Raw genomic sequence first — 72,089 nt, forward strand, 5'->3', positions numbered from 1 at the left:
TGCAAATAACAATTTCAATTTCAATCCATTATCCACGTTGTAGCCTAGTGGTACTTCCTTCTAATGTAGAAGGTTGAGGGTTCAAGTCCCCGTTGAGATAAGTGGGTGTGTGTGAGTGTGTTTCTTGACATGGTAAAAAAAAAAAAAAAAAAAAAAAAACAACAACAACAACAACGGAAACAGATTTTTACGTGAAAACCCCCGCAAACTGAATCCACTATGAAAAAGAAGGATTACAACCTAAGTTAACAGTTTCCAAAGTCCTAGAATCCCCTGGTTACCTCCATGAAACAGATCAACCCACCAATTCTCTGTGAGTCTCCAAGCACATGATCCGCTTATGAACCGAGTTTGCTCCTGTCGAATCTGCTTCTCCAACCAGTGATTTAGTTTCAGTCGCTAGTCGTCCAAATCAGTCTTTGATTAATTGGAATGATTATGGTGTTAGACTCTTCAGTTGAAGTCCACAGCGATATATGTCAACAAACAATGAAAAACACTCACCAATACTGATTTATGAGGGCAACTAAAAATATGATCCACACCAGAACCCAATATAATGCTCTCTCTATATGTATTCTCTGCATGCATATGTTCTGCCTTGAAGTAGTGTATATATGCAAAATAGAAATATATAGAGAGAGTAGGGTTTGCTATGTTCTAATTCAAAAAGGAAACTGAATTTCCACAGTTATCAATCGATCGAAGTGTTTATTGTTTCCAATGGTTCTTGATTGATGGCTTGATTGATCAAAGTGTACTGCATATTTTAAGCTATATAATAGGTACCTTGAGGCTAATAAAATTAGATCTCTAAACTATACTTATCAAGCATTTTGCAAAGCTCAACATCAAGACCATTTAAATCTAAACTTTCGGTCTTAGGGAGAACCGCATGGCAATGGTGCCTTGCTTTTTTGAACCTAATTATATAAGCTTTCGCCGATTCTTTAAGCAGTTGAGACAACCTAGATAAACAGCCATGGATTCTGTAGGCTCAGTTCCATAGAAATGAGAATGAAACATTTGTTTGGTGGCAAACTGATGTATCAGGAGAAAAGAGTCACCATAAAGAAATTTTGGGGGAAAGCCTTATTTTAAGAAAGTCATTCAACCTAACTTTTCCACATTAGACTATGAAATGACCAGTGTGTTTAAGTGGTCGAAGTAAAATCTTCTCCTGAGAAAGTTAGAAATTTTGGGACTCGATAGCTCTTGGGGAACTCAAATCAGTCTATATAGTCTGGATATGATTTCTTATAAATTGGTTTACCCACTCTCGACTTGGTCTCTATTGACCAACATGGGCTAATGCTGACGCTGCACCTGTGGTTGAGATAAGGGTACATTTTAACAGATTAAATTATTAAAATAATCTTGTTCCGCTGGGTGTGGAATTACCTGTAGGTGAGGCTGAAAGATGGGATTTGGGGTCTCCAGTGAACTTGCTCGTACCCATTCCAATATGTTGTTTATTTAATAGTGGTTGATTGATTGAAGTTCTTATCATTCAGCACCTGAGCAGGCTGAGGAACCACCTGAGGCTGATGCTGAGCCTGCATTTGTTGTTGCGGCTGCATCTATGCTGGCTCTCGAGTCTCAGTGTAAACTGGTGGCGACCAATTTGGTGATGCCACAGGTTGCTGCATAATAGGTGTTGGTTCAGCCTAAACAACTAACTGGTCTATTCTGATGTTGTTCGAACCTCGATGACAAAGTTGAGGGAGTTGTTCAAGTGTATGGCGGAGTTATGGTGAGGCTCTAAGGCACCGTGAACCTCCTATGTGTTCTATCTTTCGTTGGACTCTTTAAGTCCATTTTTAGTGTCAGGTGAAATTGGCTTGTGATTGCTAGTCTCACCTTCATGCCGGGGGTCTTGTTATGGTAGATTTTGGGATCTTGATCTGGTGATTGACATGAGATTGAAGTATTTGACACTATTGAAAGATTTTAATCAGTGGAGGAAAATCTTTCGGTAACTAATGTTGTTTCCTATTATTGAAGATTTTCCTCCACTGATTCCTCCATTAAATATTCAATAGACACAGTGGTCTCACGTGTTCCAAAATTGTTCCATTCGTTTTTACATGGGCGTGCTAGAGTCACATTCTGACTCAGAAGAATCAAACTATCCTTATATTAACGTGATTGGTCTAAATAGACACAATCAGTCCGGTTAGGAAAAAATGCTGGGAAATAAGGATGCCCCTTCCCCTAATATTTTCTAGGCCTCTAGAACGATGACTTTGTAAACAAACAAGTTTGAAAATGAAATGAGTAACAACAGCAGATTGAAATGAGAATAACACGAAACTCATATCATAATCAACCATATCACCCATGGGCATTAGCCCAAACGGTATGACTTTTCTTCCCCAAAGGGAAGGTTGAGTGTTTGAACTTAGAGGTATTTGTGGAGGTTTGTTTGAGCTTTCTAAAGACGAGAAAAAAAAAAAAAATATATATATATATATATATATATATAGGACAATACTTAGGTCCTCAGTGGTAAGAATTTGCAATATATTCTCACCGCTTATGTGGTCCAATGAAAAGAAAACATGTCCTCTTTTATTAAAGAGATCAGGAAAATAAAATAAATTGGATCTTACCCGAATGAGATTGGGTAAAATGGGTTCAGCACTTTATTTTTTATTTTTTCCCGAACTTGTTCTTCGAAATTATAAACCTTACTTTATTATAGTTGCAGAAGGATTAAAACCAAGAGAGACCTTGAATCTTTTCAAGAAGCTCGTGTGAAACAAATTCTGAACAAACTTGATGAGTCCTTGCTTCTAACTCTATATGTAGTTTGCTCTAGGGCATGATTTGATTAAGTTATCACTTTTGTTTGATAGTATTCAATTGGTTAAACTAATGGTTCGATCAGTCAACTAGTTATGGATGACGTAAAATAAATTTTCTAAATTTCAATCCCAAAGAGAGAGAGAGAGCGAGAGAGAGAGAGAGAGTGACCTACTCCAATGTCAACATTCAATAAACTGAAAAAAAGAAGACTAATCTCTTTGGATTTCTCCAATCACCTCTACAGTTCTATACAAGTATTGATTAAGTCTAAGACGGAGGCTTGATGCTCCAAGAGTTTGCGTGTGTGTATGTGTGTGTGTGTGTGTGTGTGTGTGTGTATATATATATATACCGGTCTTCTTCCTGTCCTTGGTACTTGCGTGCTTGTGTTCCTGTTGCAAGAACCCATGACAGGTGTCACAATATGGCCTGTGTTAGGAGATGATATTGGGTGAGCCGGGCATACACAAATTGGTCCCACTTATGAAGAAATGCTCTCAACAAATTGATACGGTTGATTTTCATGGGGTGACTTTCCCAATGCTTGAGAAATTATTATATGGTCCCGGACCAATCACTGGTTGACGCTTTATCCAGCCTTTTGATTATGTATCAATAGACGGGAACCATGTAATAATTTTACCCAATATTTACTCCTCGGCGAGTTTTTGGTCTAAAAAGTTCTAATCGCAAGTATTGTGAGACTCAATATTTTTTTATCCATTTCCAAAACTTGTCCTTCCAAATTATAAACCTTACTTTATTATAGTCGCAGAAAATTAAAACATGTTTGAAAGCAAAGAAACCTTGAATCTTTTTAAGAAACTCATATCTAGGATATGATTCGATTAGGCCTATTTGGTAACTGTTTTGTTTTAGGTGTTTTTGTTGCAGGGCTTCCTTTCAGGCCCAAAACATGTTTAGTAGCTGTTGTTTGTTTTAAACAGTACTAAAACATTTTCAAAATTTGGGCCAAAAAGTGAAACACCAAAATGGTGTTTTTTCTTGTTTCAATACTGTTAGCCCAATAGAAGCATTGTAGCAGAGGAAGTAAGTTATGTCGAACATTGTAGCGGAGGAAACAAGTTTAAAAGCCATTTGCAACATTCGACCCGATATTTTCTCTCTCCTCTAAAACCCCTAGATGTCTGGCGATTTGGGGGGCGACCAAAACGAACCTCGTGATATTGACTGTAAGTTCTTTGAAGCCCTAAAATACTTGTAATAGTGTGATTACAAGTGTTCTTTGATTCTAAAGGCGATTTGATTTCTCTCTTGCAGTTGTGTGAGGTGATTTGTTTTCTTTCTTATAGTTGTGTGAGGCGATTTCTCTCTCTGTATTCAGCGTCTGAAGGAAGAAGTAGCAGCAGCCGCCCTATGGTACCTTTCTTAAATTATTCTCTATTTTGCACTTTCTTTCATAGCGATGTTGATTTTTTATTTTTATTTTATTTTATTTTATTTTTTCAATTTCTCCATTTCTGGGTTTTAGTTGAATCGAGATTATATTTTTTCATTTTTGGGTTTTGGTTGAATTTTTTGTTGATTTTAAACCCAGATCCATATCCGTAGTTGGAATTAATTGTTGTTAGTTACACTGGGATTTCGATTTTGAGTGCTTGCATGAGTATTGTTCTGTAGTATTACTATTATTCAATTGTTCTATTGAGTAGAGTCCTAATTGAAATTTTCTGTTTGGAATCCTTGTCAAATTGTCCTTCTATTTGATTAGATCAGATTCAGTGTAACACATGGATTTGTTTTGGGTGGTTTTGTAACATATGGATATGGATATGAATTGACATTTTTTCTTCACAATATGTATTCTGATGAAAAAAATAAAAAATAAAAAAATCAGAGTAGATCTTGACTGCCTGGGATACATTTAGATTTTATGCATGAAGAAAAACTTGGGGTATACTGAAAGGTTTAAGAGAATTTTAACAGAGAATGTGTTAATTTTTTTATAACTTTTCCTCTTTTATATTTAAAATTCAAATTGAACACATGACATTCTAACAAGTATTGTTCTTTTTCAAATGAAACCAATATAAAGGATTTTTTTTTTTTTTTTTGTAATTTAATTAATTGGTCAAAACCTTAACTATAAGGCGCTGGAAGATTGTGCATTGTGGAAAAACACCAATCGATGCTATAATTGGCAACTCATGGTATGTACTATTATATTATACACCTTATAATTATTAATTAATTTGTTAGGAAGCTGTATAGCTAGTGTTGGGGAATTCATAAGAAAGAAGGAACATTGCAAAGCATTTGACTAAATGGAGGGTGGGTACCATTATATGCTGGAAATTTTTCTTGGTGTTTCTGCAAGGATCTCTGGTGTACCTTAAATAGCTGGCCTGCAATCACATTTCTCAACCATTAATTGTTTGTCATCGTTACCCTCGTTTCTAAAAATTGCTTTAACCCAGACAGGCCTTCATGTTTGATCCACATGTTTTCAAGCATCATGAGTCGTTCTTATAAAGCAATAATATTTAAAAATAAATAAATAAATAAGAAAAAAGAAAAAAGACTGAAATAGCAACAGTAAATATGTGGGCATGAGACCAAGACTTGATATTTTTTTCTCATCTTACTCCATCTCTTTATGACCATCATTCATGGAGATTATTTTTCTTTGCATCTTGATCATTTCCTTTCGCTCTCGTGCTTTGTTTTCATAAAGCGGCTCCAAAGCAAAAGCTATAGTGGATAAGCAAAAGTAATATATAATGCTTCACACACACACACAAACACATATTTTCCTTTTATTTTTTATTTTATGATGTAAATTCTGCTGAAGATTGCTTGCATGAATCTGTTGTTTAAATCTTTGTTTTTTCACAATGACGAGGCAACTGAATCTTACAGTAGTTTATTATGACTAGCTTTTCACTTGGGTGAACATAGTGGTTGCAGTTCAATCCATGTTTAATTTAGAACATTAATGTTTAAGTGGGTTGTCTAAGTGAATGTTTGAACATTAATAGGTTAGTTTATATATTCTAGTCAATTATATTATTTTTGTTGTATTAATTATAATGTTATTAATATGTTAGATAGATATGAATGTGGAACAATGCAGTGATTATCTCATAATTGAAGGAGAAGGGGTGGCTGAAGTTACGAATGATGGAAAATTATTATGGGATGACTCACTCGATGAAAAATTTGTGAATATTATGGAGGAAAAAGTTAGGGCTGTAATTGTACTGGCACAACATATAATAAAAGTGTTTGGAATAATTTGGTAAAAGAAATGAAGGTTCAAACAGGGAGAAAAATTAGTTTAACCCAACTTCGGAATAAGTTTAACCAATTGCGGAAAATTTATTTCGAGTTTAAGAAATTATTATCGGAGACTGACGTGGGATATGATCATGAGACGGGCATGGTTATAGTTGAGGAAGAGAGATGGGACAGGTTGAGCAATGTTAGTAATTTAATTATTAGTCTTAAATAAATAATAAAATTTCGTATATTATTTGTTATGAGGTTAATATTGTAACAAAATTTGTAGGTTGTTACGGGTGCAAATAAGTTTCGTAGGCATGGATGTAAGCATTTTGACAAGATGTCGACTATATTTGGGGACACATATGCAACAAGTATGCATGCCCACCCGTCCACTACAGTACCCCCCGCAATCATTTTGTCCACTCCCAATGATGACGATGACGAGGAAGAAGGTTGTCAGGTCAATCTCCCACCTTTACGTAAAGGTAAGAAAGCCAAAAGAAATGGTTTATCTCCCGGTATGGCTGCACTCTTGTCAAACATGAATAAGAATTCTGCGAGGAGAATTGCGAAAATTGAAGCTGCAATAGAGAAAGCAGCTAAAACATCTTCTACTTCTACTCGTGTATCTTCATGTGAGAAAGGAGATGATGAAGTTCTCTCTCCCTCTAAAAAGGATAGAGATGATGAAATGTTTGATGCTTGCATGCTCCTTTTACAAAAAATACCTAAAATTGAGATGGCCCAATTCGCTAAAGTATCGAAGTTGTTTCATGATTCTAAGAAGTGGCAGAAATTTTTTCTTTCGCTACCTGAGGAAATGAGGATTGGTTAGGCACTGAATGTTTGAGTCTTTCTTTATGGATGGTTGTGTTTTGTGTCATCGTTTAACTTATTACTATCTCACATTTGGATGACTGTAATAACTTAAATACTTTTATTATCTCACATTTGGATGACTGTAATAACTTAAATACTTTTATTTTTTGGATGCCTGTTACTACTCAAATGCTTTGTTTATTATTTAAATGTTTTGTTTATTAACTTAAATGCTTTGTTTGTATTAAATCTTTAAATAGAGTAATGGACATCTGGAACAATATAAGAAGAATAATTCAATTATATGACGATGAGGAGGACAATGAGAGTGTTTTAATATTTGCTGCTCTTTTAGAAGAGCAGAACTTCTATTCAAAAAGCCGTTGTAGGGATTCAATTTTACAAGGGGAAGCGTATCTTATGGAGATTCTAAACGGCCATAGAGAAAGATGTTACGAAAATTTAAGGATGTACCTTAAAGTTTTAAGAACATTGTGTAGTACCCTGAAAGGTATAGGGCTGAAGGATTCTAAATTTTAACTGTATATGAACAAGTGGTAATCTTTTTGCTTACTTTAGCTCATAATCAAAGGAATCATGTTGTAGAAGAGAGATTTCAACACTCCACTGAAACCATTTCCAGACACTTCCATGCTGTGTTGAATGCAGTATGTCAGTTGGGCACCTATATCATTGTCCCTCTTGATTTTTCTATGATTCGAAATAAGATTAAAGGGTCTTCTAAGTTTTAACCTTACTTCAAGATTTGCGTGAGAGCTATAGATGGAGCCCACATTCCTGCAACTCTGCGAATAGCTACACAACTTCCATTTCGTGGTAGAAATGGTCATACCACACAAAATGTAATGGTTGTATGTGACTTTGACATGAGATTCACATATGTGTTAGCTGGGTGGGAAGGCTCCGCTAATGATTCGAGAATCCTAAAGGAGTATATTGAGAATGAGGCAATGAACTTTCCAGCTCCACCACTAGGTATTATTATCGTACAAATTCACTTAATGTATGGCTAGTTTATTATAGTGTATATATCTTTATGTATTCTAAACATGGCAGGTAAGTATTATTTGATGAACTCAGGGTATGCCAATAAGCTTGGTTATTTGGCCCCATTTCGAGGTCTTACTTACCACTTTCACGAATACCGTAGGAGTAGACCACCCCGTGGTCGGAAGGAAGTATTCAATCATAGGCATTCATCTTTGAGAAATATAATTGAGCGATGCTTTGGGTTGTTGAAGATGAGATTTGCTATTTTGAAGGCAATGCCTCCTTATAAGTTTTCAACACAAGTATTGATTGTAATGGTTTGTTGCACATTACATAACTTCATTAGAAATCAGCATCAGCCTGATGATTTATTTGATGGTGACGATCTTCCTCAAAGTGATGGTGAAGACGATGAGATTGTTGAGCATGTGCCTCCGGCTCAGCGTCTAGAAATGGATCAGTTATGTAATACTATTGCTGATCGAATCTGGAATTCTCTTGGGCACTATTGATCTTCCTGAAAGTGATGGTATGTTTTTTCTTTTATATGTAATATATTTGTTACTATTGTGGGCTTGTTATATATATATATATATATATATATATATATATATATATCATTTTTGCTGTTACTATTTTGCTTTTATTATTACTGGTTGATATTATTATTATTATTATTATATTTCAACTTAAATGCTACCATTGCAGATATGAAGTGTGTTGATACTCTCTTGAATGTGATGTGTGCTGTTATGAAGATGATGTGTCCTACTATTAAAGTTTGTTCCATAGAAGTGAAATTTGTGTTTTTTGAAATATGTCTCCTATAAGATCTTCTGCGTTTTTCTGATACATTCCTAACAGTTAAGGAAAACATAAGGAAACATTTTTTTATTTGTTAAGCATCTTTTTCTTCGTTTTTTAATCCTATTGTTGAAATTTGTAAACAATGAAGTGAATTGTGTTTGAACTTTGAATTATATCTCATGTGCGATAAACTTTGACCTTTTGATGCTTTAAAAGGTAAGGGAGACACAAGGAAACCTCTTTTTCCTTGGTCCCATGTCACCTACTACTGTTTAATTTAATCTATTGTTTAATTTGTTCTCAGTTTCTTTGTCATTTTTCCTAATACAAAAGAATGAGTATGATTTGAGAAGCTTCCTTACAAGCTTCCATTCTAGTAGGGTGCTTTGACTTCAAATAGATGGATTAGAAATGAAAAAGGTGATCTTAATAAGAACACGGTAAAAAGATGGAACTCTACATGTCATCAAGACTCAAGTTGATGCCAAAACATTGGTCTCGGGATGGGAAAAAATAAGAATTTTGTAGTACAATTAATGGGAACCAAGATTTTGCACAGATAAAGGATTTCTTCATTCATTTATATCTCTTCCTTCTTCTTTTTTTTTGTAGCAAAAGAGATGTGTTTCTAATTTGGTGGGGGTTTACATTTCCTTACAGAAAAGAAGGCAAGAGTCGGTATTCTGGAGTTGAATTCCCACCAATGCAGACTTATAAGAGTCGGAAATTCTTATCAGAGCTATGTAGTATTTTTTTTTTCTTCTTTCGCTAATGCGCAAAATGAGCAAATGAAAGAAACACAAACCTATGGACAATCATCACCAAAGGAACAAGCTATACCTCAAATAACTTGAAGTGTAGTTTCAGATCAAGATAATATGCAAAATGGTTGAAATTATTAGTTCAATTACTAGAACTAACATTCTACATTTTCGCTAAAGCAGTTGCTTATGTAATTACTCTTTGGTTATATATATTTCTATTAAAAATATGATGACTATTTATATAGAAATAAATTTATAAATATATTTAAAACTTATAAAAATAAATTAAAAATAATGATAACCAAACATGTTTTTTTTTTTGTTTCTGTTTTATTTTTTTTCACAACAGTTGGAGTTACCAAACATGTTTTGTTTTCAAAATTTTTGAAACGCATGGCTTACCAAACATGTTTACATGTTTCTGTTTCCGACATTTTTACAGCAAAATATCGTTCCCAAACGTACTTCCGATTTTTGCCAAAACACTCCTATAGCAAAAACATTGTTTCTGTTTTAACCAAAAACAAAACGCCTAAAGCAAAACGCATGCCAAACGGCCCTTAAGTCATCACTTTTTGTTTGATCAATTAGTTTGCCATTGTGTCTTATTCAATTAGTTAAACTAATGGTTCGATCAGTCAACTAGTTATCTTTGACATAAAATAATTTTTCTAAATTCAATCACTCCCAGAGAGAACGAGTGAGTTGTTCCAATTTCAACATTCAATAAACTGAAAATAATTTTCTTTTTTAAAAAAATTAAAAATAGAAAATTGTACTAAATTTATGGTTTTGCTTGATTTGTAATTATGAAAACAGTTCTTCGAAAACAGACATTTTTATAACTGAGTTTTCAGAAAACTGAACCAAGTAATGTTTTTGGTTCTGTTTTCTGAAAACAAAGTCACAAAATAATTTGTAATAATTCTCTGAAAATAATTTTTTTATTTTATGAGTCCTTCATAACTGTTTTCAGAGTTTGTTTGGTTTGTAACTTTAAAAACAATTCTTAAAAATTCAGAAAACAAAAAACTGTTTTGAGATAATTATAAAAAGACATCGGTCCCGAAATAAATGTCTAACTTTTTATTTTTATCCATTCCAAAATTAAAAAATCAATGTACTATATATATATTGTGATAACATTACCAATTTAATCTTATAAAAAGTAAACCATTATGTCACCATGGATCCAATAAAAGTAAATTTGGTAATTCATTCACTGTTAATATAATAAAAATAATACGTAGTTAGGGCCGCTTAGCATACGATGTGTTTTAGGCATTATGTTTTCAGTTAATACCCAAATAGCTGTTTTGTTGTATGAGTGTTTTGGATAAAAATTAGAATTATGTCTGATAACGAAAATTTGTTTTGAGAAATTCGAAAATTTTGTTATAGTTCATTTGCTACAATACTAAAACACGCAATATCACCAAATTGGTAATATAGGTTTGAATAAAAAAATCTAATATGTTATGAACTATTTCAAATCAATAGCAGTCGTTTTATACATCATATGAGTTCAAATTTAAATACCAAAACCAATACTAAAAAAATAATATAATAACGCATGCCAAACTTATTCCTTAAAAGTTAGATCGAGACACTTTCTTTTGTAAAGGAGAACTACTGACCTTAAACTTTTTGTATTTCTCCAAAAGTCATATACAAGTTGTTCGCGCGGTTTTTTGGTCTTACGCTAGTCGATGGACTCTACTGGGCGTGCCAGAGTATTTTTATAAAACACCCAAAATTATGAAATGACCACCAGCCTATCCCTTTTTCCGTGACTGACTTTCAGACGAATGTGTGGGAGAGAGACTAGTAAGAACTCCCATCAAGGTTCTTTTTGTGCCTTGTTTACAAGGACTTTTTATAAAGGTGTTAAAAGAAATAAAAACGCAATTTAAAATAAATGACTGGCTGAATTGAAATGGATTGAAAAGTAAACTGGCCGAATTAAAATAGACTGAAAAGTAATGGTGCAATGGAATGAACAGGCCGAATTAAAGTGACATGAATCTGATCAAAGATTTGTCATTTAAATTCGTTTGTATAAAACAATGAATAAATTGTAAATAGCATAATTAGACATTGCAAAAAGAATGATAAGTTACTGGAACTCATACCATTTGGATAAAAGAATTGAAGATAAGATGACGTTGAGTCATTTGATGAATTTTTTATTCATGCTGTTTTGTGGGTGGTGTTGGACAGTTTGTAAAGAATACAAATTTTCCTATTTATAGAATTTTCTCTCAACTTATTTTCCTAACTTTTTGCTAGAAAATCTCTGCTGCCCTTGATTCCTTCCTTTTTGAAATTAAATTAGGCCAACAAATTGTAGCCTAATTTGCTCCTTGCATGACACATGTCATCCCTTATCTTTGACTACCCTTAACTGAAGCCTTTAGTTGTTATTTTGAAGTAATGTATCAGGCCCATTACACTTCTCTTGCTGACACAATATTACCTTATTTGAATAAGTCAACTTCACACTCCTTAAATATAGCAACTTCTTTGTCAACTTGGTAGCCATATCTCCATAATTATAGCAGCCCCAAGTGCAATCCATTTTATTTCTTCACATTGTCTCCATAGTGACCTTTTTTTGGCGCAATGTCAAAGCCACTTGTCACTATTTAATTCATCCACGTCATCGCTAAGATGACTGCCAGTTTTTAGTGCCAACAAATGCCCCCCAAATTTCAAATATTTTATCGGCCATTCAGGTCGATAAGATTTTTGGAATTGTAAAATGTATTGAAAAGAAACTGGCAGCCTACGAGTTTTTAAACTTTATTTCTTCCGAACCACCTCAAGTTGGTCTTTATTTTGCATTAGCTAGGACTGGCTGATCCTAATTCTTCCATTATTCCCACAAAGCTGGTTGATACCCCTCAAGGTATCCGCCATTCATAAATCCATGATAAACCTCACCATTGAAGTTTCCCAACTCAACTAGTAAGGCATGATCGTGATCGGCCGGGATCAGGTTATTATGTAATGTCATTTGGGCCGATCTAACTAGCTTCTCTATTGGAAGAACAACATTCTGCCAGTATGGAGCTTTTCTGATGGTTGATCCTCTTGAATTTTTATACTCCTATAAAGCTTTTGAAAGCATGCTATCCCATGTTTTTAAATAGTCATCTTCTTTAATGATTTCAGCTATATCAGCTGGAAATACCGAGAATATTATTTCTTTTGTGGCCAATTTTTTCTCAACCGAGTAAGCTTTCAGAATGTCAGCGGCCATGATGGCCTGGCTCTTTCTTGATTCTTTATTTAGCACTTCAACAACTGGCCGATGAAGCTTTATCCTCGGCCAAAATACCTTTCTGACTAACTTTTTAGAGTTAACATCAGCCAAACTTCTTTTCATAGTGGCCGATGCTGGTCACCCCATTTTATTTGTTCTTTTGAACAAAACATGATTATCTTTGTGTAGCACTGCATCGGCCACGTAAAATTTTTCATCAAATGGCTGGTTTATTTTCTTCCATAGATTTCTCTTCAACTTAACCTTTTTTAATTTCCATCCCCGCTTTCTTTTCTTGAAATTCTGTTAAGGTCGAAGAACTAAAAGAATTCTCTCAGCCAATGATGGTTCTAGCTGAGGATTAGATACCACTCTTGGCCAAGCATTTTGGAAGCATTCTGGTAATCTGACCGATTTGATCCTGAAATTCTTTTACCTTGATAAGAAATGAATCTCTCTTGAACACTTCTGTTAGAAAATAGAGTTTGGACTTTTATTTTATGAAAAAACTTAATTTTACCTCGGTTAATACCTTTCCATTCAGGGTAGCAACCGTGTTGTATGAGAGCCTTGACATTTGGAATGGCTGATGGTGTACTCTCGTCAACCTTAGGTTGATTCCATTCATCAACCTTCCCTTTGGGAGCCTAGCTGATCACATTACTACCTGCTATGAAAATATCATTGTCGACTCCCATAATTTCATCATCCGCTCCCTTTTTGGCTGATACGGTAGATGTTCGAGTGCCAGATGTGGCTGATTTTGGATTTTTGTACATTAGTTGGCCTAGTCTCCTAAGGCCATTACTATATTCTTACTTAATAATACCAGCCACCTGAACCTTATCGACCGTCATTAGCTAATTGGGCTGATCAATGACTGGTCGATCTTAATTTACCACTAGCGGTTGATTGGCTATTGACTGCCCCCCGAGTACCAAAGGTTTTGACTGATATACTACTAGCGGCAGATTTTTTGCTGCTGGCTGATTATAAATAGGCCAGCCTTCTAGCTGATTAGTTATCGGCTGCCCCTCGAGTATCGAAGGTTGGGTATGGAAACAACGGGCTGATATTCTGGCCATTCTTGTTGTGATTGATTTACCATTAGCAGTTGATTTTTCGCTAGTGGCTAATTATAATTTGACCAATCTTGTGGTTGATTAGCCAAATATTTCCCTTTAAGTCCTGGCTGTGGTAATTCCTGAGCATAAAGTGGATTTAAAGCTCTCTACCCTACTGATTGCCCCTTGGGTTAAAAGATTTTGGCTGATGCACCACTTGCAGCTGATTTATTGCAGGTGGTTGATTGTAATTCGGCAGCTTTTTGGCTGATTAGCCATTGTCTGCCCCCAAGTCCCAAAGGTTTAGGCTGATATACCACTGGTGGCTGATTTTCTGCTGGTGGCTGATTGTAAATCGACCAACCATGCTATGACTGATTTACCACTAACGGCTGATAATAATTCGGCCAGCTTTGTGGCTGATTAGCCATCAGCTACCCCCCGAGTGTCGAAGGTTGTGGTATGGAAGCAACAGGATGATATTCTGGCCATTCTTGTTGCGATTGATTTACCACTGGCAGCTGATTATAATTCGGCCAGCCTTCTGACTGATCATCTATCAGCTTCCCCCCGAGTTCAGATTGATATACTATTGGTGGCTAATAATAATTCGGCCAACCTTCTGGCTGATTAGCCATCATATTTGGTTGAAGCAGAACCATCGCGGCCACGGCTGTGATGGCTGAGCAACCACTGTAGGCTGAACAAATTGTGACAAAATCGGCTAAGTGGCCGATTCCTGATTGTTAAAGCTTCCAGCCTGAGCCGACCTATTCATAATGGCGGCTAAAAGCTAAGATATTGTTTTGTGCAGGTTGTTTTGACTTGCACTCATTCTTCCCATTGCCTCTAACAAAGAGCCTACCTGTGTTTGAACCATTGATACTTTTGCTGGTATAACTAGTTCATCCATAGGCCCAAGGTTGAGCTATCAACATGAGCTGGCTGATGTCCTTTTTCCATCGTCCATGGCTACGGCTTTAGAGTTCTTCGGCCGCATTGCATATTCTTTTAACACCAAATAGGGGTCCCACCGGGCATGCCAAAACGTGTTCGCGCTATTTTTTGGGCTTACGCCGGTCGATGGACTCTACCGAGCGTGCCAGAGTATTTGTATAAAATACTTAAAATTATGAAATGAACACCAGCCTATCCCTTTTTCCGTGATTGACTTTCAGGCGAATATGTGGGAGAGAGACTAGTAAGAACTCCCAGCAAGGTTCTTTTTGTGCCTTGTTTGCAAGGACTTTTTAGAAATGTGTTAAAAGAAATAAAAATGCAATTTAAAGCAAATAACTGGCTGAATTAAAATGGACTGAAAAGTAAACAGGCCGAATTAAAGTGACATGAATCTGATCAAAGATTTGTCATTTAAATCCATTGGCATAAAACAATGAATAAATTGTAAATAGTATAATTAGACATTGCAAAAAGAATGATAAGTTACTAGAACTCATATTTTTTGAATGAAATTTACCATTTGGACAAAAGAATTGAAGATAAGATAACGTTGAGTCATTTGATGAAATTTTGATTCATGCTGTTTTGTGGGTGGTGCTGGACGGTTTGGAAAGAATACAAACTTTCCTATTTATAGAATTTTCTCTCAACTTATTTTCCTAACTTTTTGCTAGAAAATCTCTGCTGGCCTTGATTTCTTCCTTTTTGAAATTAAATTAGGCCAACAAATTGTAGTCTAATTTGCTCTTTGCATGACACATGTCATCCTTTATCTTTGACTACCCTTAACTGAAGCCTTTAGTTGCTATTTTGAAGTAATGTATCAGGCCCATTACACTTCTCTTGCTTCTCTTGCTGACACAATATTACCTTATTTGAATAAGTCAACTCACACTCCTTAAATATAGCAACTTCTTTGTCAACTTGACAGCCATATCCCCATAATTATAGCAGTCCCAAGTGTAATCCATTTTATTTCTTCACATTGTCTCTATAGTGACTTTCTTTTGGCGCCATATCAAAGTCACTTGTCGCTATTTATTCATTCACGTCATCGCTGAGATGGCTACCAGTTTTTGGTGCCAACACAAGTATTGATCAAGTCTAAGAAGGAGTCTTGATGCCTCCCAGAGCGTGTCCAAGGGTATGTCAATTCAACAACTATCTCATGCAGGTTGTCTGATTTATCTTACCTACACTAATGTGCGGTTGCGTCTATATCGTTCTAATAGCAACTGTTTTACAAGAGTTATCTTACCTAAATTAATTTATTTTTATTATTTATTGAAATTAATTATGGCAAAAAATTTATACTAATTTGATAACATATTCTTCACTAAATATACATAAATTTATCTTTGATTTTTTAAATTAATTATTTAAATATAAATCTTAAGTAGAAAATTTTAAAACCATGTAATTCATTAACATTTCACTTTTTAACTAATTTAATGACATATTCTTCATTAAACTTGCATAAATTTATCTTTGATTTTTTAAATTAATTATTAAATATAAATCTTAAGTAGAAAATGTTAAAGCCATTTAATTAATTTCTTGATTTTTCATTATTTTTTTTTCTTGATTGGTACTTACATACACTTATCTCTTCTGAGATTTGAACCGCTGACCTCCCTTTGGGAGGTAAGAGATTGATACCGCTAGACCACTTTATCCTAATAGTAATTGTTAAAGATTTTTTTTTACACTTTATCCTAAATTTATTGTATAAAACTATACCCTTGGATTATGGATAAATAATTTCAAAAATTGCATTATTGACCGAAATAAAATACTTTAGGGTAAAGTACAATAACACCCCTTGAGATTTGGCATAAGGATAGATAGATACAAGTTGGTTCATTTTTGGACAATCACACCCCTTTAAGTTTGATAAAATGGACAAAGAGACCCCGACAATGGTAAATTGACTTTATTACCCTTTGATATAAAATTGACATTTTAATTTACTTAAATACCCTTGGATTAAACCCAAACCCATCAGGAACCCAAACCCGAACAATCCTAACAGTGTAAAGAACCCACTTTCCCTTTCTCTCTGTGTATGCGTACACACACTATGTTGACCGTCAAAACCACCACCGCTGCCATTATCACACCTCCGCCTCCACCTCTGCCGTCGTCGCCACAACATCACACCTCAACTGTCGGGGTTCACTTTTCACGCGCATCATCATCACACCTTCACGCACTCTTTCTTCAGCGACGTTTTTTCGGAGCTCACCGTCTGCCGCTGGGGTTCACCACCTCTTTCATGAAACCCTCGTAAGTTGCAGACGAGATTATGGTGCTCACCATCTGCTGTCGATGCTAACCACCTTAATTTCTCGACCTAAGAAACCGACCGGAGCCACCTTTGCTAACCCTTGCTTCGGCTTCACCTCCTACCAACAATGGCCACATCTACAAGCTCTCTCTCACACACACAGCTCACAACAACCCTTATTGGCGGCGGAACCACCGATTTCATACTCTGTCCGCATCATCCAGATCTGATGATGACTGAACCAATTGTAGAGTCAAGCCAAACGCCCCTCTTTCTTCAGCAATCACTCCAGACTTAAAGCTTCGCTCTACGCTCAAATATCAACTCTCTGCCGCCGTCAAGAATCAAAGACGCCGGCGTGGGGAGTACGTCTCTGTCAATCCTTGATCTGTCCGTTTCACGCCAGAAATTTGCGGCGGCGGCTGGGAGGAGTTACTTAAGGGGTTCTTGGATGATGGAGGTGTTGGTGAAAGGAGTAACCAACATGTGAACGAAGGAGATGGTGAACCACTCGTCGGCCGGTGGTTGAAGGTGTGGAGGTGGTGTCATGGCCGAAGTTTTGGGTCTGGGTTTGATAGGTTTACAATATACATATAGATATATGTATAGGTGTAATAAGTGTATAAGGGTAAAAGAGTCATTTAAAAGTTTTGATATTTTATAATTTAAATTAATAAAATAGTAAAGGGCAATCTTGACTTTTTACCAAATTTAAGGGGTTGTTTGGATCAAATTTCTGACCAGGAGGTGTGGTTGTTCAAAAATAGGCCAACTTGTATCTACCAGTCCTTATGCCAAACTTCGGGAGTGTTTGTGTACTTTACCTAATACTTTAATAGACTCATTTTCAAACAAACAATAAACTTTACCCGACTTAATCTTAGATTTGATTATAATAGATATCTATATTTATTAGTAATAATAATAATCATCATCTTTGATTTGCTTGTTTGATCTAGGTCTATGTTATGTCAACTGCAGAGTGACAAAAACTACAAACAGATGTGTAATTTAGCAAAATTGTCAAAATTTGGTTTTAGATTAGTATCATCATCTTTGATTATATTTTCAAAATTGACCTACAAACTCATAAAAGTAGTGTAGGGTCCACTGGTGGGATAAGAAGAGAGAAGATATTGTTTAAATGCTAGTTTCTTAATTTAAAAATTATTTTTAATAATTAAAAGATTGAAATTATTATTTCAATTTCGACTCATTTATTTAAAAAGACTTAATAATAATTTAGTTGTTATTATTTCTTTTCTCTTATATATCTATCATATTTAAACAAAAATATTATCATTTCTTTTATTTTCTCGTATATATATCCAAACAAAAATATAAATTACTCTATTTTTATTATTATTTTTTTTTCATAACTAATACTGTCTCTCCTTTTTTTTTTTTTTTTTTTGTCTCCTATGTATCCAAACGGGGTCTCCAAATATTTTTATAAAGTTAATAAAAAAAAGTGGCACATAATCGCATCGTCCAATTTAATTTTGAAAAAAAGAAAAAAAACAAAAAAGAAGGAAATTTCCTTTGCTCACGGCTCTTCAACATATTGTGGAAACTTTTAAATAATTAATTAGAATAGACATAAGCTAACTGTGACTTATATTTAAAGGAAATTTCCTTTGCTCACGACTCTTCAACATATGGTAGAAACTTTTAAATCATTAATTAGAATAGACATAACCTAACTGTGACTTATATTTAAAATGACAATCTTTGTTAACATGTAAATAGAAGTATTTGCTCTACATTATAAGCAATTTCATATGGTGTTTATAAAATTATTCAATATTGCTAACTGCAAGAAAATTAAGTAATTTTGTTATATTTTGGAAGTGTTTTTGTCAAAAACTTGATAAAATAAATAAATAAAAAACCTTGAACTGGCTAATCAAACCCTAGGAATAGTGAATATATGCGTCTTTAATTTACACAAATTTGCATGAGTTCTAACTTGCCTTCAAGTTTCTACATCAACCCTAATAGGGGTAAAATGGAGAAGATTCAAGTGAATCTAAGCCAAAATCTATATTCTAACATTAGGATCCATATATGGATCCGAATTCCAATCAAATCCAATGGACATCATCTATATTCCATTCATATAACACTAACAAGATTATAATTGAGTAAATATATTTGATTTGGGTTGATTATAGAGTAAAATCCAATTAAAATTCTACTTATCTATATCGAAACCTGACTAAGATTAATAATGAATTTTTAAACGATAAATTACAATGACATTTTCTGAGGTTTAAGCAAATTATTCATCGCTTATTACTTTGATCTCTCATGATCTCTCATAAACCTGTTCGTCGCCTCCGAAAACTCAAAACTGACTTTGAGTGTGAAAAACCAGTAATGCTTTCATTTATAATAATATTTTATATTGCGTTTTATACTAGGAAAGGGTTAAATTGTCATTTTATAAAATTTGTTCAACAGGTACGCGAAAAAAAAAAATTAGAAGTGTCATTGAGAGCACACACCAAATCTTAGGAAATGTCAAAGTGGTAAACGTTGGACGGTCTACCTATGTTTAGTTTGTCTATATGTACTGATTTGAGTGTGGCGTGATAGGTTTAAGAGGGGACCAAGGAGGTTTGATTTGAGTTAGAGGCGTGACGGGGGTTTAAACAGGAAGAGAGCATGGGTTTCTTTGTAAAATCAATTTGTAGTGAGAGAGATGTTAGGTTTTTACAGTTAGGGTTTTAGTTGTTAGGGTTTCAGGAAGGAGTTGCAAAAAATAATGGCGCGAATGAGGTTGGGTGGTCGATTTTGTAATGGAGAGATAGGACATAACTTTGTCGGGACAAACCTTATCCCTTGGTGTGTTGTCAATTTTTAATTCGTTCTTAAGATTTTACTTTTCTCATTATTAAGTGTATCAAGTTTAAAATTGTGTAATTTACAATGAATAATTTAGTCTTGAGCTGGTGGTGGGATAAAATGTCAAATATATATATATATATTGTAATTCCAGAAATTTCTTGCTCAATAATTTAGGAAGGTTTATTGCATTTTACCCTGGATCTTTTAAGGAAGATAGGAATGCAACCCCCATTGAAATATGGATTCGAAATTAAATTTGAAAAAAAAATAAGAAAAAGAAAAAAAAACTTTAATTAGTTCAAATAAAATGAGATAAATATTAGATAAATAAAATGAGAGAGTTGATATTTGTGGAAAATGAGATAAATATTAGATTGAGAAGTTGGGAGACATGTGCTGGGACATGGTCCCCACATTTGTTTTGGATGCATTTATGTACAATTTGGCTTTATGAAAGTGGAGATTCGCAATCGTTAGAAAACTCAACGTTTTCATTTTATACGTGCTAATTTAAGTGTATTACTTCAAGTCCTCAACCTCAAAATGTATTAATTCCTTTTTTCTTTTTTTAATGGAGAATTCCACTAAGAAAATAAATAAATAAAATTGATCAATTCAATTATATAAGCAATGATTTTTTAAGACAATTTTAAAAAGATAATTTAATGATATACTCACATTTTAAAGGTTAAGAAAGCAAATTCCTTTAAGATCACCTTCATAATTTTTTCAATAATTACAAGAATGTTTTAAGAAATATGATACCATGATTGTTCCAAATATATATATATATATATATATATATATATATATATATATATTCCATCTATCTCATAATAAGTTTCCACAAAAAATAAACATTCGTTGTATCATTTAAATTTATTATAAATAGATTTGATAACTTATTTAGTATCATATGATAAAAAAAATCATTAAAATTTTTTTAAAATTTTTTTTTTAAAAAATACAGAGGACCAAATTTAAAAAACCTCTAATTAAACCGTATAACATGTGCATTCAACCTTTCCATACACGAAAGTATTAAAAATTTGGTGAAGAGCACGTTGAAGTCAATGGGAACAATTTTAGAATATTTGAAAATTATTTCAAACAATTGATGAATTGTCTCTGTTCAAAATAAGTGTACGACATCGACACATCCCAGTACCCCCACCACGAAATATCATGCGGAGCTACCTCTAGCTCTGCTGCAAAAGTAACTCCGTCCACTAACATAAATAAAATAGAGTTTTTCTTTTTTTTTTTTTTTTTCCGAAGAAATAAAATAATTAATCAGCTAAAGTGCACGAGTTAACAAATTATTATATATTTTATTACATAAATAAAAAATACGTGTTAAATTTTAATTAATTTATGTTATCTGTAATTTAAAATATTATTTTATTTTTTCAAATTAAATATCTTGTCTTACTAATCGTGACTCATAATTTTTAAAATAAATCATTTAATTTAGGTTGAAAGTAGTAATTGATAGATGACATTATCAACGACACTGACATGACATTGATAACATTATTTATGCCACTAAAGTCTTTTACCTGAATAGGAAATGTCTAAATCTCAGCCCTTTCCGAAATACTCACTTTGTCCTTATATATATATATATATATATATATATATATTATTTGAGGGTTTCAAAATAAAATTTTCAATTGAAATTAAAGTATTATTATTTTATAATATTATTAATTTAATATTTAATACTTTTATCATAAATTTATTTAGTAATTCATTTACGGCCAGTTTAACAACATATACTAAAAATCACCATATTACAAAGTTAGATTTCCAAATATATATATATATATATATATATATATATTGGTTTGAGAAGGCATGATAGCAAACTATAAATTAAAAAATATAGCCCAAATGTTTGTAACGGTCCGAATTTTCATAACCTCATATGTTAACGAGTAATTCAAAAACTGAATCGATATCGAGTCCAACACGCGAAAGCAAAAAAAGAAAAAAGGTCTCTAGAAATATACATTACCTCTAGTTAAGACAACAAAGCGACCTTCTAATGATTTCCTATATATCGTAGCAAACATGTGGACTATATATTTTTAATATATCGTAGCAAATACTTGTTCGCATCTATGAAGCACGAATATCGTCACAAAATATGAATACGATATGACACGAACATAGCATTACGTTAATTTTTTTAAAAATAAGATACGAATATAGCAGGGATACGATAATAAAATAATTCATAATTCATATAATTTAAGCTCACTGTATATTCTATTTTTTTATTTTTTTTTAAAATATAAGAATTTATAATCTCAAATTTATTAAATTACAAACAAATAAAAGATACAAACTTTATAACCAAACAAAACTAAGTAAAAGATAGGATATATCTTCTCTCCCCTCATCATCTACGTGTCTCTATCTCTGTGGACCTTTTTATCATCCGATCTCTAATCCTCCTTTCCTCTCACCAAATCAACATAGCAGAGCACGAATCTCTACCCACTCTAAACAACGCCGTCTTTGGAGGCGGAGAACAAGTTGCGAGTGAAGGACGGGGTGAAGAAGGAGAGGGACGGATGAGTGGCGTGAGGTTGCCCATTTCAGAGGAGGTTGAGAAATATTAAATCTTTATGGTGTCGTCGGCGCCACCGGATACAGCGACAGAGCTGGAGGCTTTAACCGACTTATGGAGAAAAGGTGGGAGGGAAAGGAGAAGAGTAGGGTTGGGATTGGGATTGTTTGAGTTCCCGTGTCCTCAGGCGTATCGCTGCCGCGTCTTTCCGTATTCGTATTTATTAAAAAACAAAGGACACGTTTTTTAGGTGTTGAACACGCCGTCCAAGCTCTAGACACGCGTATCCGATACCTGTACGCAGATCCTAAACGCCGTGTCAGTGCTTCCCAGGTTCGCATCAATAAATACCAAGAGGACCAGGATATTAATTTCATGCATCTGTCACATAATCAAGGTACGCACACATCTCTCTGAGTCTATATCTCTATATAGACTGACTTGAGATATATATATATATATATATATTCATATTCATATGTACACCGACCATTACTTGTCTATAAGTAGAGGGAAGATCATGGTATTAATTTCTTTTATGCATATCTCACATAGTTGAAGTACGACATCTCTCACTCTAAATCTCTCTCTCTATATATAGACTGACTTGATATATATATATATATATACACACACACAGACATACAGGGTGTGTTGAAGATAGTAATAGAGGAAATATGGCGCTGAGCTTAGCACCCCAGATGGCAGATGAAAAGGTGTTAGAGGGAGAAGGTGGATCATACCATAGTTGGTCACCTTCCAACTTTCCATTGCTTGGTGAGGCTAAGGTTGGTGCAGGTGTTCTCATGTTGCATCCTCGTGGTTTTGCTCTACCTCACTATGCAGATTCCTCCAAGATTGGCTTTGTTCTTCAAGGTAATTATTTTCCTACTTAATTTTCAACAAATTAAATTAATTATATATATACGTATATATTTGTGGGTTAATTTCTAGATATCGTTAATATTATTTTATAAATGTTGAAAAGTAGATAGAACTCAAGATCTACCATCACAAGTGTGAGTCTCTTAGTCATTAGATCCAAAAAATAATATTGATTAATTTAATTTATTTTCTTGGTTTTTTCATATGTGTTGCTAGTCTATATATAATTACATACATACACAAATCATTTTGGATAAATGTTTAGGACATTTCATTTTGTGGATCTGATGGAACTACAGGGAGTCCACCTAATCTATTTAAAATTTAATGTAATATAAGATACATTTCATTTCGTTGGGCGGTGGACCAGTTTGAGATGGGTAACCTAGTGGTGGTAGTAGGAGGTTGAGTGGTGGCTGTATGCCGGGGCAGTTGTTGGGGGTGGTTTGGTGGAGTTAGTGGCGGCTGTGGTTGGGGGCGGTAAGAGGAGGAAGAGAGAGAACGAAGATAGGACAGAGGAGAGAGAAACCATGTTTGGGTCCCACTTGGCGGGAGAAGAATTGGTCTTTATTTATTTATTTATTAAATGCTAGATTGGAAAGAATATAATATTTATATATTTTGTGATAATTAAGTCTTCGTAGTGTGAGCTCAAACCCTCAACAATTCGTTGTTTGGGTAGGGTTTTATGTGGGCATTATTCTGAGCCTATTATTTAGTCAAGGTTAAGTTATTCCATATTAGATATCTCAGAATATCAACCATGAGGTTGTGAGATATTTACTTTTATTTATTTAATGAAGAAAATGATGAATATTTATCGGAAAAAAGTACAACATTATTGGTACTCCCATAATGTATCTTATATATGTTATTTATTTTATTATTATTATTATATTAACGAGAGAAATAATAATTTCTCACCATATATGCTGCTGTTGTATAATTTTTTTCTGCTTAATTCATTTTTATTTATCTACGAAAGATTATTTATATGTAGTACTTGACAATAAGTGTTAATTTACACATAAATCTACAATAAAATATTTAAATTAAGAGTTGGACTTTGGAGTCTGAGATGGGACAAAGAAAATCACTTTTTTTTTTTTTCCAAGAAAATCACATGCACTTATCCATGAAAGACTATTTATATAGACTTGACAATAAGTGTTAATTTACACTTATAAAATATACAATAAAACATTTAAATTAAGGGTTGGAGTCTGAGATGGGACAAAGAAAGAGTTGTGTTGTGTCACTTAGGGATGACAAGAGGGTGAAGTTAGCTAAATCCTACTCCGCTCCATTATAAAATATCATACTAATTCTGTATTTATTTCAGAATTGGTTTGTAATTATTATATTATTTCCGTTCCTATTTTGATAGATAAAATACCGACTTCACTCCATGTACTCCATTTAAATACGGGCCGTGAAGGGAGCAGACCGGGTTATGCCACTTTTCTTATGTTGTAAAAAATAATTAGCCCAATGTGTTCAAATTGGGTTAATAAATAAGATGGCCCAACTTTTAAATTATTAAGTAGTGAATATTAATATATTAACGGACTCTTCCAACAAAATAGCACGAGTTTTAAAAATATTAAATATATATTTTTTATGTATATAAAAAATAAAATGTACATATTTAATTGGCGAGGGATCGAGGCAGGTTTATCTTAAATCTGCCCCGCCTCAAACTCGTTTCGAATTTTCAATTATTTTATTATATCCGTCCTAAATTCATTTAGGGACCACTAAATTCACCGGGTGGAGCAAAAATATCCATCCTAGCTACACTTGCCTCCCAATACTAGCATAAAATAGAATAAAATCAAATAATAAACTTACATCACATGTGACAGTGAGTAGATGGTAGGCACAATTTGACACGGAAAATTACTAATTGGTACTACATTTTAACTTTAAAGACTAACAAATTGTAAACGGACCATAAGGTTGTTCATTTAATAAGAATTTCCTACAAAATTTACAATTTCATTGACAATTTTTTTTTTCTTCAATGTTATTTACTATTGCCCTTTCTTATTGTAATCCCTTTAATATTATTTTCTTAGTGAATCATAACTATATATACCCTTTGCCTCTAATTTTTAATTAGTACCAATTTACAATAACAATGAAAAAACAGAGTTTTTGTTTGCTACCAAAATTAGTGAACAACTTTTTGGTCCCTACCAAAATTAGATTTTACCAATTATAATAAAAATGAATTAAAAAAAAAAAACTATGTTACATAAAAAAAAGTGTATCAAGATTTTATAAATTTTTCTTTCAAATTACAATAAAATGACAATAACGATATTTCTATATGTATATAAAAAAAAAAAAAATGTAATTTGAGACTTATTTGTAAAATATTTACTAAAAATAGGACTTAATTGTCTTAACAAAATTTTACAAGACTTACTGCTCCTTATACTTTAAAAAAAGTAAAACTAATAAGTAATTTTTTTGTTTTAACATATTGGACTGAACCTAAACACGGAGTCACACAGTTACATGACTTTGTCTCCACAGGTACCTGCACTGTTGGAATGGCATCTCCCAACACATCAGAAGAAACTGTCGTGATAGTTAAAAAGGGAGATGCAATCCCATTGGAAATCGGAGTAGTTTCATGGTGGTTCAACGGCGGAGACACCGCCCTGGTTATCGTGTACCTGGGAGATACTTCCAAGGCTCACACTCCGGGGTCATTCACCTATTTCTTTCTCACCGGCATTCTAGGCATTCTGGGAGGTTTCTCACCCGAATTCGTTAGCAAGGCTTGTGATTTGAACAAAGAAGAAACGAAAAAGCTCATGAAAAGCCAAACAGGTGCTTTGATAGTGAAGCTTAAAAAAGGAATAGCCATGCCTAAACCATGCAAGAACGCTAGTGATGGAAAGCTCGTGTTCGGCTTTGAGAATTCATTGCCTGATGTTAAGGTCAAGAATGGTGGATTGGTGACAACTATGACCGCGGATGAACTTCCTTTGCTAGGAAAAGTTGGACTTAGTGCCAATGTGGTGAAGTTGGATGCTAATGCCATGTCCTCGCCAATGTACACTACGGATTCATCTATACAATTAACTTATATTGTGAAGGGAAGTGGTAGAGTTCAAATTGCGGGTATTAACGGACAAGGCGCATTGGATGCAAAAGTAGAGGCTGGTCGCTTGTTCGTCCTGCCCAAATTTTTCCTGGTCACGCATGTTGTAGATGGAGAGGGAATGGAGTTTTTCTCCGTTATAACTGTTGGGAAACGTGCTAATTTTAAAAACTTTTCGAGAGATTTTGATTCATAAATCTTGATTCATCACATAGAGACAAATTTTATGCAAAAATAAAACATGATGTATCATTTAATTAACAGATTGAATACTTATATCAAAGGTCTGAGTAAACCTTTAAAACTTTCTTCTAAAGTGAATGTTCTCACTTATTGTAGATCCGTTAGCAAGATGCATTCTCTTTGGATCTCCATCTTCTTGGTAATTATTTTGCCTTTAGGAATCACTCATAAGCCTCCATAAATGACCTTGGAAAACTAGACTTATGGGAGCCTCTATTAGATGAGAATATAAATCCTAATTTTCTAGAGAGAGAAAATATATTCCTTTTTTTCTTCTCATAAAAATCACCCCCAAAAATATACATAGACCATGTATATTTATAGGCAACATAAAGATAAAGAAAAGGAAACTACAAATCATTCTTAATCTCTAATTCACATGTCTCAAATCTAATATGATTCCAATATCAAGTTGGGCTATGAGTGAAAATTCATTGGGCCTATTATTTTATTGGCTACAATGAATTAATAATTGGCCCGGTCCATGGACTCAATTCAATTAATCCATAAATTAATTTCTACTCCACTAAAAGAAATTAATTGAACTCCAATTAAATAATAAATAACCTCTAAGTCAATATTGCACTTTGACCCTTCTATGCATAATTAGTTATCGGATAAATAAAGGCATCAATCCGACTACTTAATTAATATATTTATTTTGGTACCTTTAATTATTTCTGGCTCGATCACAATAAAACATTTATTTGACAAAAATAATAATTTAAATAAATAAATATATAATAAATCATTTTGTCTAAAAACATACGAAGGCTTTCGAATTTACTTTGTGATCAACCATAATCAATACAAAATAAATACAAGTAGCAATGATGCAAATATCGAAAATATAACCCTCTAACTATTAATTACATAACTACCCAAAGTGTCGGTCTAAGGATCCCGAAGTATCCGCCGAACAAATCAAAGTATTTATTAATTAATAAAAGAGTCTATAATTTTTTCATGCTTAAGAGTCAAATGCTATGACGGTGATAGGGAGCAATTGCATACGACGGCTCTCGCAATATATCTCAACCTAACGCGGATCCAGTTCAAGTCTTAATTAATTATGAGTTCATCCATTATTACCGACTATGAACAATTTATGATTACTATTTATATACATGTATTGATCGCCATCACATACATATATAAATATCTCTTGTAATCAAATGGACACTATCAATTCCATAATGAATTGAAACATAATACATTGAATTCACCAATTGTATAAAACATAAATATTTCAGAAACGTCAGGAACATATGTCACTTTAATCTAAACAGGAATTTGCTATGCCATGGCATATAAATCCCAACAGCTCCCACTTGCCCTCATAGCCAATTCAAATTGCACCTAACTCCAATGTTATCCAGATGATGATCAAAATTATTGATCAATGACACATTTGATAATGGATCAACAAAGTTGTGTTCCAATGCAATGTTCTAGCTATAAGTACATTTTCTTGCCGGACAGTATCATGTAGAACATGATACTTCCTCTCAGTGTATCTTGTTCTTTTATAGAACCTTGGGTTATTGGTTTGTACTACTTCTGCACTATTGTCACAACATAGCTCAATAGGCAGGTTGGTATACTCCACAACCTCTAAATCAGTGAGATCAAACCAATAGGCTTCCTTTGCCGCCTTTAAGGCTGTAATATATTCCACCTGCAGATTTGAGTCAGCAGTTGAAATCTGCTTAACAATCTACCAACTGATTTCCCTTCCATTAAGTGAACATACACTAAGTCATGAACCTCATAGTATCTACTTCTGATTAAAAATCAGAACTAGCATACCTAACGAGGACCATATCATCACATCCATAAATGAGTATGATATCATTGGTTCTCCTTAGATACTTAATGATATTTTTCACAACAAACCAGTTATCAAGTTCAGGATTAGACTGATATCATCTGACTATCCCTACAATGTAGCGGATATCCTGTTCGGTATAGACCATGGCATATATGAGACTCCCATATGCCAAAGCATATAGTTCCAGTCTCATTTGCTCAATCTTCTCTGCTAGTCTTGGAAAACTACTTACTAGAGAGAGCAATTCATATCAATAAAGTAAGAACTCATTCTTTGAGTTATGCATACCAAACCTGGTCAAAACTTTATCAATGTAGGATTATTAAGATAAGCTTATTTTCCTTTTAACCTGATCTTGCAAAAGCTTGATCCTAGGAATATAACTTACATCTTGAAAATCCTTCATTTAAAAGTAATTGAACAACTACTTTTTTTATTGATGACAAAACTTCCACGTCATTATAAATGATTAGGATGTCATCAATATATAGAATTAAGAAAAAATAATGACATTCCTTTATACACTCATTATTTATTCACTAAGAAATCTTCTGGTATCTTTTTGTAGATTAACTTGCCTTCCATAGGAATCACCCTACTAGAAAGTTCTACAAGATCCCAGAATTTATTAGAATACATAGATTCCAACTCTGATTTCATAGTAACTCGCCAAAACGATCTGTATCCATATAGGTTCACGCTTCCGTGTAGCTTACTGGGTCCAACTCATGTTTAACAGGGATGTCCATAATGGTCTCACCTAGAAACATGATTTTGTCGGATTGGATGATAATCCTCCCACTACATCAATGTACCGATGCAAGAATCGGTGTACTAGATAATGCTGACGCATCAATAGGGAATTCATCTACAATTCTTAATCTCTATAATAAGTGTGTTCATATGTGGTACATCTGGTACTCATACCATATTCTCTAACATTATTCTACTAGGTATATGATTCATAATATGATCCTCCTAAAGATAAACAGTGAGTGTAAATAATCAACTTTTATCATTTAGATCATAAAATAATCCATCCTAGAGCTTTTTAGAGTAGCTATCAAATCTATCATGCGTATGATCTGTTTCCACTTACTTGTCTATATCAAGCGCACATGTGCAAGACTACCCCATATGAGCATGCAATTCAAACTAAGATATAGTAAAAAACACAGCTCAACGGTATCCTTGAGACAGACTAAGATGGAATACAATTCATAATGTGCATTGATATCGTCAAAGCTAAACTCTAAAATGAAAGAGATAATGTAGTATAACAGATCATAGATCTAACCATATTAAGCGGAATTCTGTTATTCCTTTTTGACACCTAAATCCATTTAGCGTCAATTGCGGAAAACTGGTACACAACACCCTCATTGACCATAGAGTCTTTGCACTATCCCAAGAAATACTTATATCCTCGATCAGATCGAAGTGTCTTGATAAGTTTACCTAATATGTGCTCCACATCAGTCTTGACCTACTCAGATTATACCAAGAGTTTAAGACTTCTGTTGCATCAGATAAATTTATCCAAAACGTGAGTAACTTGCTCGGATGTTCATAAGACCATACGTGTCAGTGTGTACCGACTCCAATTGTCCTTTATGTCTATTTCATCTGGCTGATTAAGCCCTTAGAGTTATCTATCCTTCAAAACAGGGTTCACAAGTTTGGTTTAGGCTCCTCTGCCTCACTAGGTAATTAACCTTCTTTGACCAATCTTTGAATCTCATTTTGACTGATTATAACCCAAAAATAGACACTAAAAATACAATGAGTCAGGAATAACAATTTTTCTCTTAACATTCAATCTAGAATATGCAACATTAGTTTCTACATCCTGCAAATCTTAAGAGTTTGTGATTATAGTATATTAACCATCTTTCAATGCACCAGAAGCAATCGCATATCTATTCAATTTTATAAAACCAGTTTTACAAAATAACAACACAGTTTTTATAAACCAAAAGTGAAATAAGAATGAGATTGCGTCTAACATCTGTGCATAAAGATAGTTCTCTAATACTAGTATCCTCATATTCTCTAATTTCAGATGTAATACTCCCACTGACTTAGCTACAACCTTGACATTAGGTCAAGTACAAATATATTCCATATCATCGAGGCTTCTGGATTCCTGAAATCCTTGCAATAAATTGCAAACATGTTTAGTGGCTTCAGAATCTATTCATCAGGAATTAATAGATACAACCACATAACATGGCTCAATGATTAAATATATATTTTCCTATGCCACGTCATTGCTTAGACAGTTTGTCCTTTAGTGTCTTAGTTAGCGACAAAAAAAACAGTTTTATTTGCCCTCAACATACACTGCCTTATTCCCTTCAACCTTTTGGATACCCATGTTTTGTGCTAGCCTAGTCCTATTATCATCCTTCTTCTTTACTTTGCCCTTCCACTTGGGCCTAGAAGAAGATGGTATAGACTAGGTTAGATTGATAGGAATGCTTATACTATTTGATTATCCTTTCATTTGTTACCAATTCTATAAGAATATCAGCGAGTGTGAACTCAAACTGATTCCTTATTTAGTTCACTCTAAAAGAGTCGAACGAGTTTGGTAACAAGGCAATAATCATGTCAACTTGAAACTTACCATCCAAGTCAGCCCTATTGATCTCCAGCTAATTTTTTAAATAATAAACTATCATTTTACAAAATTCGATCTCATACTGGAGTTCCTTAGGCTATCTTGATGGTATTCAAGTCTGACATAGTACTTTCACGTACTCTCTATATAATTTCACCAAAACATCTTATTGACATTTAACATGATGCTTGAAGAAAATAAAATAATGCAAATATTAGCTTTTGAGCGTATTCGAGGTAAACTGTAGAATATTGTACCAATTCATCTCATTTGCCTTATTTCACTTATTCAAAGCATTAATATTCTCTTGGGTATCTTAAAGTAAAAGAATTAGGTTTAGGAGTATTAAATACATTTTGTACCCTTACGTTGTGAATAAAATATCTAAGTTCCTTTTCAAGTCATTATAAATGAGGTCCAATATCATAGAATATATTAGAAAGTAGATAAACTGGATTAGACATAAATAATCTGAATATAAATGCAATCATACAATATGCAAGGTGAATTATTAATACTGCCATGCATATTTAAAATTAAAATGAGTTTGTTAACCACATAATATAATAATTCTCAATCGAACAAAAGATCATTATCATTATTGGTGAACAATCTCTTTTAATTAATGCGGGTCCCTCAACTCTGTAGCATAATAAATCAACCAATCAATATGTCAATAACTTATCCTGTTGGAGGAGTTCATTATTACTATTGTTGAGATTCATTTACTATTAGGCGAGCACTTCCATTAAAATAGTATGTGGGTCCCTTAACCATTGCATGAAAAATCGGATAACCAATACGCCAATAACTTATTCGGTTGGCGAAGTTCATTATTGCTATTGGCAGACAAATCCCATCATCTCCATATCTCTTAAGACAATGCCTTGTCTATTTATATGAAATGATTCCCGATTATGTTTAACCTTTCTAAAATCACCTAGTGTAGACCACTCCGTTAGGGAGCTAACACTATTGATTTTAGATTGAGTGTATACGTTATTAATACTCTAATGAAAAATAAAACATTAAATATGTTGTCATTATAATCTAAACTCTTTAAATCATGCGTAGGGCCTTATTTTTAAAGATCTAATTACAATGAACATTTAATATTTTTATTTTCATGAGACAACCACTCTTGTAATATTAAGACTCTTCAAATCATGCGTGGGGCCTTATTTTTGAAGATCTAATTACAATGGTTTTAATAACGAAGGCTATGGGGTAATGTATAAAAATCCCCGCTCCCACTCAATTTTTAATCATTAATAATTAGGGTTTTGAATTTATTCATTTACATGATATAATGCATGCAAAACGTCTTGATTTTAATTCAATTAAATTTAGAAAATATTTGGACATTTAAATGATTCACTAATGTTTAATTTGAAGCACACTTTAAAAAATAATTTACAAAAATAATTTTTCATTTCCCAGTAAGTGTCTTCAAATTAATTAGTAATCAAATCCAATTAATTTTCATAATTTAATTAATATAAATCAAGTAATTTAATTAAATATCATGGATCCAATGCATGAATAATAATTAATCAACAATTATCTATTCTATGCATCACATAAATAAATAAATGACAGATAAAGCAAATAAAAACGGCCAATGGAATCAACTTTTAACATTTATGTGCTCTAATTATTGCGCGAGGGTCCTTCATCAGCTTGCAAACACCTGTAGGAAGTTGGTAAGCGACTGCGGAGGCAAAATAGTACTTTGAACTCGCCCAGAGGACCCCACACGCGCTGGCACGCGCCTGGGGGGTGCAACAGCGCGTGGCCGGCGCCCCACGCGCTCACACGTGCCTGGAAGGCGCTGCAGCGCGTGGCACGCGCATGGACGCGCTTCCACGCCCCTGCACGCGCGCGTGGAAGATACTGGTTGTGCCTGGCGCGTGCTTCTCACGCGCCAGGAAGTTGACCAGTTCACCTTAACTGGCGTGTGCTCCTCACACGCCAGTAACTCCTCCAGCTTCTATTTGGCGCGTGTAACTCACGCGCCTTATGATTGGCTGCACCTGAAATGCCTCTTGGTTGCATCACATAGGATTAGTCTCCCCTATTCTGGCGCTGCCCTCGCCGCCGGCAGTGTTCCAGTCGCCGGAAAATCGTCGAAAATTTTCAGAAAATAATTTAAAAATTCCAGAAAATATAAATTAAGCCTAAAAAAATTCCAGAAAATTACTGAAGCGTAATTTAACCCTTTTGGACCTTCTTGAAGCTTCATAGCATCCTTTGATGAATATTACATGTCTTTAAAAATATTTACAACTTAAAATACAATGAAAAAAATAAATTACATCATTGAACTTTCAAACGGCTAAATCAAAGCCTTAATTACATTCATCCAAATATAAAATTACATTTAATTATCCTATAAGCTTCATCCATGGCTCAAACACATATCATCATCTATTCACAATTATACATACATCATTATATATCAATATATATCAATATATTAATTCATACATCAACATACATTAATAAATAAATATATATGCATATCAAAATTGGATCCATGAATGATGAATTTTGATAAAAATATGATCTCTAGTAATGAATCAAATCATGCTCTGATACCACTGTTGGGAAATGTGCTAATTTTAAAAACTTTTCGAGGGATTTTGATTTATAGATCTTGATTCATCACATAGAGACAAGTTTTATGCAAAAATAAAATATGATGTATTATTCAATTAACAGATTAAATACTTACATCAAAGGTCTGAGTAAACCTTTAAAACTTTCCTCTAAAGTGAATGTTCTCACTTATTGTAGATCCTTTAGCCTCTTCTTGGTAATTGTTTTGCCTTTAGGAATCACTCATAAGCCTCCATAAATGACCTTGGAAAACTAGGCTTGTGGGAGCCTCCATTAGATGAGAACATAAACCCTAATTTTCTAGAGAGAGAAAATATATTTCTTTTTTTCTTCTCATAAAAATTACCCCCAAAAATATACCTAGACCATGTATATTTATAGGCAACATAAAGATAAAGAAAAGGAAACTACAAATCCTTCTCAATCTCTAATTCACATGTCTCAAATCTAATATGATTCCAATATCAAGTTGGGCTATGAGTGAGAATCCATTGGGCCTATTATTTTATTGGCTACAATGAATTAATAATTGGTCCGGTCCATGGACTCAATTTAATTAATTCATAAATTAATTTCTACTCCACTAAAAGAAATTAATTGAACTCTAATTAAATAATAAATAACCTCTAAGTCAATATTGCACTTTGATCCCTTTATGCATAATTAGTTATCGGATAAATAAAGGCATCAATCCGACTACTTAATTAATATATTTATTTTGGTACCTTTGATTATTTCTGACTCGATCACAATAAAACATTTATTTGACAAAAATAATAATTTAAATAAATAAATATATAATAAATCATTTTGTCTAAAAACATACGAAGGCCTTCGAACTTACTTTGTGATCAACCATAATCAATACAAAATAAATACAAGTAGCAATCAAGCAAATATCGAAAATATAACCCTCTAACTATTAATTACATAACTACCCAAAGTGTCGGTCTAAGGATCCCGAAGTATTCGCCGAACAAATCAAAGTATTTATTAATTAATAAAAGAGTCTATAATTTTTTCATACTTAAGAGTCAAATGCCATGACGGTGATAGGGAGCAATTGTATACGACGACTCTCGCAATATATCTCAACCTAACGCGGATCCAGTTCAAGTCTTAATTAATTATAAGTCCATTCATTATTACCGACTATGAACAATTTATGATTACTATTTATATACATGTATTGATCGCCATCACATACATATATAAATATCTCTTGTAATCAAATGGACACTATCAATTCCATAATGAATTGAAATATAATACATTGAATTCACCAATTGTACAAAATATAAATATTTCAGAAACGTTAGAAATATATGTCACTTTAATCCAAACAGGAATTTGCCATGCCAGGGCATATAAATCCCAACAATAACATTTCCAGAGTAAGCACCATTTTCATTGCCATACACACACTTGAGCTCACAAATACAATTTACTCGAGTAACTATCTTTTTCTAAACAATTGGGTTTTCAAAGATGAGTTCATTACCACTATTAATTTCAATTTTTTTTTACTATATATATATATATATATATATATATATATATATATATCTTTGCAGGCCTGTATTTGAGAAGTTAGCTGGGAATACGTCAGTTTGGAAAGCTATAACTCCAGTAGTTCTTGAAGCTGGTCTAGATGAGACTCCAGAATTTGTGAAACTTTTCAAGTCCAAGATTAAAAAGAGCGCAGTTCTTATCCCTCCAGGGAATTAATAATTGACAAGTTAATTACATTATTACCACTTCAGTCGTTGTCGTTGAAGTTTTCAATGTTGTGGCAGTTTTTAAATATTATTTGCAAAAACAATGAAAAAAAGTAATTGCTCAACATATATCATGTTGTTGTTTTTGTTGTTTCTACTGTGTTGTTTTTGTTGTTGTTGCCATTGATATTTTGTGTGTGAGTCTGTGCGCATGTGTTGAGGTTGATTTTAAATACTGTTGGGGTTGGATAAGTTTGTGGGAGAAAATTTTGGTTGCGCTTGATCGTTTATTATCACTCGTGTAATATGCGTGTGTATTAGTATGTGTTTACACGGACGATTTCGAAGCGTCTGTGATTATCGCTCGTGTAATATGCGTGTGTATTCATGCGTGTATTATACGAATGGCCTCGATGCACGGTGTAACGGGCGCAATTAAATTTTTCTCGGTTTGTGCAGCTTGTACATGTTTATATATTCTAATTTTATTGGTGCATCAAAATTTCAAGCTTATCAAGTAAAAGGCAAGAAAGACTTCCCAGTACTAGTTATACTACATTACCCATGCCATTAATCAATTATATTAAAAGTGTTTTACATTAATAAGTCAAATTACTAGCTGTCGTTATTTAATCAGATGATTATTTCTTGCACTAAGGCAATGATGGACCTATAAAGGCCTCAGACTGGGGGCTGCTGCACCACTGATTAATTTTTATTTATTTTTTATTTTTTATGAACAAAATTACTTATAATTTTTGTTAAAATCTTATAAATGCCTCAATTTAATTGTTTTTTAATAATATTCCACTATATATTATTATTGTTCAAATTTGCCTCCATCATACCATTGTTTAACTGTATCACTGGTATTAGGTCCGTGTCCCTCGAGTTGGGTTGTGTATCTCCTCTAACTACCACTGAAAGAGATTTGGGTGAATATTGTGTATTTATTTTACCGGAATATTATTCCTTCTATCTCAAATTAAATGCCCACCATTTTATTTTTGGTTGTCCCAAAATTAATGTTTCGATTGAAAATTCAAAGTACTATTAAATTAAAATGTTTTTCTTCTGGTTTTTAGAGGGTTGTATTCTCTCACTTGATGTTATTTATTAATTATTTTTTGAAAGTATACATATAAATATAGATATAGGAAAATGTACAAGATGGGTTGGGCTGCAACATAGGCCGCCCAAAAGAAGTAAGAACTGGGTTAATTACAAGCTGGTACGGACTATGCTCATTCGACCGACAAGATTTAAACACTGAACCAATTATGAAATAAGGCCCAAACGTAATCAAAAGTAGTGACCCTTGGGGTTTCCAAGCTCATCATTTTAAGTAGTCCCAACTATGGGATCGTTGATAGAGCATTTATTCGGGTAAGAATATCAACCATTTGGATTTAATATTTGTTGTTCATTTTGTGATGTATTAATTAAGGATTTCTATGCTTATATGAACAAAAGTTGATATTTGATATTAAATGATTTTTGCTTTTTAAATGAATCGTGCTATTGGGCCGGTATTTCATTCAAGGCATTCAATAATTCATGTTCAAATGCACTTAAAATCCTATATATATATATGTATATATATATATATACACATATCATTTAATGCAATGTTAGGGTAGGAATGCGAAGATCAATTGCGTGTAGTGAGTGAGCTTGTGTGTGTCAGAAGAGAAAAGATTGGATTCTACATGGAGGCATTGTTTGTGAGGGATAAATGAGGAAAAATAACATTGCAGTATTTGTGAAATATATGTATATCTGTGTGATATGTTGTGTTAAACGTACCCAAAAAAGGAAAAAGAAAAAAGTTGTAGAAAGTTTGAATATAAGAGAATTACTTCTCTCTTGTATACACGGAGTATTTTTTCTATATTCCTAGGATGTTTTCAACGTGACTTCAACGAACTTAGAAGATTAGAAGTAGTGTATATACAAAATCTTATTTTTGATATTTTTTATATTCCTAGGATGTTTTCAACGTGACTTCAACGAACTTAGGAGATTAGAAGTAGTGTATATACAAAATCTTATTTTTGATATTTTTTGCAAAAAATATCAAAAATATATTAAGTATAAAATATATATAGACATATGCATATATATATATATATTTTACATGGCAAACAACAATAAACAGAGCACCCAAATTACAAAAAAAAACAGATAGGCAATCCTATCGAGCTTTCATTAGCAACGTCTTAGGGATACGAGTCAAAATTTGATCCTCTTGCAAAATAGGTGTAGAAAGCTTTGCCGTTTCATGAGCAAGGCTATTTGCTTCCCTGCTAACACGAGATATCTTTGCCTCTGGGAAACAACTCAAAGCAGTTTGGATATCAAAGACAATTGAAGAAATTTCAACCGGACAAACTCGAGCTCCCATCACTGCCTCACAAACTATAGACGAATCAGTTTCAAAACAAATTCTCTGAAAAAGAAATCTCTTGGCCAATAAAACGGCTGCCCTCAAAACAAATGCCTCAGAAGGGAATTGTTTCAAGACCACCATGTGCACAATGCTCCCATGATGGTCTCTAAACACAACCCCCCTTCCTGTAAGACAATCAGAACCCCAAAATGTTGCATCCACATTACATTTTAACACACTAACAAGAGGAAGACTCCATGATCTCTCTCTTAACGCAACCCCTTTTGGCATATAAAAAGCATGACACTCAAGTTATTTTCAACAGCATCTATAAATTCCCAACACCATCAAAGACAAAACGATTACGCACTTTCCAAATGGCCCACGCATGCCAAGCACTGCACTTTTCAACACTTCTCAAGAGGAGAAAGAATAAGTACTTTCCTACCATTTTCGCAGTGAACACCATAAGACCAAATTGTAACAAAGGGTCATTTGTCTCATATCGTATCCCATAAATGGATGGGTATGCAGCACTACCTAACAGTTTGAATTTTTGGATAAATGGGTAAGTGCCCACGTTTTACAGTTAGTATCAGAGTCAGACCTACTCCTTAATCTGCTGTCACTCCAAGCGTCTGGCTCAGAAGGTGTCAGGGTGAGCTAGCCCAGGTAGGCAGGGTGGCCCGAACAGCAATGAGGGCGTTGCCAGTTTGGGTGGGGGAAAATCTAACAAAGGGTCACTTGTCCCACATTGGATCCTGATAGGAAAGTGCTTGAATATAAATGGGTGGGAATATAGCACTACCCAACATCTTGAACTTTTAGGTAAATGGGCAAACGCCCACCCATTACACCAATCCGACAGTATAATTGTTATTACTATTTAAGAACAATAATAAATACTATTATTATAAATTATAAATATTATTAAATTATTATTATTTTATTATTAATTCTACATTGATGATATAAATCACTTACAAGTTGTAAGCCTATAAAAGGGGTCTTATTTTATTATAGGTGTAACACAATATTTTCAAACCTACCAGTTCATTAATGAAACACTCAAATCTGCCAGTTTTTTTTAGGGGAAACTATCAATACATGGACTTAGTGGGTGTATACTACATGCTCATGAGGTCAAAGTCATGAAGTTTCAATAATTGGATGGACCACCAAAATATTTCTCGAAAATGAACTCTACTTTATACTTTATACCACACAACAAACTATATTATTATTAGACACCCAAAATAATACTTTTATTTTATATTAACCTTAGATTCTTGAACAAACTATTTAATATGAAATATTAAAATTTTACAGTAGATTAATATGGACTTAGAAACTTCTTTAGAAAAAAGATTATATATATAAATTAAATTAAACAAAACAGTATAGGCTCTGATACCAAAATTAAGTTCAATTTAACCAAATAGAAGCATGCAAATAATATAAAGATAAAAGTAATAATTAAATCACAAAAATGACTGCCGAACCTGATATCGCTCTGATAACGCCCTATAAAAACGCCTGAACACCGGTAAGAATGGGCCAACAAGCCAATAGTTTGAGTCAACTCACAGAAGAAATTGTTAAATTAAAACTAAGGTTACTTGTACTGGTTGGATTTAAGAAAATTCTAGGATCTACACTGTCTGGCTAAATAAAATCTATAGATTTGATCTTTTGTTGACTTAAGTCTTTTGCCCGAAGGTACTTAAAATACTAAATAGAGATAAGGAAGTTTTAAATAAGAGCAAACTGGATGATTTATTTCAAAAGAAATATATACATGGATACACACTGTTTATACATGGATACACTCTCACACAATATTTTACAGAAAGAGAACACTCTGAAATAAAGAAAACACACTGGGAAATTATATCTAAAGGCTGGAATGCTTGAAGGCTCTTAACTTGATTGCTCTAAAACTCGATGATCCTTGCTTGAGTAGAGAGGCTCTTTCTATAGGAAAGGAGAGAGATGAATCTTCGGCTGAGATTGAAAATGCTGCATAGACGATTGAGATGCAAGATGCTTTAGAGATAAGATGGCTTGAATTATTGCTGAACTATTGATGTATGCTTCTAGAGAGTCTTATCAACTTTTACTGTTAAGAATCTGCTTTCGGTGGATCTGCTTTTATCTGTATACTATTGAGAATCTGCTTTTCTTAGATGCTGAGGCTGCCTTTATCTGTACACTGTGGCGAATCTACTTTTTCTTAGATACTCTTAGAATTCTAGCATATTGGACAACTGTCGGTAGTGCTATCTGGTGGGCTGTCATATCTGCGGGCCACATATGCATCAGTGTTGTCTGGTGAACTGGTTAACTGGTTTCTTCATTTCTGTAAGCGAGTTTGAACTGTTCAAGTAACATCTTTTCCCTATTTATTATTTCTTCAACTTCTGGAGATATCTCAATTTTTGGGGGAGATCTGATGACATAGGGAATTCTGGCTTTAATGAAAATTTTCATGTTTATATTATGGTCATAGAGTCTAAAACCAAGATTGTAGCTTAAGTTAACCTGACGATAGGCTTTATAATAAACTAAATGGTTAAAGGTAGCTGATTCTATATCATTACAAAAGTTATTTACAAAATCGATATGTCGTATAAGAACTTGGACTTCTGTAAGATCAGAATGAATGTAGATTCGATCTTGTCCCAGAATTATAGCTCCATCTTTGACCCATTCTGGAGGAGGACTGTGGATTTGGAAGAGAATTGGACTTTCTGGCATGAAATTATGGGTTTGTTTTTGTACGAAAGCAATGGCTTGGTTTGATCGATTGGGAAAGTTACCTAAGGAGTTTAGATATTCTAATGACATGTCTTTTGGTATGGAAATGCTGCTGACCATTCCTAATTCTAAGAGCTTGCATAAGTAACAGGTGGTAGTTCTTGTAGAGAAACAGGTTTTTCTGGTTATTTCAAAAGGATAGGAGAAAACAATGTCTACTTCTAACAAGATGATGGTAGGTATGTAGTTGCTAGTTTGTATAAATCTTAAGAAAAAATAATGATATCTGGTTCCTTTAGGTGGACTGTTGTTTCTGAGGTAGTTTTGGATATCAATCCATTTCTTAAAACCACCAGACTTAGCTTATTCAAGGATAAGTTCTTTGATGTCATCAGGGAAGAGCTCAACTTGTTGTCTTAGGATTTCTCTGTACGTTGGAGAGAAAATGGGTAATAATTTGGCATACCTGGTTTGTACCTGCAGAAATTGAACTTTCTGAAGATTTTTATCTTCATTAGTCCTTTGCTCAGAAATGGTTAGTTCTGTGTGGTTTGTTGTCGTTTTTTGATAAGCTAAATTCAGCTTTTTAAAATGAGATATAATCGTCTCATGTTCTTGCTGTAGAGTATGATATGTTTTGTTGGATGCTACAAAATATTCACTTCAAGTATTTAAATTTCTAATGAGGGTTCTATCGGGATTATTTCTCGAAAACCAAATATTATCTAAAATAAGTTTTTGAATAGGAAAAAGATTATATCCAGCGCGGAACTGTTAAGCTATGTTTTGGATAATCAAAAGAGGATTAGAAGTGTCTGGTATAAAAGCTATATCTATTGTTACTCTTTGTTTCCATTCCTGCAAAGTTTAACAATCAGTTAATAAACAAGATAGAATATATGCTAAATAATTTTTTTTATTTTGACATGTTCAAATATAGGTTTAAAACGTCTTCCAGTAATACAGTCAATAAAGAAAATCTATCTTTTTGCAGACATTCGCTGTTGCTTTGCTTTGTTTGCAAATTTGACTATGTTATCACAATCTGTTCTTATAAGAAATTCTTTATTAAGGAATATCTGAAATTTTTCAATAGAGTTGGTTACTCCTAGAATTTCTAGATCTTTTGAGGGTAAAGTAGATTGTGCTTTGTTAAAAGTTCTACTAGCATGGCAACAAATTTGTTCTTCGTCTCGGGAAGATTCTTTTGTAGGCATTTGAAGAAGTAAACCTACCCATCTTTGAGTTGATGTATCTATTTGAATTATTTTATAACTATTTTCGAGTGGGAGTTGTAAGGGTTCTAATTGAGTGACTAAAGATTTAATTTTCTTAACTAATTCAATATCTTTATTATTAAAATATTTTTGACCATATTTTCCTAATTTTGAATACAATGGTCCTACTAATTGTCCTAATTTGGGAATAAAATTGCGACCGTAATTTAATAATCCTAAAAATGCTTGTAGTAACTTGGTTTCTTCTAATTTATCTGGAAAATCTAAAATCTTCTGAACAATATGTGGTTGTAATTCTACTTTTCCATCCTTTATGTATAAGCTTAAGAATTCAATGTCTTGTTTTTCTAGTATCATCTTTTTACTACTTATAATGAGGTCTTGTGTTATAAATTCGTTTAATATAATTTCAAGATGTTTTCTATTCTCTTCTTTAGTTTGGCTGGAAATTAGAATATCATCTATGTAAACACAACAAAATTTTGATTGTTTATTGAATATGGTATCCATTTTTCGTTGGAATTCCTGTGGTGCATTTTTTAATCCAACGGGCATAACAAACCATTCATAGTGTCCTTCAAGACATGTGAACGCGGTTTATTCAATGGATTCATCAGCCAAACAAATTTGCCAAAATCTTGATTTACAGTCAAATTTAGAAAACCATTTTCTTTCTTGTATTCAATTTATTAAAATATCTTTATTAGGAATTTTATAACTATCATCATACGTATTATCATTTAATCTTTTATAATTTATAACCATTCGAGTTTTTCCTCTTTTTAATTCAGCATGATTTCTAACCATAAAAGTTGGACTCCTATGTCTACTATTACTTTTTTCTTATTACTTTTAGCGATAAAAGTTCTTTGAATTGTTTTTGAAATTCTTTCTGATCATCTAGGGTATGAGGATTATCTTATATTTTTATAGTTATGAAAGGATTTATTATATTTAATTTGGCTTCGATTTTATTTTTATACCAGTGTTTCTGAGGATCTTCTCCAAAATCTCAGTAGTTTCAGCTAGTCATAAAAGATTGTCTATGTTTAATTTTGGGTTTTTTAATATAACTTTATTGTTAAGGAAAATATTTAGTTCATCTAAATGACTAAGAAACATTAACGCTTCAGAAACATCTTCTATAAATTCGGTTACATCAAATAAATTTTTTGTCTTTTCTTCTATGATAGATAATTTGGTCATAGCTAAAGTATTGACATAAGTAATAGATCATTTTTCTTTCTGAGGAATATAAGGAGGGTTAGATGGAATAAATGTTCCTTTTTTAAAGAATTGTAAATCTGTAGGGATATACATGAATCCTCTAGTGAGTGAATTTATAAAATTTAATCCTAAAATAAAATCGTAAGTACTAGGACTATTATTAACTACATAAGTTTGTGGTAAAACAAATTTTTTATTATTAATTAATATATGATCATTCTGGACACAATGAGTTATTGACAGTTTTTCATTATTATATTGACTTATATTAACATTATACTTTAATTGTATTAATGCTTCCTCTGGTACTAAATGTCTTTTAATTATGTTTTTAGATGCTCCAGTATTTGGCATAGCTAAAGTTTTGACTAATTTTTCTTTAAATTCCAATGTTACCGGAAATTGGATTAAACTAGATGGTTTATATAGTGAATTTATGGATTCGACTAATGTATTTTCTAACTTATTTTTATATTTATTATAACAGTCATAACATAATAGGATTTTACAAATAGTCTTTACAATAATATCCTTCTTTAATGTAAGAGTTGCATTATTAATAGTTGCAAGCTGAGAAATAAAATTTAACGAAATCGTAATGACATGAGGAATTGCGTATAGTACAAATATATATAATCTTCCATAGAATGAAGTCCTTGTTCAAGATCTTCATCAACTTCACTATCAATGCTTTCTATACTATATATGCTTTCATTGTCGTCGTTGGAATCATAAACACTTTCTAATTCATATAATTCTTCTATTTGTTCCTCAATATCATCAAGTATATTGATTTTTTCTTGTATTTGCTTAATAGGGTTTTGCTTATATCTATAAGGGCAATTTGGTCTTATATGACCTAGATCTCCATAAATAAAACATTTGTAGCTTTGTTCCTTTGTGGGTAGTGTATTAACTTTATTGTTGTCTTTCTTGTCTTTATTATCCTTTTTATCTTGAACTATTTTTCGATTTTTATACCAATGACGCTTTCTAAATGGTTTGGGGTTGCTTTTAAAGTTTTTAAAATATGATTTTTTATTATAGTTTTTATAGGTTCTACTTTTTCTTAATTTGTATTTTCTTGGTTTATTTCTTTTGAAGGTTTTTTGAGGTATGCAACCATACTGTGGCGGAAAGTCTAATTGTTTACATACATCAAAAAAATTATTTCTTAATTTGCTTTGATTCTTTACATTGTTTGCATTCCTTTTTTAATATGTCATAGACATAGTTAACTCTATCTCCTATAGTTAATCTATCCCTTCGAGGATTCTCTAACCATTTTTTCCAAATCTTAGTTCCTACACTTCCCGATAATTTCCGAAGATATCTATCTAATAAGGTTATGTCTTCGGTTTTTCCTGTGGCGGCGAAATATTCAAAAAACTTATTAGTGTACTATCTTATATATCTAAAATCACAAATTTGTAATAACTCTAGATTACGCAAGACTTCATTTTGCTTGATTTGAGTTTCTTTTAATAATCTGTCTTCACCTAATAATACCCTTTTGATTAAACTGGTAAACATTTGTATCGTAAAATTATCTATTAAGATGGCATAATCATTAGCATAAGTAATTTTATTAGATTGTCACCAGTTTTGAATTGTGCCTCTTAATAGAGTTTCACAATAAGTTAATACATGTATTCTATTATTGAACCGGGTTAGAATAGTTGTTCTAATACAGTCTTGTTCCCAATCGTCGATTACCCTTGCCCAATCTTGGGGATCGTGTCCTGATATGTCTAAAATGGTTCCTGCATCGTGTGCTGGGATATTATCGTAGCGTTTACGATGTGTTGTCCACGTATACATGTCTAGTATGTTTTTATTTTTAACATATGTTTCTTGTGTAGGTTGTAAACTTTGGCCAGTACTATAGTCATCATTTGTTCTATTAGTACTACTAGTTGCATTATGCATTTCTTGTTCAACTGATCCTGTAGGTTGAGATATAGATCCTTCCGGTTCTTTTCCTTCTCTATGCTCTACTTGTTCTACGACATTTAATTCTTCTTTTAGGGTGTTTGGTTCACGTTTTGTGTAGAAGAATTCAAACCCGACTTTTAATATATTTCGCTTAATATCATCATTATTTCCTTTGCCTAGATAAATGCTTTTTATAAGTCAGTAATTAGGCTCAGGATATTTCTCTTTTAAATTTTCTAGATCAAGATTGTCAAAATCATGCATTATTTTATCTAAAATTTCATTTTCTAATCTATTATAAAGGACATTTATTTCTTCAGGAAATTCTATTTCGAAGAGTGTAGTTAAAAAGTCTTCTTGGGTATCATCTACTAAATTATCCTGTCTTTTATAATTACTAAACCTTATGATAGCTTCTCCACTATTTTTAACATATATCATATTACTTTTAGGAATCTTTTTAGTTGTAGTAGTAAGGTTAGGTAATTGCCATTCTGTTCCTTCATGAGTACACTGCTTACTTTTCTAATTTTTATCATCTGGACATATTTGTTACTAAAAGGTTTAATTATTTCACTAAATTGAGCTTTAAATTTTAAGTTATATTGATTAACTGCTTTCCCCATAAATAACGTATTTACTAATACGTTTTCAAATTGTCTTGTCATATTATATCTTTTTTTAGATATAGCTATCTTGATATGTTTACTGAATTCTCTAGTGGTCATCGTATAATTGGGGATACATCATGCGATAGCTGCGTTGTCTGCTAAATCTATTTCAATGCTGGCTATTTGTGCTTGTTAATGGTTATTCCATCGGTCATCATAAATATAAGTAAGTGCTCTAGTTCCGATTTCTGCTCTATTTAATCATACTAATCGTATCATTATGACACCTAAATGCATAAGTTCTAAATTATTATTATTTAACTCTTGACATGCTTTGGGTGTTATAAGGTCTAAAATAACTTGGTTATTAATTACACTTATTTTTCTCTGGCTAAAATAATTATATATCTTGCTCTGGAAGGCTAGTAAATTATTGGAAAAAGATTAACTTTATTTTTTACCTTCTTCATTCTTTGTTCTATATATTTTTAGCATCATGTTCATTATCATATAAATCTTCTACTCTCATTATTTTTTTGGTTTTTCTAAGGATAATGACCATTGTGGTATTTGTCTATGAGGTTGTAATAAGTTTACACGCTTGGTGGTTATAGGCGAGAACGGATTAGTAATTGATAATTTTATATCCTTTATTTTATCTGATATTTCAGATAATTCTTTAGAAAATTCTCTAGGAGTACTTTCTTGTATTACTTTTAATTTTTCCTCAAGTTTATTAACTTTTTCAGACAACTGGAGCAATAACTGAATTAAAAAGTTATTTTTTCTAATATGTATATTGGTTGATTGTACATCTGTTTTAAAACTTGTAAATTCAACTGGTTCTTTATCAATTTTATAAAGTTTGGCTAAAGCTGTTAGATAATCAGGATTACTAGTACTCAGAAAACTATTGTAATAGTCTTTGAATATCGGTTTTAAGAGATTTTAAATAGTCTATAATTATTTTTTGATTTTTCATAAATATTTTTAATATCGCTATTTATATCTTTAATTACGACTAATATTATCTTGTTATCTAAATTATTTGGACTAAAATTATGTGCTACTTGTTCTTTAATATAATCAAGATTTTCTCCTAATCGTTTTATAAAATTATCTAAGTTATTAAGATCTATTCTATATTAAAATAATTTTAGAACTAAGTTCCTCTATTCTTCATTGTAGGCTACGCGTTGTGTCTCTTAGTTCTTGTGCGATGTAACAATTCCTAAGTGCTATTTGACAAAATTTTAGAACTTGCACAAGTTGTTCTTTGGGTAAGTTATGCATAAAATAACTTTAGGGGCGAAAATATAATTTTAACTTAATAAAGGGTTAAAATAGAAATTGATTCATGTTTTTGTAAATATTGAAACTACGCTCATGGGTTGGTAATATATTTTTGGCTACTACCATTTTTATGTAACAGTCCCTTTTTTTTAAGAGTATCCTTTTCCTTCATTAATTGTGCGATACATATATACTTGTGAGTATGTACTTTACTCATACCAACTCAATTGATATGTTCAATTAATAAAATTGTTGAATACAGTTTTTTCAAATAGGTGGAATTAGTTTTACTATAAGGTGAATATTTATTAGTTATACCACTTTATTAATATTTTCAACTTACCCAATATCTTCTCCAATCACAATTTGTAAGTGATTTCTAGCTCAATAATTTTGGAGAACCATTTATTTAAATGGGGGTGGGGATGAGAGTTGGGAAAAATAACCGACTGAATTTGGGGTAGGGGATGGGTACCCCTACCCCACAACCACCCCGATTAAATATGAAATTACTCATATTAGCCCCGAGTATATATATATATTTTTAAATATATATATATTTTTTTGTTTGCCTTTTGATTTTAAAAAAGTATATTTGTCATACTTGTTTATTTATTTATTTATTTAATAAATGCATTGGGGAAGTGATTGGATATAAATTGGTGGGTATGTAACACTATCCAATCCTGAGCTTTAAGGTAAATTAATGAGCTAGCGCCCATCCATTACACCAATCCGACAGTGTAATTGTTACTACTATTTAATAACAATAATAAATACTAATAATAAATACTATTATTATAAATTATATATATTATTAAATTATTATTATAATATTATTTATTCGTATTATTATTTCATTATTAATTCTATATTGATGATATAAATCACTTACAAGTTGTTAGTGTATAAAAAGAGGTGTGACACAATATTTTCAAACCTGCCAGTTCATTAATAAAAACACTCAATTCTGCCAGTTTTAGGCCATTATTGGCGATATGTTGTTTTTAAGGGTATCCTTTTCCTTCATTAATTGTGTGATACATTTATATTTGTGATTATGTACTTTACTCATACCAACTCAACTGATACGTTCAATTAATAAAATTGTTAAATACAGTTTTTTCAAATAGGTGGAATTAATTTTATTATAAGGTGAATATTCATTAGTTATACAACTTTATTAATATTTTCAATTCACCCAATATCTTCACCAATCACAATTTGTAAGTGATTTCTTGCTCAATAATTTAGAAGAGTTAATTGCATTTTATCCTTAGATCCTTTAACGAAGACAGATGCAACCCCATGGAATATGAATTCGAAACTAAAATTCAAACTTCTCAGTGGAATTTAATTATGAAAAAAAGGAAAAGAATAAAAAAGACTTTAATTAGTTCAAATATGTGGTGAGTGAAAAAAAAAAAAAAAAAAGACTTTAATTAGTTCAAACATGTTGGTAAGTGATTTGAGCGAGAGAGAGAGAGAGAGAGATGATATTTTGTGGAAAATCAGAGAAATATTGTTAGACTGAGACATGTGCTGGGAATTATTAGGTCATGGTCCCCACATTAGTTTTGGATGCATTTATGTACAATTTGGCTTTATGAAAGTGGAGATTTCAAATCGTTGGAAAATAAACCTTTTTCATTTTACACGTGCTTGGTTTTTTCGAATATGATTTAGGTGTATTTAATATTACGGTAATTTGTACTTACATCTTCTCGTGTTTGTAATAAAAACACGTATTTATAATTTAGAAAGGGTGTGATTCAATTGTTCCTTAAGTTTGTAAATTTGAACAAAAATACTCCAATCATGATAAGAGTATTTAATTACTTTTTAACTTTTGAATTGACCCATTTAAATTATTAAAGTATAATATTAACCTTTATAGGTTCTTTTATTTGACCAAAATGACCCTTAACAAAAAAAAAAAAAAAATCAAACTTCACCACTGTGGCCGCCAATGCCATATGCATACAAACAGGGGTAGACCCAGGAATTTTTAATTGGTGGGGCCAAGCTAGTAATGTAAAATTAAAATTTTAAAATAACAAAAAATCATTGTAAGAAATTTTTTAGTGCAAGTTTAATGTATATCGTTAAAATGTGTCTATAAATAATATGCTATAAAATTGAAGAGAAAAGTTGTCGATTCAATCATTGTTGTTGTCAAGTGAATAATTTTTTTTTTTTTTTTTTTTCCTTTCTAATTCATAACAAATAATATTTATCCATGTGTGTGTAAATATAGTATGTTGTTATAGGAATTACCATAATAATTAATATATATATTTTTTACTAAATTTGATCTTTTATAGCAAGAGGTTTATTGGAATTTGAAGGGGTTAAAAGTAATTTTATTATTAAACTATATTTAATATCAGGGAACTATATAGATTTTTTTTATAAAAAATTAGAGAGATCAAGTTTAATTTTTATATAGAAAACAACTATTAATATCTATGATTTAGTACCATAATTAGAGTGTTACAAAAAATTTGAGGGGGCTAACTTTAATTTTTATGTAAACATTACCATAAATAATTTTAATTTAATATTATAATAAGGTTTTGCAAAAAAAATTGCAAGGGCTGTGGTGGAGTTTGTTTTTTGTTTTGTTTTGTTTGTTTTTTTTTTTCCAAGGGTCATTTTGGTCAAATCAAAGGACTTGTAAAAGATAAATATTGTACTTTTATGATTTTAATAGGTCAATTCAGAAGTCAAAGGGCAATTACGTACTCTTATTATGGTTGAGAGTGTTATTGTTCAAGTTTGCAAATTTGAGGGGGCAATTGGATCACACTCTCCATAAATTGTATCTACCTGTCTTTATTGCAAACCTGAGGGAGTGTGAGTGCAAATTACCCTAATATTTATTACTTCAGTCTTCGACCTCAAGCCCATATATGAAAAAAGAAAACACATGGTCACTTATACTACAAAATGTATTAATTCCTTTTTCTTTTTCATTCAGAATTCCACTAAAAAAATAAATAAATAAAATTGAACAATTCAATTATATAAACAGTGATTTTTTAAAGACAATTCTAAAAAGATAATTTAATGATCACATTTTGGAGGTCGAGAATGTGAATTCCTTTAAGATCACCTTCATAATTTTCTCAATAATTGCGAGAATATTTTAAGAAATATGATACCATGATTGTTTCGGATTTTTTTAAAATTTTTTTTTAATATTCCCTCTATCTCGTAATAAGTTTTCATAAAACATAAACATTCATCATATCATTTGGATTCACTATAAATAGATTTGATAACTTATTTAGTACCATATAATAAAAAATATATATATTAAAAATTATTTTACAGATGACCAAACTTGGAGGACTTTTAATTAAACCGTGTAACATGTGCATTCAACTGTTCATATACACAAGCATATGTATTAAAAATTTGGGGAAAAGCACCAAACTTTTTACTCCATCTGTCCCAAAAAGAAGTCCTATTTGAAAAAGCATGACTCACAATTTGTTAGTTACGGTTCTTCAAACAGGACATCTAATTTTGGACGGAGGTAGTACAAGAAATGGACCAACGATTTGACATAACGAGGGACGAGGTACATTGAAGTCAAATGGGGGCAATTTTAGAATATTTGAAAATTATTTCAAACAATTGATGAATTGTCTCTGTTCAAAATAAGTGTACCATGTTGAGTGTGCACAGGAGAATGGTTGTGGAATATAATATGAATAGATAACCTAGAAGATGGTAAATATATTTAACTTACTCTTTTATCCAATTTTTACTTATTTTAATTTTATCAAAATAAAACTAAAATCAAATCACAAAGCAAAAATAAAGTGTAAGTAAAGTAAATAGAGTTTGATAGATGACACCAGGATTTTATCGAGAAAACCCCAATTGGTAGAATAGACCAATTGTAACAGGAAAAACCTCGTTGGACTTTGCAGTACTTCTGATATAAAGATCCACTATGTTTGAAGCAAAGTATACTGAATTTTAACTTAGTCTCACACCCTATCGTTCTACCAAAAACCAATTGCTAACAATTCCTAACTTTGCGACTCCCCCGTCCAACAGCTCTTGACCTCAGGCTTACTCTCGATTTTTGTAGAAGAGTTGTAGGTAGATCAGACAACACTCCACGAATGTTCTGACCCCTTTAAAGTGTGATCGCTTCACTCCTTTTTTTTCTAGATCTGAATTTGATGAAGAATGAATATTGAATTCTGCTTTTTGAAATTTCTGAATCTTCGATTATGTTCCAATTCCGATGAGATAGAGAACAACACTACTGAATCACTCTTGTGTTTATGTGTATGCTCTCAAAAATAAAATCAGAAAAATCAGATTGATTTTCTGAATAAAAATATTTCTCAAAGATGGCTTTCAATAGATCTGAATTTTGTATGCAAAAGCCGTGTCTAAAAATATCTCTCTAAAGGCTTTCTTAAAATATAGAACTGATGTTCCTTAAAACCATGAATAAACCTATGTGTATAACAAGGTTTATATAGAGTTTAGAATGTCCTAATACCTCTGAAAATATAGAAAATTTCGTGTATTGGACTTGGAAGTAAATCTAGTCCAAAAAGGAATCAAACAGAGTGAAAAAGGTAAGTTTCCAAACTGTGCAGGATAGCTTGAACCGGTTCAGGAAAGTGGGAACTGGTTCAAGATGACCAGAAGTTAATTCGAGGACTCTCTTTGACTCTTGAACAGGTTCAGGAATTTGGGAACCGATTTAAGATGGCTAGTCTTGAATTTTTCCAATTCTGCTGATGTGAACCAGTTAAGGAATTTAGGAACCAGTTCAAGATGGACAAAATATAAAATCTTCCTTTAAAATTTCCAAACTATTCCTAAGTGTTTTCACATCTTCTTCAAACTTTCTAAAGCATTGTTCTACTTCTTCAAAGTCACATCCGATCTTCATCTTGAAATTCTGAACCGATATTTTATAACTTGATCGGACTTGTTTTGACAACGAAATTAACCAATATATAATATATATATTTTTCACAATCTCCCCCTTTGGTAATTTCGTGACAAAACCCGAAAAACAACATGTAATCTACCCCAAGCAGAAAAAGCAAATTACAATGAATTGTCAAAGAAATACAACGGAACTCTTCTTGAACATTATGAAGCTTCAACACATGTAGTAACCTGTAATCTGCACATTAGCTCAACAAAACTACATGTGAAGCTTAATCAAGAAAGATAAACAATCAACATATATCAATATGTGAATATCAATATATATCTCCTCCTCAATTCTAGAAACTCTCCTCTTCAAATATGCACATACCACACTGACACATCCCAATACCCCACCAAGAAATATCATGCGGAGTACTACCTCTAGCTCGGCCGTTGGATAAGGTATTGTCACATGCTGCAAAAGCTAACTTCGTCCTCTAACATAAATAAAATAGAGTGTTTTTTTTTTCATTTTTTTTTTTCAAAAAAATAAAATAGTTAATTAGCTAACGTGCATGAGTTAACAAATTATTATATATTTTATTACATAAGTAAAAAATGCGTGCTAATTTTTAATTAATTTATGTTATTTGTATTTTAAAATATTATTTTCTTTGTCTCAAATTAAATGTCCTATTTTGAAAACCGTAACTCATAACGGTTTTCAAAACAAGACACCTAATTTGGGACGAAAATAGTAATTGATAGATGACATCATCAATGACACTAACATGACATTGATAACATTATTTATGCCACTAAAGTCTTTTACGTGAATAGTCTTTTACGTGAATAGACTGACTTGATATATATATCTATATCTATACTATTATTAAATGTGCAAAGTGTTTCAGTATTTCAGTATTTATTTATTTTAATATAAAAAAAGAGTTTTTATAAACAAAAAATTACCTAAAAATTATTTAAAAAGTTTAATTCAAGTTACAAATTACCTAATAAAATTTATATAATTAATTTAAAGAGTTTAATTCAAATTAAAAATTACCTAATAAAATTCATATTTCTTGTCCCACATTAGTTTAAAGTAAAAAAGATTACATGGAAGTCTCTTATAAAACTATAGACCTAAAGAAATAATAATCACACCTTTCTCGGCCTTCGGGCTAAGATCAAGTGTAGTACTAAATTTTTTTTGGTTGGCTTTTGGCTAACCTTTCTAGGTCTTTTGGCTAAGATCAAGTGCAGTACTACTTTTTCGGCCTTTTGGCTTTCAATATTTATTTATTAATATAAAAATTAATATAAAAAAAGAGTTTCTCCCACATTGGTTTAAAGTAAAAAAAATTACATGGTAACCTCTTATAAAACTATAGACCTAATGAAATAATAATCACACCTTCCTCAGCCTTTGGGCTAAGATCAAGTGTAGTACTAAATTTTTTTTAGTCGGCCTTTTAGCTAACCTTTCTAGGTCTTTTGGCTAAGATCAAGTGTAATACCACTTTCTCGACCTTTTGGCTTTCAGTATTTATTTATTAATATAAAAAAAAGAGTTTTTATAAGCAAAAAATTACCTAAAATTATTTAAAGAGTTTAATTCAAATTACAAATTACCTAATAAAATTCATATTTCTTGTCCCACATTGGTTTAAAGTAAAAAAGATTACATGGAAGCCTCTAAAGAAATAATAATCACACCTTTCTCCGCCTAATAAAATTTATAAAATCAATTTAAAGAGTTTAATTCAAATTGCAAATTACCTAATAAAATTTATTTTTCTTTCCCACTTCCTGTTGGTACAGTAATTTATTAATTTTTTATTATATATATACCATCCCATTGACGTCCGCGGCCTGACCACCGTGATTTTGGTAGCAAAGCTTCTTTCTCCACAAATGGATGGGTGGCCACCCCACCACACCATCTTCATCTCCAATATCACATCTGTTCCATCAAATTATTATATTTTAGGAGTTAAATTACTATCAATTTAATTCCATGCACTATTTAATTTACAATATCTATCTTTATATATGCGTCAGTTTTTTCAATCATCATATACAAGTGTGTGCGTTAGTATATATATATATATATTTGGTTTGTAATTATAAATTTTATAGTTTTATTATATATATTGCTGATGGTAGTAAACTAAGAAGTGCCACCACTAGAATTTATAAAAGTGTGTACATCAATGCAGAGTGGTAGAACATCTTTCCATAACTATGTTATATAGCAGAGAGTTTCAATATTTATAAAAAGAGTTTAATTCAAATTACAAAGTCCCACATTAGTTTTAAGTAAAAATGATTATATAAAAGACTCTTATAAAACTATAGAACTAAAAAAATAATAATCACATCTTCTCGGCTTTTTGGCTAAAATCAAGTATAGTACTAACTTTTTTTGGGTTGGCCTTTTGGCTAATCTTTCTTGGTCTTTTGGCTAAGATCAAGTGTAGTACTACTTTATCGGCCTTTGTGCAGAGAGTTTTAATATTTATTTATTAATTGATGATATAAATTCTATAAATCTCAAAATTACCTAATAAAATTCAAAACTCAAAATTACCTAATAAAATTATAATTAATTCAAATTAACAAAATATAAAAAAAGTTTAATTCAAATTACAAAGTCCCATATTATTCTAATTAACAAATTATAAAAAGAATTTAATTCTCAATAAAGAACTCTTATTAATTATTCACAATTCAACCCAAAATACAAAAATGCCAAACTAGAGACACATTATTAAATTAAAAATGGATTATCAATCACTATTGCAGCAAAACACTCCCAGGCTATAGAAGCCAATAATTATCACCAATGATTAAAAAAAAAAAATCAAATAAACCTTCACTAGAATCCAACGAACTAATAACACAAAATCAGAAACACTTAAATAGCCAATAAAGAGCTCTTATTAATTATTCACAATTCAAAACCTATTCAAATTATAAAAAGAGTTTAATTCTCAATAAAGGGCTCTTATTAATTATTCACAATTCAAAACCTATTCAAATTAGTTTAATTAACAATTCAAATTATACTATACTGCTCTCATTAATTAAATCTATATTTTAATAATAGTATAGATATATACAAGTCTTTTTTTGCCTTCATCTAATCACATTATAAATTCTATAAAACTCAAAATTACCTAATAAAATTAAAATTAATTCAAATTAACAAAATATAAAAAGAGTTTAATTCAAATTACAATTACCTAATAAAATTCAAATTAACAAAATATAAAAAGAGTTCAGTTCACGATAAAGAGTTCTATAAAACTCAAAATTACCTAATAAAATTAAAATTAATTCAAATTAATAAAATATAAAAAGAGTTTAATTCAAATTACAAAGTCCCACGTTATTCTAATTAACAAATTATAAAAAGAATTTAATTCTCAATAAAGAACTCTTATTAGTTATTCACAATTCAACCCAAAATACAAAAATGCCAAACCAGAGACACATTATTAAATTAAAAATGGATTATCAATCACTGTTGCAGCAAAACACTCCCAGGCTATAGAAGCCAACAATTATCGCCAATGATTAAAATAAATAAATAAATCAAATAAACCTTCACCAGAACAACGAACTAATAACACAAAATCAGAAACACTTGAATAACCAATAAAGAGCTCTTATTAATTATTCACAATTCAAAACCTATTCAAATTATAAAAAGAGTTTAATTCTCAATAAAGGGCTCTTATTAATTATTCACAATTCAAAACCTATTCAAATTAGTTTAATTAACAATTCAATTTATACTATACTACTCTCATTAATTAAATCTATATTCTCTCTATATATACAAGTCTTTTTTCATCATGCATTGTTTTATTATTTGCTCATGCATTATTTTATTATTAATCTTATGTTTTAATCATGCATTGTTTTATTATACATATTGCTACATTTAATGTACACAAAAAAAAAAAAACATAGGATATAAGAATTTTCATTATTAGCTTTTGAATTTTATTAAATAATGGACTATTTTTATATATTATGTCTAGCCCTTCCATGAATTTTAATTATTTGGTTTTGAAATCTATATTCTTTCTATATATATCTATATCTATACTAAATGTGCAAAGTATTTCAGTATTTATTTATTTATATATAAAAAAATCTATTAATTGATATAAAAATAGTTTTTGTAAAAATAATTTCTATAAAACTCTAAAAATTACCTAATAAAATCAATCACATTCTATATAAAACTCTTACTTTTAGTTCAATATAAAAAGAATAGTTATTTTTTATGGATAATTATTACAATATAACCGGCCCGGCCCAGTTATGATTATGTCATTATTAGCAAATGATACATGTTATCATCCTATTAATCCAAGAAACCTATAAATAGAGGCATGGAGAAAGGGGTACAGAAATTGAGAATTCTAGATTTCCAGAATTTCAGAGTAAAATACAGAAACTTTACCAAAGAGTTTTAGTATTTCAGTATTTATTTATATGTAAAAAATATTTATTAATTGATATAAAAAGTGTTTTTATCTATACTATTATTAGATGTGTAAAGAGTTTCAGTATTTAAGTATTTATTTATTTAATAAAAAAATATTTAAAACACTAAAATCTATAAAATAAAATTTAAATTAACCTATTTATCTATTTATTATTATGAATTCTTTAATAAAAGAAAATCTAATTAGACAATAATTATTAATATCAAAAATATTTATTAATTAATATACAAAACAAAATAATTTTTCTAAAAATTTACCACAAATTACCTTTTAGTATGAGTTTCTTAATAAAATTAAATCTAATTAGACAATGATATATTTAAAGAAAATAAAATAATTTCTGTAAAACTCTATCACAAATTACCTATTTAATTTTCAATAAAACTCTATCACACTACACAAAAATATATTTAAAAAGTTTCTATAAAACTCTAACGCAAATTACCTATTATCTATTTATTATGAGTTTTTTAATAAAAGGAAATCTAATTAGACAAATATTATTAATATAAAAAAAAATTATTAATTGATATAAAAATAGGTTTTAAAAGAGTTTCTATAAAACTCTAACACAAATTATTTATTTATCTATTTATTATGAGTTTTTTTAATAAAAGTAAATCTAATTAGACAAGAATTATTAAAATAACAAATATTTATTAATTAAAAAATTACCTAAAAAAATCAATCACATTCTATATAAAACACTTATTTTTAGTTTAATATAAAAAGAATAGTTATTTTTTATGGATAATTATCAAAATATAATCGGTCCGGCCCAGTTATGATTATGTCATTATCAGAAAAGGACACATGTCATCGTCCTATTAATCCAAAAATCCTATAAATAGAGGCATGGAGGAAGGAGGAAGGGGTACAGAAATTGAGAATACTAGAAATCCAAAATTTCAGAGTAAAATACAAACTCTGCTAAAGAGTTTTACTATTTATTTATTTATATAAAAAATATTTATTAATTGATATAAAAAGAGTTTAAAGATTTTCATTATTTATTTATTTATATAAAAAATACTTTTTAACAGATATAAAAAGAGTTTTTATACACAAAAAAAAAAAAAAAAAAAAAACACTAAAATCTACATAATAAAATTTAAGTTAACCTATTTATCTATTTATTATTATGAATTTTTTAATAAAATAAAATCTAATTAGACAAGAATTATTAATATAAAAATTATTTATTAATTGATATATGAAATAAATTTCTTTTTATAAAACTCTATAACAAATTACCTATTTTATTTTTAATAAAACTCTATGACAAATATATATTTAAAGAGTTTCTATAAAACTCTAACACAAATTACCTATTTATATATTTATTTTGAATTTTTTAACAAAAGGAAATCTAATTAGACAACTATTATTAATAGAAAAAATATTTATTAATTGATATAAAAAGTGGTTTTAAAAAATTTCTATAAAACTCTAACACAAATTACCTATTTATCTATTTATAATGGTTTTTTTTTTTTTTAATAAAAGTAAATCTACTTGGACAAGAATTATTAAAATAAAAAATATTTATTAATTGACATAAATAGAGTTTTTAGAAGAGTTTATATTAAACTCTAAAACAAATTAACAATTTATTTATTTATTATAAGTTTTTTAATAAAAAAAAATCTAATTTGATAATTATTAATATAGAAAAAAAATTAATTGATATAAAAAAATAAAATCATTTTTCTAAAACTCTTCCACAAATTACCATTCATTATGAGTTTTTCTAATAAAAGCTAATCTAATTAGACAAGAATTATTAAAATATAAAAATATTTATTAATTCATATAAAAAGAGTTTTAAAAATATTTTCTACAAAACTCTAACGCGTATTACCTATTTATCTATTTATTATGAGTTTTTTTAATAAAAAAATATAATCAAACAATAATATATTTAATGAAAAATTTTTTTTCTATAAAATCTATCACAAATTAGCTGACTCTATTAATAAAAAAAATATAATTAAACAAAAATATATTTAATGAAAAGAAAATTTTTCTATAAATTCTATCACAAATTCGCTAACTTTAAAATTTACCTAATAAAATTCAAATTAACTTATTTTTCAATTGATTATATTAAATTTTTTAATAAAAGAAAATCTAATTAGACAAGAATTATTTATATAAAAAATAATTATTAATTTATATTAAAAATGAATTAAATTTTCTAAAACTCTACCACAAATTAGCTTTTATTACGAGTTTATTAATAAAATGAAATTGAATTCGACAATGATATATTTAACGAAAAAAAAATAATTTTCTATAAAAATGTATCACAAATTACCTATTTTTTTTTTTTTTAAACTGTACTACAAATTAACTTTTATTATGAGCTTTTCAGGAAAGGAAATCTAATTAGACAAATATTATGAATATAGAAAATTATTTATTAATTAATATAAAAAGAGCTTTTCAAAGAGTTTTTGTAAAACTCTAACACAAATTTCCTATTTATCTATTTATTATGAGTTTTTTTAATAGAAAGAAATATAATTAGAGAAGAAATATGTATACAAAAAATATTTATCAATTGATATAAAATGAGTTTTTAAAAGAGTTTTTATTAAACTCTAACACAAATTACCTATTTATTTATTTCTTATAAAATATTTATTAATTGATATAAAGAAAGTAATCCAGAGAGGCATAGACCCAGAATTACAGATGTTCCGCCAATGAGTTTCAATATTTGTTTATTTATATAAAAAATATTTATTAATTGACATCAAAAGAGTTTTTATAAAAAAAAAAAATCTAAAAAATTCTAAAATCTTGCTAATAAAATTCAAATTAACCTATTTATCTATATATTATTATGAATTTTTTAATTAAAAAATCTAAAGTTTCAGTATTTATTTATTTATATGAAAAATATTTATTAAATGTGCAAAGAGTTTCAGTACTTATTTATTTATCTAAAAAAATATTTATTAATTGATATGAAAAAAAATTTTATAAAAAAAAAAACTCCGTTAAACTCTAAAATCTATCTAATAAAATTGAAATTAACCTATTTATCTATTTATTATTATGAATTTTTTAATAAAAGAAAATATAATTTTCAGAGTAAAATACAGATGCTCTGCCAAATTGTTTTATTATTTATTTATTTATTTAAAAATATATTTATTAATTGATCTAAAAGAGTTTTTTCTATACTATTATTAAATGTGCAAAGAGTTTTCGTATTTAAGTATCTATTTATATAAAAATAATATTTATTAATTGATATGAAAGAGCTTTTATAAATAAATAAAAAAACTCTATCAAACTATAAAATCTATCTAATTTAAATTAACCAAATCATCTATTTATTATTATGAATTTTTTAATTAAAGAAAATCTAATTATACAAAAAATATTAATATAAAAAATATTTATTAATTGATATATAAAATAAAATAATTTTTCTAAAACTTTACCAGAAATTAACGTTTATTATGAGTTTCTTAGTAAAATTAAAACTAATTTGACAAAGATATATTTAAAGCAAATAAAATAATTTGTATAAAACTCAATCATAAATTACATATTTTATTTGCAAAAAAACTCTATCGCAGTAGGCAAAGATATAATATTTAACGAGTTTTATAAAATTATAACACAAATTGCCTATTTATATAATTATTAAGAGTTTTTTAATAAAATAAAATCTAATTAGACAATTATTATTAATATAAAAAATTATTTATTAATTAATCTAAAAAGATATTTTAAAAGAGTTTCTATAAAACTATAACACAAATTACCTATTTATCTATTTATTATGAGTTTTTTAATAAAAGAAAATCTAATTAGACAAGAAATTTTAATATAAAAAATATTTATTAGTTGATATAAAAAGAGTTTCTATTAAACTCTAACACAAATTACCTATTTATTTATTTATTTTAGGTTTTTTAATAAAAGAAAATCTAATTTGACTAGACAAGAATTTTTAATATAAAAAATATTTATTAATTGATATATAAAAGAAAATTATTTTTCTAAAATTTTATCACAAATTACCTTTTATTATGATTTTTTAATAAAAGGAAATCTAATTAGATAAGGATATATTTAAAGAAAATAAAATAATTTCTATAAAACTCTATAAAAAATTACCTATTTTTTTTTTCCAAGAAAACTCAATCATATTAGACAAAGATATATTTAAAGAGTTTCTATAAAACTCTAACACAAATTACCTATTTATCTATTTATTATTTTGAGTTTTTTTTAATAAATGAAAATTTAATTAGACAACAATTATCAATATAAAAAATATTTATTAATTGATATATAAAAGAAAATAATTTTTCTAAAATTCTAATACAAATTACCTTTTATGATAATTTTTTAATAAAAGAAAATCTAATTAGACAAGTATATATTTGAAGAAAATAAAATAATTTCTATAAAACTCTATCACTACCTATTTTTTTTTCCAATAAAACTCAATCACATTAGACAAAGATATATTTAAAGAGTTTCTATATAACTCTAGCACAAATTACTTATTTATCTATTTATTATGATATTTTTTAATAAAAGGAAATGTAATTAAACACTATTATTAATTTTAAAAAATATTTATTAACTGATATAAAAAAGAGGTCTTAAAAGAGTTTCTATAAAAATCTAAAATAATTTACCTATTTATCTCTCTATTATGAGTTTTTTATGAAAAGAAAATGTAATTAGACAAGAATTATTAACATAAAAAAATATTTATTAATTGATTTAAACAGAATTTTGAAATGAGTTTTTATATAAAACTCTAACACAATTACCTATTTATTTATTTATTATGAATTTTTAATAAAAGAAAATATAATTAGGCAATAATTATTAATATAAAAAATATTTATTAATTGATATAAAAAATAAAATAATTTTTCTAAAACTGCAACACAATTTACCTTTTATTATTAGTTTTTTAGTAAAAGAAAATCTAATTAGACAAGGATATATAAATTTAAAGAAAATAAATAATTTTTATAAAATTTTACCACAAACTATATCACATTAGATAAAGATATATTAAAAGTGTTTCTATAAAACACTGACACAAATTACCTAAAATTAACACAAATTAACTAATTTATTTTAATTAAAACTCTATCACATATAACATATATTTATCTATTTATTATGAGTTTTTTAATAAAAAAAAATCGAATTAGATAAGGATATATTTAAAAAAAATAAAATAATTTATGTAAAACTCTAGCAAAAATTACCTATTTTATTTTCTATAAAACTCTGTGACAAATTATTCTATAAAACTCTACCACAAATTACCTATTTTATTTTCTATAAAACTCTATCACATTATAGAAGGATATATTTAAATAAAATATATAATAATACATATAAATATAAATAAAACATAAAAGTGTAAAGAGTTTTAGCATTTTAGTATTTAATTTTTAATGTAAAAAATATTTATTAATTAATATAAAAGGAGAACTCTATCGTATATAACCTCTGTATTTATCTATTTATTATGAGTTTTTTAATAAATGAAAATTTAATTAGCCAATGATATGTTTAAATACAATAAAATAATTAAAAAATATATGAAAAGAAAATTTTAATAAGTTATAAAACATTTATCACGCACGTGCCTTTTCCTAGTATATATATATATATATATATATATATATATATATATTTATTCACATGTACACAGACCATTACTTCTTCTTAGTCTAAAAGTAGAGGGAAGATCATGGTATTAATTTATTTTATGCATTTCTCACATAGTTAAGGTACGTGCATCTCTCACACTAAATCTCTCTCTCTCTATATAGACTGACTTGATATATATATATATATAGACATATAGGGTGTGTTGAAGATAGTAATAGAGGAAATATGGCGCTGAGCTTAGCACCCCAGATGGCAGATGAAAAGGTGTTCGAGGGAGAAGGTGGATCATACCATAGTTGGTCACCTTCCGACTTTCCATTGCTTGGTGAGGCTAAGCTTGGTGCAGGTGTTCTCATGTTGCATCCTCGTGGTTTTGCTCTACCTCACCATGCAGATTCCTCCAAGATTGGCTTTGTTCTTCAAGGTAATTATTTTCCTACTTAATTTTCAACAAATTAAATTATATATATATGTATATATACACGTATGTATTTGTGGGTTAATTTCTATATATTGTTATTATTATTTTATAAATGTTGAAAGTAGATAGTAGAACTCAAGATCTAGATGATTTTTCGAGTGTTTTCTTGTGCTTCACCTAACATTTGATATATTTATATATATATTTTTGAAGTATACATACCATCACAAGTGTGAGTCTCTTAGTCATTAGATCCAAGAAATAATATTGATTAATTTAATTTATTTTCTTGGTTTTCTCATATGTGTTGCTAGTCTATATATATAATTATATACATACACAAATCTTTTTGGATAAATGTTTAGGACATTTCATTTTGTGGATCTGATGGAACTACATGGAGTCCACCTAATCTATTTAAATTTTAAAGTAAGTTACATTTCATTTCGTTGGTTAGTGGATCATGTTGAGATGGGTAACCTAGTGGTGGTGGTAGGAGGTTGAGTGGTGGTGGTGGCATGCAGTGGCAGTTATTATTGAGGGTGGTTTGGTGGAATTAGTGGCGGATTTGGTTGGGGGGCGGTAGGAGGAGGAAGAGAGAGAACGAAGATAGGATAGAGGAGAGAGAAACCATGTTTGGGTCCCACTTGGCTGGAGAAGAATTGGTCTTTATTTATTTATTAAATGCTAGATTGGAAAGAATATAATATTTATATATTTTGTGATGATTAAGTCTTCATAGTTTGAGCTCAAGCCATTAACTATTGGTATAACTATAATGACTCATTCCACTAATTGGAGATGACACACTTACATATAAGCACTTTACCTTTCTTTTACCCAGACACATGTGAGACTGTGCACTCGTAGCTCGCAAGTGTGGTAGCCTGACATTGTCTCTCGCACCCGCCCACGGCACACCCGCCCACAGGGTCATCACAATCCACCCCCCTTGAAGGCCCGACGTCCCCGTCGGCACGGCTGGGTCAGGCTCTGATACCATTTGCAACGACCCACTCCACCACATGGTATGATATTGTTTGCTTTGGGCCTGAGCCCGCACGGTTTTGCTCTTGGGCTTCATCCCAAAATGCCTCATATCAATTGGAGATGACACACTTACATATAAGCACTTCATCTTTCCTCTACCTAGGCGATGTGGGACTGTTCATCCGTAACTCGCCAGTGTGGTAGCTTGACAGTGTCTCTCGCACCAGCCCACGATACACCCGCCCACAGGGTCATCACAATAACACTATTCTTTGTTTGGGTAAGGGGTTTATGTGGGTAAGTTATTCTAAGCCTATTATTTAGTCGAGGATATTCCATATTAGATACCTCAGTATATCAACTATGTGGTACTATGAGGGCTATGAGATATTTATTTTTATTTATTTAATGAAGAAAATGATGAAAATTTACCGGGAAAAAAGTACAACATTATTGGTACTACAGTGTATCTTATTTATGTTATTTATTTTATTTTTATTATTATATTAACGAGAGAATTAATAATTTCTCACCATATATGCTGCTGTTGTATAGTTTATTTAGTTATTTTTTTATTATAAAACATGTCATGCTAATTCCGTATTTACTTCAAAACAAGTTTGTAATTGTTATACCATCATTTAGTTCTTATTTCGATAGACAAAATACCGACTCTGTCTTATGTACTCCGTTTAAATGTGGGGCGTAACGGGGGCAAGCCGGGTTTTGTCATTTTTATTATATAGTAAAAAAAAATTAGCCTAATGTCTTCAAATTGAGCTAACAAATAAGTTGACCTAACTTTTAAATTACTAAGTAGTGAATATAGGCATCCCTTGCTTAGAATTGCCTCCCAACACTGGCATAAAATAGAATAAAATTAGAAAAATAGAATAAAATCAAATAATAAACTTACATCACATGGGACAGTGAGTAGATAGTAGACACAACTTGACACAGGGAAAATTACTAATTGGTGCTGCATTTTAATTTTAAGGACTAAGAAATTTTATACAGTTGTTCATTTAATAAGTATTTCCTACAAAGTTTACAATTTCATTGACAATTTTTTTTTTCTTCAATATTATTTTCTTATTGAATAATATTATTTTCTTATTGAAATGCCTTTAATATTATTTTCTTAGTACGAATCATAACTATATACCCTTTGCCTCAAATTTTTAATTAGTACCAATTTACTATAACAACGAAAAAACAGACTTTTTGGTTGCTACCAAAATTAGCAATTTCAAACATATACCTATAAACAACTTTTTGGTCGCTACCAAAATTAGATTTTACCAATTCTAATAAAAATAAATTAAAAAAAAAACTATGTCATATAAAAAAAGTGTATCAAGATGTTATAAAATTTTCTTTTAAATTACAAGAAAATGACAATAACGATATTTCTATATGTATATATAAAAAAAATGTAATATGGGACTTATTTGTAAAATATTTACTAAAAATAGGACTTAATTGTCTTAACAAAATTTTACAAGACTTATTGCTCCTTATACTTCAAAAGTAAAACTAATAAGTAATTTTTTTCTTTTTAACATATTGGACTGAACCTAAACACAGTCACACGGTTACATGACTGTCTCCACAGGTACCTGCAGTGTTGGAATGGCATCTCCCAACACATCAGAAGAAACTGTCGTGACAGTTAAAAAGGGAGATCCAATCCCAGTGGAAATCGGAGTAGTTTCATGGTGGTTCAACGGTGGAGACACCGACCTGGTTATCGTGTGTACCTGGGAGAAACTTCCAAGGCTCACACTCCGGGGTCATTCACCTATTTCTTTCTCACCGGCATTCTAGGCATTCTGGGAGGCTTCTCACCCGAATTCGTTAGCAAGGCTTATGATTTGAACGAAGAAGAAGCGAAAAAGTTAGTGAAAAGCCAAACAGGTGCTTTGATAGTGAAGCTTAAAAAAGGAATAGCCATGCCTAAACCATGCAAGAACGCTAGTGATGGAAAGCTCGTTTTTGGCTTTGAGAATGCATCGCCTGATGTTAAGGTCAAGAATGGTGGATTGGTGACAACTATGAGAAACTTCCTTTGCTCGGAAAAGTTGGACTTAGTGCCAATGTGGTGAAGTTGGATGCTAATGCCATGTCCTCGCCAATGTACGGATTCATCTGTACAATTAACTTATATTGTGAAGGGAAGTGGTAGAGTTCAAATTGTGGGTATTAACGGACAAGGCGCTTTGGATGCTAAAGTAGAGGCTGGTCACTTGTTCGTCGTGCCCAAATTTTTCCCGGTCACTCATGCTGCAGATGGAGAGGGAATGGAGTTTTTCTCCGTTATAACATCTCCAGAGTAAGCACCATTTTCATTGCCATACACACACTTGAGCTCGATCTCATACACACACATGAACAAATCATAGAAAGGAGTACCTTTTTTTACATTTGAATTGCAAGTAAATTAAGCCTAGCTGATAATTAGCTCACACATACTATTTGCTTTGTTATATATATATATATATATATATATATATATATATATATCTTTGCAGGCCTGTATTTGAGAAGTTAGCTGGGAATACATCAGTTTGGAAAGCTATAACTCCAGTAGTTCTTGAAGCTGCTCTTGATGAGACTCCAGAATTTGTGCAACTTTTCAAGTCCAAGATTAAAACGAGCACAGTTCTTATCCCTCCAGGGAATTAATATTTGACAAGTTAATTACATTATTACCACTTGGTCATTGTTGTTGAAGTTTTCAATGTTGTGGCAGTTTTTAAATATTATTTGTAAAAAAAATGAAATAACGGAATTGCTCAGCATATATCCTGTGGTAGTTTTAGTTGTTGCCATTGATATTTTGTGTGTGAGTTTGTGCGCATGTGTTGAGGTTGATTTTAAGGATGGTTGGGTGTTGGATAAGTTTGTAGGAGAAATTGTGCGGGCGCATTTAACCGTTCATTGTAGCTCATGTAATAAGTTTGTGTACTCGTGCGTGTATTACACGGATGGATGGCCTCAATGTATCCGTAATTATCACTCGTGTAATATGCGTACGTACCCGTGTGTGTATTACACGGACGGTATCAATGCGTGATGCAACACGCACAACCAAGTATTTCTCAATTTGTAGAGCTTGTACATGTTTATATGTTCTAAATTTTTATTAGTGCGTCAAGTAATAGGGCGAGAAAGGGGCAATAAAGACTTCTATGTACTAGTTATATTCGTTATATTAGGTGCCATTAATTACATTAATGAGTCCAGTTAATAGTTAATCAGTTAATTATTTCCCGCATTAGGCAATGATGGACCTATAAAGGCTTCAGTGGGGGCTGCTCCACCCACTGATTTTTTATTTTCATATTTATTTTATTTATTTATTTTTTGTAATGAACAAAATTACTTATAGTTTTTGTTAAAATCTTTAAAATGCCTCAAATTATTATTATTTTTTTTAATAATATTTCACCATATATTATTATTGTTCAAATTTGCCTCATACAATTGTTTAATTGTATTAGGTCGTTGTCCTTGAGATGGATTGTGTATCTAATCTAGTTACCTCCAACGGAGATTTGGGTGGATATTGTGTATCTGCTTATTGATACATCATTTTTATTACTGGGAAAGTATTACTCCTTTCGTCCCAAATTAAATGTCCACCTTTCTATTTTTGATTGTCCGAAAATTAATGTTTCAATTGAAAAGACAAAGTACTATTTTTTATTTATTTATTTATTTATTTTTTTTGTAACATTACCAATTTAACCTTATTTCATTAAACTTGTAAAAAGTAAATCATCACATCATGTGGACCTTATTATGTATTTGATAATCCATTCACTACTAATACAATACAAAAATATTAAAACACATCCTCTTAAAAAATTAAATTCCCGAAAATGAATGTTTTATTTGGGAAAAAGGGAGTACTTTTTTAGCCATCAAGAAGAAAGAGTTTTGGTTAAATTAAGATGCTTTTCTTCTGGTTTTTAGAGAGGTTTGTGTTCTCTCACTTGATGTTATTTATTACAGTATTGCTTTTTGAAAGTATACACACACATATCTATTTATCTATTTACCTTTTAAAAGTGTATTCTATTTGTATTTTTATATACACTTTTTTTGTAATAATAATATATATGTGACTTTTCAAAAATCACCTCTTCTAAAAAACACTTTTTAACTGCATTAACACCTCTTCAAAAAGTCACCTTTTAACTGCAAACACCTATGAATTCTATTTGTATTTTTTATATACACTTTTTGTAATAATATTATATACTTCTCAAATAATTACTAACACATTTTCTAAAGGTCACCTTTTATTATTTATATATAATTAAATCATTTAATTTATTATATTTTTTATATACACTTTTTTGTAATAATATAAATTTGACTTTTCAAAAATCACATCTTCTAAAAAACACCTTTTAACTACACTAACATCTCTTCAAAAAGTTACATTTTAACTGCAAACACCTATGTATTCTATTCGTATTTTTTATATACACCTTTTTGTAATAATATTATATACTTTTCAAATAACTACTAACACCTCTTCTAAAGGTCACATTTTATTATTTATATACAATTAAATCATTTGATTTATTTTAATAAATACATGTGACTTTTCAAATAATTACTAACACCTCTTCTAGAAGTCACATTTTAACTGCACTAACACCTCTTCTAAAAGTCACATTTTAACTTCAACCACCTATATAAATAGATATCTAACATTCATATCACCCTATATCTCACTTCTCTCTATTTCTTTCCATCTCTATTTGAAGATAATTTATTCACAAAAAGTTTGTTAGCGGTTTCTTCTTCCACAAACAATTTCAACGGCTTTGAGAGGAGATTCGTCTTTTGGTTCATGTATATCAAATTACGACTCAAAACCCTTATAATTTTTTTTTAAAAAGTATGTTTAAATTTGAATTAAAGAACAATTTATATATTTTATCTTTCTACATAATCATATATATATATATTTATGTTGTTTCATACATAATTATTACATGAGGAGTTATTATATTTTATATGTTCTCCTAATAGTTCAGTTCTGGAATTTTTTTATTACGATGTGAAAGTAATATGTAATATGCATGAACATTAAATTTGTTCTCTTCAAAAAAATTACATGGATAAAATATATGAAATATTGTATTTTATATGCAATATACATCTGCAAGTGTATATATATAGCTGACGTGTAAAATCATTGATTGAAATGTCAGTTAGTTATCATAGAATTCTTTCACGAACAAATCATTATATATACAATACATAATTAGTACATGAGGAGTTTTTATATTTTATATATTAAAGTGTATTCAATTTTGATTTTTATATACATTTCAAAATAAATTCTTCACTTTACAAAAAGTTTTAACTGTCTTCTTTTCTTTTCTTTTTTTTTTTTTTTTTTCCAAAGAGTTGACGTTTCCTTTTTTAGTTTTTACGCACTGTTTTTGTTTTATTTCTTTCTTCTTTTTTCCCCAAAGAGTTCTTGTTTTAAACAATTTTTAATTTTTAATTTAAATCAGTCTTAAACTCTAGATTCTGGATTTCATTAACAAAATCAACTTTAATTATATACCTTTTGAAAAAAAATTAACTTTCTGCTACGTAATTTCTAAAATACATTAACAGTTAAGACGCCTATTGTGAAGAGTTTATGTTTCAAAAACTCTATCATGTTATATGATCTCAAGAAAAAAAAAACTCTTTCATATTTGTTCTTCTTTACAAAAACTTTTTCTCCAACATTGTAAGTGCATTATACTTCTTAAATAAATTTAATATTTAGGTTCCAATTATTCTCTCCTCTAAAAAATTTTTATGTCTCAGTATTTCTTTTTATAGTTTTAATTGTGAGTTTCTAACAAATTAATGTTTGACACTGTAGATGGCAATACATAATTAGTACATTAGGAGTTTTTATATTTTATATGTTAAACTGTATTCAATTTTGATTTTTTTATATACATTTCAAAATAAATTCTTCATTTTACAAAAAGTTTATATTTATTGTCTTTTTTTTTTTTTTTTTTTTTTTTTTTTTTTTTTTTTTCATAGAGTCGACGTTTCCTTTTTTATTTTTTACACACTGTTTTTGTTTTATTTCTTTCTTCTTTTTTCCCAAAGAGTTCTTGTTTTAAACAATTTTTAAATTTTAATTAAAATCAGTGTTAAACTCTATATTCTGGATTTCTTTATTAAAAAATCAACTTTAATTATATACCTTTTGAAAAAAAAAATTAACTTTCTGGAACATAATTTCTAAAAGATATCAACAGTTAAGACGCCTATTGTGAAGAGTTTATGTTTCAAAAACTCTGTCATGTTATATGATCTCAAGAAAAAGAAACTTTTTTGTTGACCTTGAATCCAAGGCTTTTGATGATCATAATTCATTAATGATGTTCTATGTGTTCTAATGTCTACCTTAAGCATATTACAGATCTAAGCGTTTATCAAATCAAGACATTACATGGAAAACTCAAAAGAAAAAGAGCATCATAAAAGATACATGAAAAGGTCACCAAGAAATCAAGATCTAAAAGGAAGCTATCAAGATTAGTCAAGCAATCAAACGATGATGCAAATACCAATGAAAAAGGGGTAGCTAAGTTGGTGAGTGAATATGACCTTTTGTTAAAGCATGTATGAACATTTTGAAGCTCACATATCCATAATCATGCGTAGAACCTCATTCATCAAACTTAAGGAACATAAGACTAAATTTAAATCATATCAAAACATGTTCCTGAAATTGAAGTTCCATTTCGGTCGACCGAAATTGAATGACAAACTGAAACAGTTGACCAATATAAACAGATATTTTGGAACTAAGCTTCAAGTTATTTCGGCCTACTGAAATAAAAGTCCAAATCATTTCGACCTACCGAAATGAACTGATGTAATCCAACCTCTAGTTATTTCGAATGACCGAAATAGAAGGGCCAAACGAATCAGACGAACCAATTCTAACAGAATGTTTTGGAACAAAAGAGGAAGGTGTTTCGGACAACTAAAACAAAAGGTAGATTATTTCAGTCTACCAAAATAAAGAATGATGGCCAACCTTAAACTATTTTGGACGACCAAAACACAATGGTGTTTCATTTCGGATGATCGAACCGGCGTAGATTCAAATTTTAAACGGCTATTTTACCTCGAACTGTGTGTCCAACAGCTAGAATACATATCAGATTCATCTGAATCTCTATATAATGACTTGTGGTCTTCATAAAAAGGCATTGCAACAATTTGAATCATATCCTTGCAATCATAAAGTCCTTAAATCATCATTCACACACTTCATAGTCTTCAAAGAGTATTGAGCTTCAATCTATTCATACATACTCTAGAGTGAGCTGAAATTTGTACTTCAAATCTGAGAGAGATCATTTTGTACTTCATTTATCTGCTTCAAATCTTGTAAGGACTGGTGTGGTCCAAGGAAGACTAAGAGAAGGTGTTTCTCTTAACATTTTGAAGCAAAGAGGTGCTTCTTGTAAAATGTTTGCTCTCCACCTGTAAGGAGAAGCCATAATGGATTAGGAAGTCTCAAGAGGGGTCTTGAGCCGAGGAGTAGGAGTTCCAAACCTCGCTAAAATCGCTGAGTACTTGTTTGCAATCTCTACCTCCATCTCTCATATTTATTGCTTAAAGTTTAGCATGATTAATTTCTTGATAAATGTTGTTAGTTGAGGTTTAAAATTCAGATTTTTTTATTTAACAATTGTCAAGAAAGTGAAGCTTAGTACTTGCATGTTAATCTAAATTAAAAATTGACCATTGTTTGTTAAGACTCTATTCACCCTTCTTCTAGAGTCATTACTTGGGCAACATTTTTCATGTTATGTTCTTCTCTGCAAAAAATTTTCTCCAACATTGTAAGTGCACTATACTTCTTAAATAAATTCAATATTTAGGTTCCAATTATTCTCTCCTCTAAAAACTTTTTATGTCTCTCAGTATTACTTTTTATAGTTTTAATTGTGAGTTTCTAGCAAATTAATGTTTGACACTGTAGATGGCATCTCAAAAAAATGGTAAGAAAGTACAAATGACACCAAAAGAAGTACCATCCAAAAAAAGACCACTACTTTGGGATAATCCTACAGCATGTAGTTCTATTTCACCACCATTTTATATATGGGAAAGGATATTGTCCGAGTTAAATCATAAAATTGATATTGGTTTCAAAGTTCTTTCACAAGAAATACAAAGGTTGACTGAGTTAGTAGAAGCAATCGAGACATCGAACAATAATGTCATCCATATAAGTTCTGATGATAGTGAAGAGGAGGATCCATCAGAGGAGTATTCTCCATGTTCTTAAACAAAGTGGAATGATCAAGACTTTTTTTTAATGTAATCTATATTATGTTTTATTAAATGTAATATAAAAAAATGTTCATTGATATTATTAATTGATTAATTGTGTTTGGTAGAGAATATAATATATAAAAAGTTATTTTAACATAATGTTTTTTGAAGAGTTATCTCAAAGAGTTGTCATGACTGTATAAATAGTTGTTTCTAAATTGAAATACATGTTCGGTGAGAATTCAAAGAGTTGTCATGACTGTTCTGAAAAGTTATCATTATTAACATATATTTTTAATA

At 30.4% G+C, this 72,089-nt stretch overlaps 4 protein-coding genes and 2 pseudogenes across 5 annotated transcripts; 5 read left to right on the forward strand and 1 right to left on the reverse strand.

Moving 5' to 3' along the window:
* Nucleotides 1–3,681, forward strand: part of LOC132300422 (probable 3-hydroxyisobutyrate dehydrogenase-like 2, mitochondrial) — a 6,748-nt pseudogene extending 3,067 nt beyond the window's left edge.
* Nucleotides 3,682–3,786: 105 nt separating this feature from the next.
* LOC132300424 (uncharacterized) lies at nt 3,787–7,055 on the forward strand. 2 transcript variants are annotated; one of them, XM_059797471.1, is made up of 3 exons: nt 3,787–4,001; nt 4,090–4,188; nt 6,338–7,055. In XM_059797471.1, exons 2-3 carry the CDS (start codon nt 4,186–4,188, stop codon nt 6,887–6,889), a joined length of 555 nt encoding a protein of 184 aa, XP_059653454.1. In that variant the 5' UTR covers nt 3,787–4,001; nt 4,090–4,185; the 3' UTR covers nt 6,890–7,055. The 2 variants fall into 2 exon arrangements, with proteins under 2 accessions (XP_059653454.1, XP_059653455.1); XM_059797472.1 differs by lacking the exon at nt 3,787–4,001 and having other exon boundaries at nt 4,012–4,188.
* Nucleotides 7,056–7,137: 82 nt separating this feature from the next.
* On the forward strand, nt 7,138–8,396 carry LOC132301562 (protein ALP1-like). The gene is made up of 4 exons (XM_059798805.1): nt 7,138–7,384; nt 7,453–7,541; nt 7,638–7,869; nt 7,951–8,396. The coding sequence occupies exons 1-4, from the start codon at nt 7,138–7,140 to the stop codon at nt 8,394–8,396; spliced, it is 1,014 nt and encodes a 337-aa protein (XP_059654788.1).
* Nucleotides 8,397–22,160: 13,764 nt separating this feature from the next.
* On the forward strand, nt 22,161–35,641 carry LOC132300425 (12S seed storage protein CRD-like). The gene is made up of 5 exons (XM_059797473.1): nt 22,161–22,853; nt 23,097–23,332; nt 25,883–26,601; nt 29,242–29,249; nt 35,347–35,641. Exons 2-5 carry the CDS (start codon nt 23,134–23,136, stop codon nt 35,498–35,500), a joined length of 1,080 nt encoding a protein of 359 aa, XP_059653456.1. The 5' UTR covers nt 22,161–22,853; nt 23,097–23,133; the 3' UTR covers nt 35,501–35,641.
* Nucleotides 35,642–37,684: 2,043 nt separating this feature from the next.
* Nucleotides 37,685–38,170, reverse strand: LOC132301563 (uncharacterized). Its single transcript, XM_059798806.1, has one exon. The coding sequence runs from the start codon at nt 38,168–38,170 to the stop codon at nt 37,685–37,687; it is 486 nt and encodes a 161-aa protein (XP_059654789.1).
* Nucleotides 38,171–62,239: 24,069 nt separating this feature from the next.
* LOC132298784 (cocosin 1-like) lies at nt 62,240–66,202 on the forward strand (annotated as a pseudogene).
* Nucleotides 66,203–72,089: the final 5,887 nt, after the last annotated feature.

The sequence above is a fragment of the Cornus florida genome, unplaced genomic scaffold (assembly GCF_030987335.1).
Source record: "Cornus florida cultivar Cherokee Brave unplaced genomic scaffold, ASM3098733v1 CherokeeBrave_3.0.0_Hap2_Chr03, whole genome shotgun sequence".
NCBI lineage: Eukaryota > Viridiplantae > Streptophyta > Magnoliopsida > Cornales > Cornaceae > Cornus > Cornus florida.

Excerpts from the sequence above, each read along its gene's own strand:
- LOC132300425 (XM_059797473.1), top strand. The coding sequence starts at position 23,134 with ATGGCGCTGAGCTTAGCACCCCAGATGGCAGATGAAAAGGTGTTAGAG. Across the intron at positions 23,333-25,882 it reads GATTGGCTTTGTTCTTCAAG|GTACCTGCACTGTTGGAATG; the intron begins GTAATTATTTTC and ends TTGTCTCCACAG.
- LOC132301562 (XM_059798805.1), top strand. The coding sequence starts at position 7,138 with ATGGACATCTGGAACAATATAAGAAGAATAATTCAATTATATGACGAT. Across the intron at positions 7,385-7,452 it reads ATTGTGTAGTACCCTGAAAG|CTCATAATCAAAGGAATCAT; the intron begins GTATAGGGCTGA and ends TGCTTACTTTAG. Across the intron at positions 7,542-7,637 it reads TCCATGCTGTGTTGAATGCA|ATTTGCGTGAGAGCTATAGA; the intron begins GTATGTCAGTTG and ends CCTTACTTCAAG.
- LOC132301563 (XM_059798806.1), bottom strand. The coding sequence starts at position 38,170 with ATGCCAAAAGGGGTTGCGTTAAGAGAGAGATCATGGAGTCTTCCTCTT.